Source organism: Salvia hispanica, chromosome 4 (genome assembly GCF_023119035.1).
Source record: "Salvia hispanica cultivar TCC Black 2014 chromosome 4, UniMelb_Shisp_WGS_1.0, whole genome shotgun sequence".
Classification (NCBI taxonomy): domain Eukaryota; kingdom Viridiplantae; phylum Streptophyta; class Magnoliopsida; order Lamiales; family Lamiaceae; genus Salvia; species Salvia hispanica.
In genome coordinates this window covers 25191550-25261041 of record NC_062968.1, presented here as the reverse complement: position 1 = coordinate 25261041, position 69492 = coordinate 25191550, and the positions used below count along the sequence as shown (strand labels likewise).

The following is a 69492-nucleotide window of genomic DNA, read 5'->3' as shown; positions in this document are numbered from 1 at the left end:
CCCGTTGTAGCATTATTTGTTCTATGAATCCAAAGATTCAGATTTCGAGTAAATTAGTTGGGCCAATCATGTTAGAAGGTTTGGAATTTTAATAATGTGGAACAACTGTTGGGCTCTATTTAATGGGCTTTATGTTGCTAAGCTATTGCAATAAATGGGCTCTTTATAATAATTTAAGTCTTGGCCCGAGTAATTTTTTGTGCACCAACTAAGTAAAACATTAGGTTTTATCAACAAAATATTCTTGAATTAATTTAGTTCTCACTTAGATAAAATTCCAAAAATTTCAATCTTTTAATCACCCAACTCCCAAATACCAAAGTTTATTTATTTTAACGATTCAAAACAATCAAATTTCATCTGTAGTCTATACTAATTCGAATAAGAGAAAATAGTATTTTAAATCACGCTTTGTCAAAATCTGATCTATTCCATAAAGTATGAAATCCGCTAATTAAGTTTCAATTTTTCTAGTCTATGAGTCGAATTTTAGGTGAAATCTTTGTTGACGTGGATTGAGATTTTAAATCACGAAAAAGATGCGTGTAGAGCTTATTCTTAAAGTTGGATTTATATTTCAAGTGGATTTCAATGTAAAGATGTAAATATTACACCTACCTAAAAATTGACCCATGGGATAAATTAAAAAAATTGAAACTTCATGATTTAATGAGTGGATTTTAAATTAGGTGATTTTGACCAAACGCCTATTTGTCCTTCCAATAATGGGGTAATTACATGTTTTGATAAAACATTAATGGGGTAATTACATGTTTTATACAAAATATTTTTTCTTTGTTTCAATTTAGTACAAAAAGTATTAAATCTACATATTTCATATAAAAAATTTACTTAGTGTTCCAAAATATATACATTCCATTAAATATTTTAAACACTATTAGTTAGTTTATAATTTGTCCAACTTGTCATCATAATAAAAGAATAATTAGAGATTTTATACAATTAATCACTCTAAAAAAATAACTTTCAATATCAATTCTCCCAGCAACTGATCGGGGTTTAAAAAAATCATGTCTCTCAATATACTCTATTTTTTTAATTGTATTCTTTATAGAATACAGTATAAAATAAGTCCATATTTCATCTTTACAAAATGGCTAATTTGAGCTTCAAACAATCAATAAGTCAATATTTTATTTTTACTAAAAAGATTCAATATCTTTTTAGTTGTATTCTCCATTATTACACGAGAAAGCTTTGACAATAAAATACAATTCGGTAATTTGACAGTGAAGAGTGTTGATTTTTTTTTCTATATGTTTTTCATTTTTGTGAGTAATAAAAATAACTGTATTTGAAATAATTAATGGAAAGTTTTTAATTTAAAACTTTTTTGTACAAATTTGAAAATTAATGAAACTTTTTGTATGTATAATGTAATTGAAAGTAACGGTGTTAATAGGGACTTAATGATGTATTATTTTGGAACACTAAGTAAACTTTTTGTATGAAATAGATAAACTTAATACTTTTTGTACTAAATATAAAATATTTTGTACGAAACATGTAATTACCCCTCCAATAATTGGATCAATATAAAATTGTTGAATCGCTTATTATTCCCTTAAATGCATAAATCCCTAAAATATGGAATTTAGGGTTACATTTTATGTTTCTACTATATTTTATTCTTTCTATTCTACTTGTGTCTTATCTATCCCTACCAAAATCTCAGTCTCCAATTCCGTTTGTGCCTAGGGTTTGGTCGAACAATTCTGCCATCTGCATTTGATTTTTCCCAAACTCTTGATCGCAAAAATGGCCTCCTCAACCGCTCAAATTCACGCCCTCGGCGCCGCCGCCGCTCATTTCACAGCCGCGAACTCAACCAAAAATAATCCCAACAGAAGTGTATTTCTCGGCAACACCAGCTCTATTCCCTTGGGATTGAAGCTGAAGAGTAAGCATAGATGTGGCCGGCGAGGCCCTACTTTCCGCGTGGTGGCGGAGAAGGTTGTGGGGATTGATTTGGGGACCACCAATTCCGCCGTGGCGGCCATGGAGGGAGGGAAGCCTACCATCGTGACCAACGCCGAGGGCCAGCGCACCACTCCTTCTGTGGTTGCTTACACTAAGAATGCCGATAGGTTGGTTGGCCAGATTGCCAAGAGGCAAGCCGTAGTGAACCCCGAGAATACATTCTTCTCCGTCAAGAGATTTATCGGCAGGAAGATGTCGGAGGTTGATGACGAGTCCAAGCAGGTTTCATATAATGTCATTAGGGATGAGAACGGGAACGTCAAGCTTGACTGCCCCGCAATTGGCAAACAGTTTGCGGCTGAGGAAATTTCCGCTCAGGTTTATATTTTACCTTTTGTTCCAGTTTGCTTTGAATTTTGTATGATGCATTTCTTTGATCAGTATCGTATTGTAGAATCTTGTTGGCTTGTGGAGTTGTGGTTGCTCTTAGCTCTGTCACTGTAAGTTAAATCACCTTAATTCATTAGTGCTCTTAGCTCTGGCACATTAAGTTTGGATATGTTATCTACCTAGATTTAGTTTGTGTTCATAAAATATAGTTATTCTAGGCTGAGTGTGTTCTGAGTGCCTGACTGTTGCAAAGATGATACCTTGTACATTTCATCTCTTGTAACTTTTCCTTGTTCCTGACAGGTTTTGAGGAAGCTTGTGGATGATGCATCGAAATTTTTGAATGACAAGGTTACTAAAGCAGTTGTTACAGTTCCTGCATACTTTAATGATTCTCAAAGGACTGCCACCAAGGATGCCGGTCGTATTGCTGGCTTAGAGGTTCTCCGCATTATAAATGAACCCACAGCTGCGTCATTGGCCTATGGCTTTGAAAAGAAAAGCAATGAAACTATTCTTGTTTTTGACCTTGGAGGTGGAACTTTTGATGTTTCAGGTACCAAGTGCTTCTTTTCTTTCTCTAACTAATTATGGTCGTCATAGTTCTTGATCTCGCTGTAATGTCACTCTCTGTGTTTCAGTTATGATAAGTGTGTTCTGGAACTCATGTCCTTTTTTTTGTTTCCTGAATCCTTTGCTGTGTTGTTTCTCAGTCTCAATGCCTCTCTTCTCGGTCTCATACGCCACTGTTAAAATGTGCATGCTACTTGTTTGAGATGATTTCTTTGGCAGATATAAGGAAAGTTTACATTTAAGCTGTCCTGTCTAAAGCAATTTTGTTCGAGTGTTGGTGTCGTTGAATCCATCTTAAGTTTTGTTTATGTGTTGCATATGTCAATACTGTTGTGGCATGCATTTTTCTACCATGTAAGTTTGTTAACCACATAAGTTGATACGACATTAAGATATATGAAGCTTAAAAGGCGTTTTCTCTGGGAAGACTAATAACTGTTTTCTGCTTGCACTGATTAAGTCCTCGAGGTTGGTGATGGAGTGTTTGAGGTGCTTTCTACTTCTGGGGACACTCATCTTGGCGGTGATGATTTTGATAAGGTTTATACTCCTAGCTACTGATTCATTGGATCTCTCTCTTTCTCTCTCTCTCTCTCACACACACACACAGAGTTAATAAATGCTGGTTAGTCAATGTTATTTGACATGGTGGTCTTATTTATCCAGAGAATTGTTGATTGGCTTGCTGCAAGTTTCAAGAATGATGAAGGAATAGATCTATTGAAGGACAAACAAGCTCTTCAGCGTTTGACTGAGACTGCAGAGAAAGCCAAAATGGAACTTTCATCTTTGACTCAAACTAACATTAGGCACGTTTATATCTTTTCCTAATTTTTATTCAACATTTTGAATATGCACATGCTCATCTTGTTTCTCTGTTTTTGCCAGTTTGCCTTTCATTACTGCCACTGCAGATGGCCCTAAACATATTGAAACCACCCTTACACGAGCTAAGTTTGAGGAACTATGCTCAGATTTGCTTGACAGGTGACCTTGCTGCATCTCAGAACATAAGTGCAAATATTTATTATATACGTCTATTTGCATCATTTTGGAGTAACGGTATCCTTTTCAGACTAAAAACCCCTGTCCAAAATTCATTGAGGGATGCAAAGCTTTCCTTCAGTGATTTAGATGAGGTTATCCTGGTGGGTGGTTCCACGCGTATTCCAGCTGTCCAGGAGCTTGTCAAGAAATTGACTGGAAAAGACCCAAATGTTACTGTCAATCCTGATGAAGTTGTTGCCCTTGGTGCTGCTGTTCAGGTAGTTATATCCCATCTTGGTGACTTGTAATTAACCTTGTCGTTTACCCTCCTTCCCTGCTGACTCTATCTGGTTAGGCTGGTGTTTTGGCTGGAGATGTGAGTGATATTGTCCTTCTAGATGTAACACCTCTATCTCTGGGGCTGGAAACACTTGGTGGAGTGATGACGAAGATTATCCCGCGAAACACTACATTGCCCACATCAAAATCAGAAGTTTTCTCAACAGCTGCTGATGGTCAGACCAGTGTTGAAATCAATGTCCTTCAGGGTGAAAGAGAGTTTGTGAGGGACAACAGATCTGTAGGCAGCTTCCGCCTTGATGGAATCCCACCTGCCCCCCGTGGTGTTCCCCAAATTGAGGTGAAGTTTGATATTGATGCAAATGGAATCCTCTCAGTTACCGCCATTGATAAGGGAACTGGAAAGAAGCAAGATATCACTATTACTGGCGCTAGTACATTGCCTGGTGATGAGGTGAGTTTTCCTAAGATTGCTTAACTTAACACTCCTATAACATGATTAAGCAACTGTCCTTGCTACTTGTATCAGTTTGTTTTTATCCCGTATATGGTTAAATTAACATTCTTCGGGATGAACTGAACTCCAGGTGGAGAGAATGGTCAGTGAAGCCGAAAAATTTGCCAAGGAAGACAAGGAGAAGAGAGACGCCATAGATACCAAGAACCAGGCTGATTCGGTGGTTTACCAAACGGAGAAGCAGTTGAACGAACTCGGTGACAAAGTTCCGGCCCCTGTAAAAGAGAAGGTCGAGGCAAAACTTGGAGAACTTAAGGATGCAATCTCCGGAGGTTCGACCCAAACAATGAAGGATGCCATGGCCGCTCTAAATCAGGAAGTCATGCAGATCGGCCAGTCACTGTACAATCAACCAGGTGCAGCAGGACCCGGCGCTGGCCCAACTCCAGGCGGAGGCGCTTCCCCTTCAGAATCTTCAGACAAGGGACCCGAAGGCGATGTCATTGATGCTGATTTCACAGACAGCAAATAAGGGAACAGATAGCAGTTTTGCAGCTTATCTACATACACGGTCTTCCTTCCTTTACTTGGAAGGAATATATTAGTTGAAAAATGATAAAATGTGGTCTATGAAAGTTCAATAATTTGCGTGGCAAAGTGCAATTTTTGTGTATGAAATTTGCTGTTCCTATACCCTTTCCCTTTGCATATGTGATTCCTCATATCTCATATACAAAAGCCACTACAACTTCCTATCCCATAAAATCCCTTTGCATATGTGATTCCTCATATCTCATATACAAAAGCCACTACAACTTCCTATCCCATAAAATTACATTGTTTCTTGAAATTTTATTCAAGCAATTATTTCGCCGACCATGCATTCCCTGAGTCTGACTTCCGCCATAAGATTGTCCATTCCGATGATGTCGCAACACTCACATCTATCCATCTGATTCCGCCTAGCGGCAGGTGAATATACTTGAATCATGTTGATGCCATCTGCAGAATGAGAGGAGCACGGTGGCAGAGGGCGAGGCCACGCCCGACCATATGTGGTGATAACTTCAGCACGCTCAACCGATTTGTCGACCACCTCAAGAAAGAAACTGTGTGGGGCTGCACAAGGGTCTCTCGAGGGGGGCCGCGTATTGAACCTGTATAGAGGGGGTTTTATGTCTGGACGGTTGACCCATGGTTTGAATGTTTGGAGGGGCATCTGCAGGTAGCTGCGGGGGAAGATTGTTTCGTATATCTGCGCTGAATAACCCCAAGCAATCGAGATGGTCCAGTTGGTTTGCCTGTGGTGGCATATGGTTTGCTGCAACATCCTGGATTGGTCGGCCGCGGCAGCCGTCATGAGGTGGCGCGTGGACTCGAAACGGTCCCTGGTCGGAAATATTGGATCCACGGCGTCGAAGTGGTGGAGGGAGAGCAGTGGGGAGAGTGGGTGAGATGACAACAAACCAGATATATCGCCATGTAAATCAATCTGGTGACTCCCCATCTGGGGAGAGAGATTGACTCCGATATCAGCAATACAGTTTTTAGTAGTATTATCAGCAGAATCCAAGAAGGCATATCTCTTGATACAGCTATCAATACCCGCAGCCAAAGCTTTTGCGAGAGGATAACTCAAAATGATCCCAGCTCCACCAAATGCCTGGTTGAAAGAGAACCAATAGCTTGACATTATAAACTCTGACTGCCCCCCGAGGTACATATATCTCGTGTGATCGTGCTTCGCCAGCAGCTCCACGATATTATCCACGTAAAATATTGAGTCGTCGTCTCCCATTACCAACCACCTGTAGGGGACACAAACATAAATTTATTTTGGTAATTAAGGACTATTTATAAAAATAAAATTTTAATACCTCAACTCTTCATCTCCCATCTCCCTCACCGCCTCCATGATCCCGTGCACCATCCTCTGTGGCCGGATATTGGACTTGTTCAGTAGTCCGCTGAGGTTGTCCGAGACTCTGTAAGGCGGGAGTGACGGAGACCATTCCCCAGATGGGGGTTTGTCTAGGAAGAGGGTGCCTCGGGTGGCACCTGGGCGCCACCACGACCCTATGTAGGCCTTGCGGTGGCGCCACGCCTTTTCCGAGCCTAGTATCCCGAAGACCACGTGGCTCAGATTAGTCGGTTCGGAAACTTGGGCCGATTTCAGCTGCGGGTTGAAGAAATCTGAGGCTGAGAAAATGAGGCGTTTGTTTGTGCATGAAATGGTGAATAGGTATAGAGCGAGGCATAGTATCAGCAGCGTGCTGCATTGCCCTCCAATGCTTGACTTCATATTTTGATCAAATTTTTGGATACAATTCAGATTTTGTTTTGACACTATATAGTGAATTGGAGTGTATAACATTCAAAGATTATTGATACGCCATTCCATGTGACATTCTCCCTCCATTCAGAACAAAAAAAATACTACAGTATATCTCATTTTGCAATTTTGATAAATTCATAATTTAAAAATTACCTTGACTTTTAAAACTCGAACAAAGTAAAAAATGAACTTTAATTGTGGACAAAGGGAGTATATCTTAGGACGCACTGGAAATCATAAATCAAGATCTGAATATATGGGTATGCTAATGCCAACTAGGCCTAATTCGCGTTTATATAATTTATTGTTTACGTATCCTTATTACTAGTAATATTTAATGAATAGCGTGGAAGGAATGGGAGGATCTTAGAATATTAATACACTCAACGTGTATGATAAGCAAGAAATTTGTCACTTTTATTTTGAATGAATGGAATCATATTAAGTGAATATAATAGTATATAATCCGATATTTGGGCCATTAATGACCTTCAATGGAGTACATTACAATTTACATATCTATTTACTAATAATTATTGGGATTGTTGAATCCAAAGTCAAGATAAAGAGCATGTTCAAACTTTAGACTTTTGTACTAACACGAAAGAAATGCATGGCTTATAATACTATACCACCATTTTATAATAGTGAAAAATAATGCATGCATCCACATCGTCGAAGTTGTGGAGGGGGATAGTAAAGGGAAGAGTGGGAGTCATGAAACCAGACTCAATAAGATAATAATTAAATAATACTACTAAATAATAGAGAATCAATAATTTGAATAATTACTATTAGTTGTTATCATGTTACAACTTACAAGTATCCATCGGAATCCAACCATAATCTTTATTGGATGGACATGAGAAAACATAAATATAAGAAGATGTTTTGTGTGAATTTATATCATATTCCTTTGGTAATCCATTGTAAACAGTGATACCAACGAATAGTTCCGTTGGTAAATCTACTGTTTTTTTTAGTGTATTTTCGTGTTAGTTTATTAGTCATATTTTCGTGTTACGAATAAGGATATTGCTTTAATAGCACAAACTAGATGTTAAGTAATGCAGAAGTCAAACTACTTTAGGTTAAATGGAAGATACACCAAATATACTCTTTTTTGAATTCCAATGCATCAATTATAGCAATTTTTGCTTTGAAAATGAAGCTAAGATTAATTTTGTTGAAGGGGTGACTACGATTCATTATCTTATAAGATTATCATCCGAGAATTTATTGTGGCTTTCAATTTCATGAACCAAACTTAAATACATAGTATAAGATTATCATCCGAGTATATTGATATTGATCGATAAGCTAGTCTCAAGAATTTAGATTGTTACAATTCCTATGCTTAAGATTTTTATTAGTAAATTTGCAAAACAATTGAGAGGATCTCCAACCATTACACTAAACTCAAATTTATTTTAGTGTAAATGACACACTAAATATTGATTTTACTCCAACCATTTATACTAAACTCAAACCCAAAAGAATAATTTCCATTAATTTACTTTTTATACTCTTACTTTTCAATCATACCTACATATTTTATCTAAATTACATACTAGCTAATGCCATGACACTTTAACAATAACTTAAATAAAATTAAATAATATAATACTCCAGATTTACCGGATTATGATTAGATTAAGTTTTTATTAGTTAGAGTGAACTACATAAATGATACCTGATCTTTCACTTTCGCACATAAATGGTACCTGATCTTTATTTTATATCGTTTTTGGTACCTATAAATCACATTTTTGGTACCTGATGCAATTTTGACCCCAAAATGCCCTCTAAACAAATACATATTTCCATTTGTATCATTAAGGTTATTTTGGGCATACAAAACTAAGTACCAAAAGTGATATTATAATTTATTCACTCATTCTTCTCACTCTTTATACTATTATTATTAATCAATATTTAAATTATTATTTTGATATTATAAATTAATAATTAATTTGTTTTTTAATATCAGTCAAATATATTTAATTATAGTTATATTTATAATTATATTTAATTATTATAATAATATTATTGTTATAATACTAAAAACTAGTTGTAATAAATAAATAATAATAATATAATTATTTAAATTATGAATCACACAATATTATATAATAATAATAATAATAATAATAATAATAATACACTAAAAAGAAAGAAGAAAAAGAAGAAAAAAGAAAAAAAGAGGAAACATAAACTAATAAGAAAAAGAAAGAAGAAAGGAAGATAAAATACTAAAAAGAAAGAAGAAAATGAAGAAAAGGAGAAACTAAAGATGAAAAAAAGAAATAAGAAATGAAGAAAAAAATAATCACATGTTTGGTATACTATTTAATGGAAATTTTCAAAAATATCTTTCATAACAAAATAATCACAAGTTTGGTACCTAGGGTTATTTTTGTCACCGGGTACCAAAAACGATATAAAATAAAGATCAGGTATCATTTGCGTGCGAAAGTGAAAGATCAGGTACAATTTATGTAGTTCACTCTATTAGTTATTATAATTTTATTTTATGCATTTAGCTTATGTTTTTCAATTATAGAATTCCGTTATTATGTAGTATCGTTTTAATTATTAATATTTAACGATTATTTGTTATAGTATTTGATAGCATATTTAGTTTGATATTAGCATTTTGTAATATTAGTTTAAAATAAATAATTCTTAATTTTGAAAAGTAAAACCTACCTAATTATGTACGTGACTTTCTCCAATTATGTATATGTAGAATTATGAAATAAATAGAAATGGGTACTATATTTATATTAATATGGGCCTTCCTCTCTCTTTGAGCCGTGTTCGATCTGAAAGTGGCCGTGTTCGTGTTCGTGTTCCTTCAACCCATTTATGGCCCGAATCTCTAATCTTCCGCAGGTTTTACTATTTTATTTCTTTCTCCAACTTGCATGTTTGTATTTGTTTAAATAGATACTCTGATCAATTATGTGTAGAGAGCCGCTTTTGTTTCCAAGTGCCAGACAGCATCTCCTATCTTTTTTCTAACGCAAAGACATAAATCTTTTGAAAAAGCTACCAGCTGGTATTTCTGGATAATACTATTAATTAGATTGTACTTGTATTATCATCTCTAAATAATTTGATTTGTATTTTGATTATCTATATGAGTTTGGGATAGGAGACGATGGTCTACCTAATATCTTCGTAACTGAGACAAAATGTATTACTACATCATTGTTTTGGAAAGAAAACATCTGCCCTGAGCCTAAGCCTAATCTTATTGTCATGTTTGAAGATAGACGTTCATTTTTTTGTTGCATTTTCCTCTAAAGACGATGGCACCATTGTTGAAAATAGTGTAGCCTTTACACGGGCAACTCTTGCTATTACAAAAGAACCAAAAACTAGAAGGTAAATAAAACAAAAGAAAAACAATAAGAGAACAAGATGCAAACTATTGTCTTCTTCAAGTCGAGTCGAGGTAACCCTCTCTCCGCAAGACGAGATACGCCCCGGCTAGTGCTCACGGATTGGCGCAACGTCCCCAAAGATGAAACGACTTTCCTCCTACCGAGTTGAAGCACCTCAAACTCGTAGGCTCCGGCGAACTTGAATTGGAGGCGAGAACCGAGCAATGTAGTGCTCCTAAGATGCGAACTAGAATGTTTGAGAGCTTAGAGAGAAGAGAGAATGATTGTTCGTGTGTTCTCATCTCTCAAATCCACACCTATTTATAGGATAGGAGTGGCCACATGAGAGGTCTCGGCATTAAGGCACCTCATAACCATATTGGAGGTTACATCATATGAAAGGCCAAGAGACTTGGAAAATGAAAAGCTTAAAGCTTTCCAAATTTCCTCACGTTTTTCTTACAACCATCTCACCCAAATATTACTTATATTTTCCCTCTATTCTAACAAAAGATTATCATTTCACTTGGTGTACCGGTAATGGTCTACTTCATCTTAGTGATGGCAAGTTGGGTCAGGCCGCTCTTTGGAACCCGACAACAAATGAGTATAAGATCCTCCCTAAAACCTCTTTGGAACCTCACCTTTAATGTTTTATTGAAAGATTTGAAATGGTGTAAGACCTGGTGATCAAGGTATGAGTCTTAACAGAAGTTATCAGATTCACTTGTACTCACTCAAAACTAATTCCTGGAAGCGAATACCATTACCTTCCACTGATGAGTTTGAGTTTGAGTTTATCGGTCTACTTGCATAAATGGGGTTTGTTATTGTTTAGCATATCCAAAAGTGGCTCCTTGGTCCAATGTTATCCTTGCGTTCGACTTTACTACTGAAACTTTTTCCACTCTACCCACACCTGAATCTGGCTTGGAAGCTTTATTAGACTATAAAGGGGGATGAAGACGCTCATTCAGTTCCTAGTATTCGTGACTATGAATTTTGGATCGTGGATAAGAGAATCTATTTTCCATACTTACGGTATTCTGGAGCTGTTTCAACTTTTGCAGGATGGTAATTTAGTGTATTTCTCAAGCAACATGCAAAAGGAGATTGTTGTGTTTAATCGTACCACTAGAAAGTTGAAGTCTCTTGGCATCTGTTGCCCTAGTTATATGTTTCCGTTTGTTGAGAGCTTTGTTCAACTCAATGGAGTATCTACTTGGTAAGTAAAATTTCTTTTGATTCTCAATTTCTTATGAGTAATGTGGAGTATATTATACTATGATTCAATTTCAGCTTGATGAGAAGCATACATGGATTGACAACGTGAGCTTACTCGAAAGGGAGTTGTGACGGACTTTATGGCTAAAGATTAGTGCCGGACTCGGAATTTGTAATTCGGTTTTCAGCAATGGGGAAATGTTTATGCACTGCGATTCTTGAAATCAACAATAAGTATGATTTAATGAATTGATGCATTGATGCATATAACATTTGATATGATATAAGAGCATCCGCAATGGTGCTTAGGCCAGCCATAGGCCAGCCATTCTCTCTCCTGCCACGTCAGCAACAATAAAAAATCCACCTGCCACATCAGATTTAGGCCAGCCATAGGCCAGCTGCAATAAAAATAATTCAAAATATACTACATTTACGGAATTAAAATTACGATTAAATTACGGAATTAAATTTACGACACATATACGGGAAAATTCATTAATTGCATTTAAAAAAGTTACATAGATAAAAAAAAATCCGGGCTTCCACACACGAGCCACCGCCCCACTCTACTCCTCACTAATTTATTAAAAAAATACATAAAAAATGTTAGTATGCCTTGAATTTGTGTTAGTTTGCCCCCGGCCCAACGGTATGACATGTTTCTGTTTTAGGTTTTAATTTTGTATTGGGCTAGTTGTTGTTGTCCATCGCTGGATGTTGCTCTTGTACGAAATTTAAAGATAGAGAAAATCGCGTTTATATAGTTTTTCAAAAATTAAAAAAAAAAGAATTAATTTTTTTTTTTTAAAAAAGAATTAAAATTTTTTTTAAAAAAAGAATTAAAAAAAAAACAAAATTCGGCGGCGATCGGGCCGCCACAATGGCGGCCAATGCGCATCGGCCAGCGCGGAGCGATCGGCCAGCCCACGCCGATCGGCTCGCCGATTTCGCTCTCGCCGATTTGCAATGGTTCGGCTAGCCGATCGGCCAGCGCGACGAATCGGCTAGCCGGGTCGCTAGCCGACCATTGCGGATGCTCTAAAACTCCCCTTGAACTTGAGCTAATCAACATTACAGATAAACAAGTAATCTTTTAATACCAACCCTTGTACTCTTGCGTTCTCGCATTTGGTATTATAGTGGACGACTGCAAACGTGATCTGGTTACGTTGGAGATGGTATATATAAACAAGCTTAACGCTTCTTAAAATAGGTCCTTAATTTGTTACTAATACATTGAAAATAAATAAAAACTAGTAATTACAATACGGGCTCTAGTGGCCCTTAAATTTGTCCTCATTGTGTTGTATATTTTTCTTATCCAAAATTTCTAACTCTATTGTGTTTTCATGCCGGGCACAGTACTCTTAACAGATGAGATTAATACTATTTGATTTTGATATCTAAACAATTTCATATACTATATCTCACAGAGAGCCACTACAACATCCTACATATATATCCCATAAAATTTGATCAAATTAAGCAATTATTTCATCCAACATGCATTCCCTGAGCCTGACTTCCGCCATATGATTGTCCATTCCAATGATGTCACAACACTCACATCTATCCATCTGAGAACAAAAAAAAAGTAACATAATTATTTATTAGCAATAATGTTGGTGCAAATAGATACTAGTACCTGATAGCGCTTAGCGGGGGGTGAATAGACTTGAATGATGTTGATAGCATCTGCAGAATGAGAGGCACACGGAGGCAGAGGAAGAGGCCAAGCCCGAGCATATGTAGTGATAACTTCACCGCGCTCGACTGATTTATCCACCACCTCGAGAAAGAAACTGTGTGGGGCTTCACAATATCGAGGGGGCCCTCGTATTGAACTTGTAAAAAGGGAGGCTTATGTCTCGACGCTTTGACCATGGTTTGAATGTTTCGAGGGGCATCTGCAGGTGGCTGCGCGGGAAGATTGTTTCGTATATCTGTGCTGAATATCCCCATGCAATTGAGATGGTCCAGTTGGTTTGCCTGTGGTGGCATATTGTTTGCTGCAACATTCTCGACTGGTCGGCTGCTGCAGCCCTCATCAGATGCCGAGTCGATTCAAAACGGTCCCTGGACGGAAATATTGGCTCCACCTTGTCCATGTGGTGGAGGGAAAGTAAGGGGGAAAGAGGGTGAGATGATAGAAAACCAGATATATCGCCAAGTAAATCAATCTGATGGCTCCCCATCTGAGGAGACAGATTGGTCCCGATGTCCGCAATACAGTTTTTAGTTGTATTATCAGAAGAAAACAAGTATGCATATCTCTTCAGACAACCATCCATATCCTCAGCCAATGCTTTGGCAACAGGATAACTCATGATGATCCCGGCTCCACCAAATGCCTCCTCGAAGGAGAACCAATAACCCGACATTAGAAACTCTGACTGCCCCCCAAGGTAGAAATATCTGGTGTGATCCAGCCGCGCCAACACCTCCACTATATTATCCACGAAGAAAATGGTGTCGTCGTCTCCCATCACCACCCACCTCACTTGCTGATGGTCCCCAGCTGCAAATTCCCTCATGACCTCGAGGATACCGTGCACCATCCTGCTCGCCCGGAGATCGTGCTTGTTAATTAGTAGACCTCTGAGGTCATCCGAGACTCTGTAAGGTGGGAGAGTGGGGGACCACGCCTCCGATGGGAGTTTGTCCAGGAACAGAGCACCTCGGGTGGCACCCGGCCGCCACCATGATTCTGTGTAGGCCTTGCGGTGGCGCCACGCCTTTTCGGACCCCAGTATCCCGAAGAGCAGGTGGCTCAGATTAGTAGGAGCTGGAATTATGTTTAATGACTCGGATTTCAGCACACCGGAAGCTGGGGAAATTAGCTGTTTATTTATGCATGAAATGGAGATTTGATACAAAGTTAGGCATAGTATCAGCAGCACTACAATTCTTGATTTCATATTTCATCAAATTGTGCAGGCTTGCAATTTTCAGATTTTGCTGTGATACTATATATTGGATTGGATTGGATTGGATTGGATTGGAGTAGAGTGGAGTGTGTGTAACATTCCATGATTATTAAGCCATGTGACATATACTTAGGGCGCACTCAGTCAATAAACTTTGTAAAGGTAAAGTATGACTCACAATATTGTAACAATATTTTATGGAGTAATAGTTAAACTTTGTAGCACACAAAAATTACTACTACATATGACACTGGATCCCATACAGAAAACTGCTCAAGTCTCCGGGCCTTATTAAATATTCAATCAACGTTGGAGTGATTTGCATCAATTTCATTAAAAAATAAAATAATTAGTAAAATAATTACAGTTGATTAGAATTGACCAATTAAAACATAGAGGTGTCTTCATCTTGGAACAAGTTAGCATGATTTAGAGATGTATGAGTCAAAACTACTTTAGCTTAATTGGAAGATAGTCTAATTAAATTAGATACTCTACTACTTTTCCACTTCCAATGCACTAATTATGGGTGTGCAACTGCATGGTACTAAAAAGTTGCAACCTATTCTTTCCCTTCTTTATTCCTATTTACTACTTTTTCGTCTCAAGATTGTTGAAACATTTTTACTAACACAGAAATAAAAAAATTGATGTATAAAAGTTAAAGTGAAGAGAATAAAGTAAGAGAAAAAAAAATTTACTAAAGAAAATAACTTAACTAGCTTGGAAAAAACCAAAACGATATACAATTCAACTACACTGAGAAAAATAATTATGATCCACACATTGTCAATATCTACCAATTCCTCCATATATTTGATGGGGTGTAAATAAAATAATATGGTACTCCTTTCGTCCCATTAAAGATGACTCACTTTTATTTTTTGGTTTGTCCCAATCAAGATGAATCATTACTAAAAATGGAAACACTTTTATCTCTACTTTATTCCTTTATTTTATTTACTCTCTCCATTTAACACACAAAATAAAATTGTATAAAAACCAGTGCTGAGGAAGGAGTCATCTTTCTTGGGACAGAGGGAGTAATAATTCTACTCTACTAATTCAAACCAATTTCAAAACAAAAGCACATGGTAATAATTCTACTCTACTATTGAGTGTAAGCAATAGAAAATTGATCCTCTAGCTATTTATAGAGAAAAACCACTATGCATCGATATAAATTATTGTTGAACCCAGACTCTCACCGTCTTGTCCCACAAAAATACACTGAGTTAATCTTTATTTCGACCCAGCCTATTATTATCTAAAATTTCTCGGGCTTTCAAAACTAGATGGCCCGACCCATTTTCACGAAATAAGCACTTACAAGGCCCTATTTGTTTTCAATATAAATGATGAATTAAATAATATCTATTTTTTGTTGTATTGTACCGAACTTTGGTACACTATACCATTATACCATACAGTTCATAAACTTTATACCGAAAAATATGTAAATGATTTATACTACCTCCGTCCCTGAAAATTTGTCTCATTTTTCTATTTTCGTCCGTCCCCCAAAATTTGTCCCATTTCACCTTTTACCATTTTTGTTAGTAGACCTCATATTCCACTAACTCATTCCTACTCACATTTTATTATAATACTAATATATAAAAGTATAACCCACAATCAACTAACTTTTTCAACTCACTTTCCATTACATTTCTTAAAACTCGTGCTGGGTCAAAGTGAGACAAATTTTGGGGGACGGATGTAGTAAATTATTAATGGATATATTTATCGTTTTTATCCAAAATATTAAATTTTAATCGCTATATACGTTACATATTGTTAATTCGATATATATTGATTTCGATACATATTTTAGACTATCGGTATACAGGTAATATTCGTTTTACCAGTAATATTTTCAATAATTTTCGTTATATTTGGTAATGTACACCGGTAAATTCGTTATGTTCGTTAAATTTTTTGGTAATATATACCGGTAATATTTGTATATATCGGTAATATTCGTTAAACTGATATATACCGTTAATATTTTCGGTATACCGTGGTATAAAAAAATTCATACCGTTACCGTATAAAAAACTTTTGGTACCGTATCGTACCGTATACCGTATACGAGTATGACTAGTTAACGCCACTTCAAAATCGATATGTTTTAAGAATCGGGGCCTTATTTCCCGTAAAATATTGAACCCGAGATTTTGGTTATACACAACATTTATCTCGGGTTGCAAATATCTTCCATATTTGAAATTGTAGCTCATATGAACATTGTTCTCTAACATATTCAAATTAGTCAATGTAGAACGTGTATAATCTCCAAATCCTTTGATCTCGTTGGAATGTTGAAATCTGAATTAAAATTTTTTAGAACAATTACTAATATTTACCATGAGGTAACGCGTGTCGGAGCAAAATCTCATGATAGAGGTAATAATGTGCCATCATGTGCTCCATATACTCGTGTCTTTACCATTCGCGCTCAATAAAATCTTTTGCCGCTACAAACTTCCCGGCTTATGTAAACTCAGCCAGTACTCTAAAATAATATCTTTGTACGTCATCACCTCCAGCTCTCTGTGTTGTAGAAGGATTTCATAGTCAACACACATTTTGCGATCTTCATAAGCAACGCCATTTATCTTGCCTTTCGGGAACCAAATGCCATGTGTATGAAACTTTTCGATATTAACATGTTCTTGAAGTCTTATTGTTCTGTTCAAAGCTGAAGGCCCACTATAGCAAGAGTTGAATTTATTCTAGTGTACTGTGGCTCTAGAATAGATTTTGGCCGAATAGACTTTGTTTGAGCGAGAGATTCACAATTACACAAGCCATTCATTTCCCTAAATTAAACACTCCCTCCGTCCTGCTTTAGGAGTTCCGGTTGATCAATTTTAGGCGTCTCGCTTTAGGAATCCCGGTTGAGATAAATTAATAAAAAATGCCTACAAAGTGTTAAAAGTGGATCCCAACATTCACTAAAACTAATAAAAAAGTGTTCAAACTGGGTCCCAACATCCACTAAAACTAATAAAAAAATGTTAAAAGTGGGTCCCAACATCCACTATAACATTTATTTATTGGACACTCAATTAAAAGTGGGTCTCAATATCTACTACAATATTTATTTATTACACACTCAAACACTTTTTTCTTAAAATATGTGTCCGACTCAACTGGGACTCCTAAAGCGGGACGGAGGGAGTAAGTAACAAGAAAATGCGAGACACAAAAATAAGTAAACAAAAAAATAGAAGAAAAAACTTTTAAAAAAAAGAGCATGTCAAATGAGCCTATTAATGGTTACCACATATAGACAATAAAAGCAAAATATAAGAAAACTCATTGCACACATACGTAACCCTAAATGGCATCCACTGCCGCCACTCCTCCACCTCCACACGGCCACACCCATTCCCCATCTCTAACATTTATGAAAATCATGACAATATTGAAAAAAATTGAAAATCAGGAATACACATAGATTCACACATAAAAAAAACAAATCTAAAACTTAAAGATGAATAAAAAAACATTAAATATGAAAAATCTTACGAGAAGAAAAAGTGAAGCTCTACCGTGAAGCTCAAGCTTTGAAAATGGGATTTTAGGATGGCTGGCCTACTATGTCTAAAACCATAGCTCAAGCTTCAGGTTGGTTGTGTTTCATTTATGAAACTACTTGGTCATATATTTTACTTTACTTTGTCAATAGATGGAGGCGTATTGAGTCTTTGTCTAACTGCATGAAGTGAAACCATGGTTTGAGTCCAAACCTGTTTGTAGATATACCTTTTATTCCTATGAAAACAATTGTAATGTGGATAAATCATTTAACAATTGACCCTCTAATTAGTTGAGGTGGGAATGTGATAACAAATGGAATGGTCACTCCTATGTTCACATTTTTGTTATCTGGAATCACCCAATGGGATCTCCATTCCTATTGGGGTGGGAATGTGTATGATTATTCCCATTGAGCTAATATAGCTAATTATTACCACGGAGTATATTTTTTGACATGCAATTATGTTAACTACTACTCCTCTATATTATTTTTTTTATGGATAAAGTATTTTAGAAAAAAATTGACTTGTTCATTATTATTATTGGTAGTTAATTTGGAAAAGTTACAACAATATTCAAGCTCAAGTATGCATTCAAAGTTTGTGCAAAATCAGAATAACCAAAAGTTCTTATGCTAAGGCACCAAAAACTCTTATTTAAATAAATTGCATAAGTATAACGACGTGGTTTTGATGAAGTGGTGTCATGTTAGATTTAGTTTTGACCGACATTGAATTTGTTGAAAAATTACAATAATGTTAGGTTGTGTACGACCTTCAAATAATTTCGTGTATGTAGGTGCCGACAATCGTTTACTTTTATTTAATGGTAATGTTGCCTATCATTGTCTTATTACTACCTATGTCCCTGAAAATTTGATACATATTACTATTTCGGTTCATCCCTGAAAATTTGATACACTTCACTTTCATTTTTGGTAGTGGACCCCATATTCCACTAACTCATTCCTACTCACATTTTATTATACAACTAATACTTTAAAAGTATGACCCACATCCCACCAACTTTTTCAACTCACTTTCCATTACATTTCTTAAAATCCGTGTCGGGTCAAAGTGTAGCAAATTTTGGGGGACGGAAGTAGTAGTATACATGTGGTGATGACTCTCTTGCTACTTGTTATTTGCAGCTCAGATGCTTTACTTCATATACCGGGCTTTGCTCGGCTGGGGACATGTACGCACGCACATACATATAGGTGCATTTATGTATGTATCTAAATGAAGGAGACAACCAACACTTCATTTTGTTCTTTTACTCTGAGTTTCTGAGCTCGTAGATAATGTAGATTGATTAATTATGTACGGACTAATGGAAGACTTAGTAACTAAATTAAAAAGTACTATTAAAGCAATTTCATGTTTGAAATTATGCTGATTAACCCCACATATTCTGTCTTGTAGAGTTGTGGTTGTTTGTGTTAGCCTTATTGATGAGGTTAGGTGCTTTTATATGCCAAATTGGAAAAGTTTTCACTGTTATTATTAGAAATAATTGCAATTTTAATTAAATCTTGTAGAAAATTATACCAAATCTTTATAGTTGGAAATGCGATATTACTCACTAAAAACAAATAAATTTGCGTTTGACAACTAAGAAAATTATAATTGCATATTATATATCATGTAATATATAAAAGATAGGGGAAGTGCTTCATGCATTAAAAACTAAATAATGTTAATAAGAAAGTGGGAGCTAGGTTGAGTGAAGTGGGGAATTGAGACCCTCTTGAGAAGACAATGAATGCCTCTAATTGGAAGGAGAAGGGAAAGGTAGCGGTCTCCGGAAGGAAGGCCGGCGCCTGAGATGGTGAAGAGTCCTCTTTGTATAGTAAGTATGAAACACAGGCATCGCTCTCTCCTTCAACTTGAGTATTATAAAGAACAACAATCTATAGGCTACCAAAATGACTGCAACGGCACCCAAATCCCACCATTTTGAGTGACGTAGAGATATCCCTAGCAATGAGCTTAGAACATATTCCCCCTTTAGCTTCGGTTGCCCCTCAACTGGACCCTCGAACTCCATCCCGATCATGTCGTTTTTATAGGCCCCCTGTTGGCAATGTGAATACAGATGGTAAATGAACAAATAAAATATAGTAGTAACAAATATCGCATGTCAGTGTACAAAGAATAATTGAATTCACTATATGATATGTTAGTCCTCCTATTATCAATTCCATAGACTTCTATTATGGCAGTATTAAAGAGGGTCGCCTACTAGGCTAAAAAAGTTTTTAAATTATCCAATACTAGTACATATGGACCGAAACTCAAAGTTATATTTGGGTTTCAAATTTGATCAAGTTCGATAGAGGGTTGATCCAATCCAATTAGGAAAACAATCAACCTCTTCGGATAACACATCGAACGAGCTGAAAACACTAGATAAGTCTATGTGCTACTTGTCCTATTCATAATTGATTGTATATTGAGATGGAACTTCATAAATTTCAATCAAATACTAATAGAATTTGTTAGAATTCATTCAAGGTTATGCACGATGATTCTTACTTGTAGGCCCCAAGCCATGTAGTTGATGTAAGAGATGGGATATTTCCAAAATATCAAAGGAAGATCAGGAAGCAGTCGGAAAAAACCAGCTGTAGCCATCATGATGCCCTAAAACAAAACATTTGTGTTAAAACTAGGTTGGTAATGTGTATGAGGGAGCATATACATATATGCATACTCACAATGAAACCTGCACCGACAACGACTCCCATCAGGAAATTGGGGACGAGGGCGGCGACCACCATCATGCAGCTCTCAACGACGGAGATGGAGAGAAGAAGGTCGATGAAAGCGTACATGAAGTGGGAGAAGCCAGGGTGATACTTCACCATCAAGTATGTAATACACACTGAACTGAATGACATCACAATCAAGAAAGGAAACGAAGAGATGAAGTTAGATAGTATGTACACTCCTACACCATAATGTCCGTTGAGCCTTTCTTTGTTGAATACCTAACAAAAAACAAGAATACAAGCATTATAATCCTATATGAATGGGCAAGTGAACTGTTGTCAAATGAAGACAAACAAATATCTGAAATCACTCTTCATGGATTAGGTGTGAGTTCATTCACAAAAATGTACTTGGTACGAGAAGGAGAGACGAACCAAACCTTACTAAGGTTCAACTGAAATCACTGTATAAGATTATGAGCTAAGTACAATTCCATTCATTAAGTGTACTTGGTTTGTGAATGAGAAACCAACCAAATTTACTCAGATTTATATAATGATTTCAGTTTTCTTTCCCATGGACTTAATTATACAGTGATATATTTGTTTGTTTTCATTTGCGGACATGAATGCATGGCTTGAAGGAGACAACTAACCTTAATTTCTTCAATGAAAGATGGGAAGCCTCCAATGGCCATGAATGTCATAAAACCAGATACAAAGCCACCACATGCTCCTCTAGCCATAATAGCATGATAACCAGATCCAACATCGTGGAAGACTGAACCCACACAAAGAGACACCACAATATAGATGAGAATTCGAAGCCAGTAATACCCAAAATCTCGAGACATGTTTGTGAACGACCGCTTTATCAAAACCATAAGTTGCTTCCTCCATCTTGCATGGCTCCCTCTACTTTCCTCATACACTAATCCTTCCTGCACCATGCATGTATATATAGCTCAGCCAAACACGACTTTAAGTCAGATTTGTGATTGAAATACTCACAGTAACAGAGAAGTGTTTGATCTTTGCTCGGACTCTTTCAGCGAGTTTGGAATTTTGGTATTTGTGTAGAAGCTTGGCTCTGATCTCTGCTGTGGTTCCTATTATCTTTACGTCGTCAAAGTCTGCGTTGATACAACGAAGGTAATGATCGGAAGGGCTCCTCGTGTGCGGACATGGAAATCCCGCTTCAGCAAAGAACTGGAGAGAGAGAATAAAATAGATAAGTGAAGAGAGAAATGAAAGTTTGAATTTATTCTCAATTATCGTTCGTACCTCAAGTGCGGGAGCGGCCTCTCCAAAGTAGACGGTTTGACCGGAGGAGAGGAGCAAGAGATCATCAAAGAGAGAGAAAACCTCAGTGCTGGGCTGGTGAATGGTGGTGATGATGGTTCTGCGGCGACGGGCAATGCTTCTGAGGGACTGCGCAACGAAGAAGGCGGAGGCGCTGTCTAGGCCGGTGGTGGGCTCGTCGAGGAAGAGAAGGTGCGGCTGCGTTATGATCTCGAGGGCGATGCTGAGGCGCTTCTTCTCGCCGCCGCTGATCCCTCTCAAATGCCAGTTTCCGATGAGGTGATCAGCGCAGTCCTCCAATCCTAATTCGGCGATGGTGTTTTCGATTAGCTCCGCAGTCTCTTGCTTGCTGGGAAGCCTCAGGGCAGCTGAATATGCGATGCTTTCTTTCACTGTAAGACTCCCTAAAACCACATCTTCTTGGCTTACGTAAGCCTGCATGCATAAATCGCCATCTTATTAATATTTTTCGTAATTCATACTAATATTATGAATCATAACATATCAATTATAAAATTGGCATGCAATTTCATTTTATTTTCCCAACATGGATGGTCGATTGTTTTTAGCAACCCCTAAGTATGAAAGGAATTAAAATTAGAGGTTTTACCTTTTTCCTCCATTAAAAAAACACTTCTATTTATTATTTTATTACTCTCTTGATAAAAATAACAAAAAATAAAGATAGAACGTTTCAGGAAAATGAAAAAGGTAGAAACGTAACTATACAATCAATTCGATATCAATAAATGAATTAGAAATATTAGTGGCATGCAGCTAGCTAGTGAAAGAGACGAAACGACATTTAAGAAGTTGAGCTGATTTCTGATAATTCAACTACCCATACTTTGAATTATTCATTGGTTCTACTTCTGCCTATGCTCCAATTTTTAATCGCTTCATTTATAGATTTCCCGTATGAGGAATAATATTAATTCTGTCCAAATTTAGTTAATATAGTACTCAACGACAAATTCAATGCTCCCTCTTATTGTATCTCTCATGTATGCATGTGCAGTATTTTTCAAAAGAAAATCAACACATTAATTATCTACTGCAACACAACCAGACATTATAACTATTTGTCTATTTTCTATCAACTTCATTAATTAATATTTATCTAATTATTGAAATTACTGGTGGTGTGCATTAATAATTAAATGCAGAAATTTATAATTAATTCAGGAAGGCATAACTGCAAACAATTATTTTTCATAAAAGTAACAAGCTACAGATTCAAAATTAATAAATTAATTCATGAATTATAGTATGACATACAACAATGCCATAGTGAAGCGACTTTTTTATCTTTCCATTGAGAAGAACGTTCCCAGAAGTTACCACGTTTCCTGAAAGCCTGCCTGCAAATCAAATGCATAATAAATTAGGCTAGATACATATTTATTCAAAATTTAGTGCACACAACTACCACAAACAACATAAGTGAAACGTAGAGATTTTTTTTAGTAATAGCTGCAGCAGAAGACAAGTGTGTTGTGTCTCTACTTAGTAAATATGGTCAAGCAAAACTGTCACAAAGTCCAAACATATTAATGAATGCGCTACCTATCTATTCTTTTATTCACTTATTCTTTTTCATTACTTTTAAACTTAATGTAATTCAGACATACCCTAAATCAAATCGATGACATTTACTATGGTAGAAAGATGGTTAATAGAAAGCAAATTAAATGCTTCTTTAAATCCGTATGAGGTGTCTTCTTACCACATGCATTGCTGTTCAAGAATTTATTATCACCGATTACTTGAGTTTATCTTTTTGCCGGAAATTGGGTATTTTATGTCGTCTTGCACTTTATGATAATCTCATGCATAGTAAGCATTAATTAGCTGATTAAAAAAAATTGGAGTATTCAACTGTTAGAAATTCAAATGATAATCTCTAAAGACTTTCTAATTGAATTCACCTTTATTTCGACACGAAGAAAAATTTATGTCATATTGTTACAATCACATAACTAAAAGTTATGGAGCATTTTTTATATTATATTGGGCTAGTATAAACACAATAATTGGAATATACTAACATAAGAGCATCTCCAAGGGGGAAAAGTATATTGAGAAAGTATATTTCTCATTTACCTCCTCAAAAAGGTTATTATACCTTCTTAAAAAGTAATGGACTCCAAGGAAAGAAGGTAAATTCAAAAACAAATAAAATAACTAACTTTATACCTTTTCTATCAAGAAGAGGTAAAGATACCTTCTCAAAATAAAAGAAGGTATAAAACCTCCTCAAATACCCATTCCCTTGGAGCATGAAATTTTATGAAGAAGAGGTAAAAATGGTAGTTATTTCTCTTTACCTCTCCATTTATCCTCTCTCTTGGAGTTGCTCTAAAGCTTAATACATGGTTAAATAAAACAAAGGTCGAGGTTCGAGTTACCAAGACTGCATTAATGCATGTGAACTAATAACTTCAAAAAAAAAAGTAATCTATGGTGGTGAGGGAGAGAGAGACCTGCAAGAGAATCAAGAAAGGTGGACTTGCCGGAGCCGGAAGGGCCCATAACGGCCATGATTCTGCCGGGAAGGGCGAAACCGGTTAAGCCATTGAGCAACCTTCTGGTGGGGCCATTGCCGGAGTTGGGGAGGAGGGCCGTCAAGTCCTCCCACGCTAGGAATGCCGCCGCTCCTTCGCCAACCTCCACATCTCTTGCTGATGATGATGATATTTCTATCTCCATGACCATGTATATATGTTCACATTTACAAGCACAACCCTCCAATTTATATTGTGATTTCTGATTTGGATGGATGAATGTGGGAAACAGTTGAATGTTGCAATCAATGGCGTTGCAGAATATATATACCATAATATATCACCAAAATATTATCTTAAAAAGTGTCCCACACTAATTTGCCCATGCTACTTTTAGCCAACGTTGTTAAAAAAGTAAATAAATAGTTACATGGGATTGTTATCATTTATTCATGAGTAAAAGGCCTTGGCTCTATCAACAATTAGGCTTATTCGTTACTTGTCTTGGACAAGCCCATTTCATGAGGATGGATAACTTTCTCTATCAATGCTAATATGCAATGTTTCAGTTTTCCAAACTAGGAGTATGCATTTATGTATTTCGTTATGAGGAAAATGCGTACACGCATCTTATCTTAACTATATCTATTTTCGTGTAATCGCAAAATTTATAGTTTAGGCGTTTCAATCTATTATACTACTAGTAATCTTAATTCTATTCCAAATATTTACGTTAACCTTGAAACTTAGGGAATATGAGGCAAAGCCCATCAAGATATTAATAAAGAAAATAGCTTATAAATTAAAATAAATCGATTCTTCGGTCTTTATACCCTGATAATTCTGATATGAACTCAGTCAATTTAAATCAGATATACTAAACCTATGAATTTGATAATTCGCCATGCATGTACTAAATCAATTTATACCAGATATACTAAACCTACGAATTTGATAATTCGGTATGAACTCGGTCAATTTAAGTTAATTAGGATTAAACCAAACATGTCTGTTGCAAGCTAAGGCTTTGATGAATTCACATCATGCATACCAAACTTGTATGGTTTTGTATGCATATTTTGACTAATGCAATGACTTTTATTCCAATTTTTTTTTTTTTTTTTTTTGTTATGCATGGTATGAACTAGACTAATTGTTTTAAACACTTAAGGACAAAAAAATTGAGAAGCAATTATTAGCGTTTGAAAATTATTAAAAAATAATCATAATTTAAGACGCAAAAGAAAGCGTTTCTAAGTTGAGAATAAATTGTCTTAATTTTTACTTTTTTAAGACGCTTCTATTTATGTCTCTTAAGTTTAGTTGGGACACCAACAATAAGGACACTTTATGAAGCATTAATGGTATAATTAGACACAAATTAGCATCTTTAATAGCATTAAAAATGTCATTAGATTTTTGTTGTTATAGTGAAAGTTTCAAGTGTGGGCATAATATTTCGATGTCAATCGATTTTAAGTTTTAAAAAGATAAGTATATTTTGATAGGGGTGCATTAAGGTCCCAACACCCTCTTAGTCTTAAACATAAAACAAATTGTAGCCATTAGACAGATGGATTGGATGGATGTGATTTACATTACCCGAGCTACATTTCACGCATAATTGTAAACACGGTGCTTATTGAATCTGTTTTAAAACTGCAGGTCCTATAATTCCGTAGGATAATTATGAGAGACGATTCACATACCACTATCTCTTCGTCATTCCACTCTCTTTCATCTTTTACATCTCCCTCACTTTCTCCCATATCCAAAACTCTAACCGCCGTATTTTTTAATCCAAAGAACAAATTTGACCGTTGATTGACCGTGCAAACATGATTTCCCCTTCTTGTTCTCATCATCCGAAGGTCTTATTTTGTTTTTAGGTGCAACCAGGAGTCGTCGGTTTTTCTAAAGCCCGAAATCAGGTAAATATTCAGACCAAAAAGCGATGAGGGAGCAAGAATTTCAGTTTGTGTGTACATAAAAGTGCATTTGTTTTGGAAATTTGATGTCGTTTTTTTCATTACAGAACTAGAATTTTCCTTCCAAGAATGTACATCGCGATTCAGTAATTCGTTCATTATGCGGGTTAGAGTTGAACAGTTTCTTGTTTATTGAATTTTTTGTATGTATTTTGTATTCTTCTATGATTACTACGTATTCTAACAATTGTTTCTGGTGTATTGATTGATGTCAAATTTGGATTTTTGTTCCATTCTTTTTTCGCAAGAACAATTGTCAAATTAGCAGCATGTAATGTGCGATTGCCAAAATATTCAGTTGTTGATCCCTAATTTAATTGTGTGTGCTTGTAGTATTCGTTTCTACATAAAGGTAATCAATTGCTATACATGTTTTGCGGGATGTTCTGTACATTTAGTTCATTACTGAATAAGAGCACGGAGGTGGGTCCGGACCCACTTTTACTCCTTGTCCTTAGCTAAAAGCACAACACCCACATCCGTGCTCTTAGCTAAGTACAAGCTCAAGGGTCTCACCATTCTATTATTCAATTTAAATACTCCAATTATTAAAAACACTTCTACATTATAAAAATACATTAAAAAATAAAAATTACATAATTAAAATACTAAAAAATAAAAATACATAATTTAAATCCTAGAAAATAAAAAATACATAATTAAAATCCTACAAATTAAAAATTTTACACACGTGGAAGACTAGTCCTCTAACCCCAATTGCCTCTTGAGACCCCGGATCATTTGCTCATGTGTTGCAAGTTGATCCGGAGTCATCCGAGACGTATCGTTCATATAGAGTTGACTCAAGATGGCCCACAACGTGTTGTTCGAGGGTGGAGGAGGCACAAAGGGAGCGGGGGCGGTTGGCCGCCGCCTTCTTCCTTCCTTGCGGGTGGGAACTGCTCGGGCCAGCGTCGGGGCTACCCAAGTTAGCTCCGGCAAGTTGGGTAGCCACATCATCGGAGGCGCCGTCGGATAGGGCTACCGACCTGGACCGTTTGCTGGAGGAGCTGGAGGAGGATGCTACTATGCCGCCCCTATACTTCGGATGTAGTCGCCCCTCCTGCCAACAACCGAGGTACTTGAACGGTTTGAACTCCTCCCGTTGGTATGCCGCCAAGGCGGCAGTGATGATGTCGAGCTCGTTCGTGCCGCTCCCCGCCGACCACTCTTCCTGGAGGTAAATCCCCTGGAACTTTCCGATTGCATCGTTGCATCTGTAGATGCAATTGCGAACCATACTATCATTGCGATAGATGGTTCCCGCCGGCCGGGTTTCATTGTAGAGGCGAGTGATGCGCCACCAATACGTATCCCCGGTTTGGTTCGTGCCGACGTCCGGATCTTCGGAGACTGCCAAGTATGCTTTGAACATCGCCATCATCTCACCCGGAGTGTATGGGGTGCGGGTGCCACGAACAGGAGGAGTATGAGTAGGAACAGAAGTAGGAGTAGGAGTAGAGCTGCTGCTCCCTCCCGATCCGGGTTCGGGTGCCCACCCGAACCCGGGGGCGTTTAGGTCGTGCACCGGGTAAGGACGGTAGCCACCCGGAGCTTGCGAACCTTGGGTATGAGGAGGGGCTGTAAATTGGGTTTCCGGACTATATCCGGCCTTGGAGTCGAACCAATCGTGGTTCCAACCGCGATTGCCGGAGGGGTGATCGCCGGAGCCGGACATTGTATAATGTGGTGGGAATTTAGATGAGAGAGTATGAGGAAAAAAGATGAGAGAGTGTAGATGAATGATGATAGAATATATGAGAATGTGATTTTTTTTGTGTTGAAGTGGGGGTATTTATAGATGAAAATGTGAATTTTGGGAAAAAAATTGAAAAATAAATTAAAAGTGGGTAGAAAACGGATATAATATTTTGGGAAGTGGGAATTTTTTTTTTTATTTAAAAACATTTTTTTAAATAAATTTTGAATTTTAAAAATAAATAAATAAATAAATGAATTTGTCAACGGCTATGCCGTTGGCCAATCAGAGCGTGCCACGTAGGGCTGCTCAGCGGCACGGACGTGCTCTTAGCTAAGAGCAGCGCCGTGCCACTGGCACAGACGGACGAGCACCGTCCTTCTCACCGTTGCGGATGCTCTAAGAGTGTTACATTATGCTTAACTAGTTTGTTACATTATTCTCTATTATATTATCACATTGTGCTCTCTAGTGTTCATGACTGTGCTACATTATTGATGTGCATGTTTTACATTATGACATGTTCTACTTTTACAGCAGTGTACGTTACGTGCACTTGCATTGGAAAAGTATTTACATTATACTCACTATGTGATTTACATTTCTTTACATGTTATTTACATTATTTATTACTGTAAATTTTAATTTGTTAATAATGTAATTCCGTTGTGACTAGTAATGTACCATTTTGAGTAATGAATGAATCTGTTTCTGAATAGGTACAAAGAGGGTTGGTGTTGAATTCAATAACGACTTCGACGATGACATGCCAATTGATGTGTGAAATCGATGATGCGTCCGTCTGTATTAGATTAGAATGTTTTTGTTTTAAAGTATGAGGGTGACAGAAAACAATGAATGGTTTGTAACTTACGTTTTAAGAATCTCTAATATTTGGGAATATTGTTATGTTAATGTATTGTACATTATTCTCAGCAATCTATACATTTTTCATTGTTACGAATATACATAATTAGATACTATTTGTACACTATTTACTGTACCAAATCTAAAACACACATAAAAAATAAAATTTAATTCATGTGGTGGTAGTATACCCTAGCCCGTGGATTCATAAACCCTAGGGAATGAATCAAACTTCCTGCTCTTGGTAATAATTTCGTTTGTGAATGGGTACTAACCTAGCCTCATGGATTGCCAAACCCAAAGAGCATGAATTCAATTTCCTTTCAATATTATTCTCTTCTATCTGTACATTATTCCCTAATACGAATGTACATTATTAGATACTATCGGTACATTATTTACTGTACCAAATCTAAAACACATTAAAAAACAAATTTTAATTTATGTGGGGGTACTATACCCTAGCCCCATGGGTTGCTAAACCCAAGGGGAATGATTAAAACTCCCTGCCCTTGGTGATGGTTTCGTTTGTGAGTGTGTACTACAATCTAGCCTCATGGATTGCTAAACCCAAACAACATGAATTCAAGTTCCTTTCAACATTATTCTCTTCAATTTGTACATTATTCAGTGTTATGAATGCACATTATTAGATACTAATGGTACATTACTTACTGTACCAAATCTAAAACACACATTAAAAAATAAAATTTAATTAATGTGATGGTACTATACCCTAGCCCCATGGGTTGATAAACCTAAGGGGAATATGTAACGCCCCACTTTTTCAAACCCTAATTTTCGGGTTATAAAATTTTTGCATTAAATGCCTTAAATGCTATGATATGTGAATTATTTGATGAGTGATTAATTGCATAGTGTCTTTGTGACCTAATTGCGTATGAGAATGGAGATTGAGTTGAATAGTCAACTTGTTGAAATGTTGACGTGGCTATTGAATAGTCAAAGATGTGGAAAAATGATGTGGCCGTTGAAAGGTCAATACGTTGAGAAAATGGAGTGGAAGTGAAGAGATGATTGATTTGAATATGTGAATTTTTGATGCGGAGTAATATAATTGTGGGGAGTTATTTTCCTAAGGGATGAGTGAGAATTTAATAGGAGCATTAATTAAAGCATGTGGAATTTTCGGCCATCATGATTATTGGAGAAGAAATCCTATTTTTCTTGGATTTAATTATTTGTTTGGGATAATTATCCAAATTAAATCCAAAGTCCAAATACTCTATAATTCCTACATGGAATTTTCGAAATTATCACCTTTGATATTCATGAGATTTTCGAAAATCTCATCTAGAAAGGAGGGAGGATTTATTTGTTATTTTATTTGATCCCTTATTTATTCTATTCCATGAATAAATATAAATATGCTAAAATATCCTAGCATATCTTGATATATCTAAGAAGATCCTACCATATCCTAATTAAATTAGGATTTGAATTTATTCTTTGTGGAGAGAAGAAAAGTCACGCCTATTACCTATTAAATTGGGGAGTTTAATTATTTATTCTTGCTCCGTGATATATTATTCTACTCCGTGAAATATTCAAATTAAATCATAGGCTATTTATTTAAGCCTAGATTTTCGAAATCCTCTTACTTCTCAACAAATTTAACGCCACTCCCCCATATTCTCTACCAAATCTTCCAAATCTTTTATTTATTTAATTATTGGATATTATTATTGGTGACTCTATAAATAGGAGAGAAACCCTAACCCTAGAGATCACAAAACCGGCGCCCACTCTCCCATATTTTCGAAAATTACTCCCCCTCTCTCTCTAAGTTTTCTTCAAGTTTTCTTCAAGATTTCTTCATCAATTGAGAAGAATTCAAGTGAAATTCAAGAGATTATTGAAGAATCAAGACTAATTCCTTGTTTCTACCGTTCGTTCTTTTGGAAAAGGTACTTTAATTATTGATCTCCTCTTCTTCTACCGATTAATCGGTATTCTTGAGTCCACATGCATTTAGATGAGTGAAGGGGAAATAAATTGATGAAATTTGGGATGCATGGATGTGTGTGTGTTTTTGACCGTGTGTGTGTGTGTGTGCACGCCTCGGTCGGCGTGCACAAGTGTGATGATCGTGTGCGTATGTTGTGTGTGTGGAACACTCATGCGTGACACGATTTAATGGTGAATTTGGAGTTGTTATTTGAATAAAAATGATATGCTAATCATACATTGATTTTGATTGATGATTTTGAAAATAATCGATGGGAAAAAGGGAAACGTGAGATCATGCATGATTTGAAATCCATGATTGAAACTGATTTGTGATACGCCTAATTTAAAGGTGATACTTCGCGCTCTCAGCGTGATAAACGAGGAGAAGAGAATTCTATCGAGCTAAACCTACGAGGTGGGCTTTCTTTTAAAATAAGGACATTGTCCTAAAATGATATTGATGAGAATGAAAGATGTGTTATCATGTCTTGATTTGTTTTGTCGTGCCTATCCCTCGTGGCTATGCCACTATTGTTATAATCGAATTCGGATCCTTGTAGAGCCGCAAACTCTACTTGGGTTAGTGTACACCAATGTTAGACCGAGAGTCAGCGTACGGGTTGGCCGGTCTAGTGACCTGGATTGCGGCCGCATTCCTTGTCATGTAGAATGAGGATATGGTAAACGTCTATGAGAAAAATGGTTGCGCGACCGTGATATTTGAGAAAGAAGATATTTTGGTGCCTCGGGTCTTTCTAAAGTTAAAACCCCGATGGACACTTGAAAATGGCATGATGATAATAACTATATTTGTGATAAAACTGTTTTCGGCAATGAGCCCATTGAGTATGATTATCGTACTCAGCCCTGCATGTGTTTTCCTTATGTGCAGGTTGAGTGGTGACGAGCGGGCGGCGGTGTTGAGTAGAGAATAATAAGATGATCTGTTGGTACTTAAGGTGTCGTTGTGTCCTCATACATAGCCTCACTTCTTTCTTGGTCGCTTCCGCTATTGATTATGAAAACTGTGATCTTTTGTTGGGATAAATACTTCTATTCTTTCTTTTCGTGGGTATATTTTGGGGTATGAACAGTTAGAGATATTATCTTGAAAACTTTGTTAAGCTTTTATTTTAAATAAGTCTTTTGTTGGATTCCTTTGCTAAGGCATGATTCTTACTCTACTTAATTGTTCATTTAATGCTTTGGTCAAATCCCTTTCTATTGAAACCCTAGTTTATGATCTTTGATGCATTTAAGTCTACCTAGTTAGCGAACGCTGCATTTATTATACCCTAAATGGGCGGGTCGTTACAGAATAATTCAAACTCCCTGCCCTTGATGGTTTCTTTTGTGAGTATGTACTACAACTTAGCCTCATAGATTGCTAAACCAAAATGGTATGGATTCAACTCTCGCCAAACATTAAATACTTACACAGTTACATCATTTAGTATGATGCATGTACATTAAAGGCCACTTGGCGCACATTATTTCCTAAAACACTTATATTATTTAAATTCGGATTGTGCATTACTAGACATTAGGCGTACATTAAAAACTGTCAATCATGTACTTCATAACATTATATTCCTTCATTAGTTTCACACTTCTCGCTGCAACTTTGTAAATTAATATGAAATATCATGGTATGGAAGGAAGGTAAATTATACTAATAAAGTACTTATTAAAAAATTGAGAATGAACATCTCAAATTTATGAAACGTGAATTAAGGAGTTTGTAGATTAATTTGATATAATAAGCATATTTGGGGAATGAAAATAATAGGCGTGTATGCAGGGAATAAAAAAACATAGCGTGAATTAGACCTGCCCACGGTTCATGAACTGGCGGTTTCGGTTCGGAACCGCCGGTTTTGGTTTTGGGAAATATGGAACCGGAACCGAACCGTGAGGCTGTTTCACGGTTTCAGTTTCGGTTTCGGTTTGAAAACCGGCGGTTTCGGTTTCGGTTAGGAACCGCCGGTTTTCGGACGGTTCGTAGCGGTTTAGGTTCGGTTTCGCGGTTTCACGGTTTTTTTCGTTAATTTTTTTTGCCATATAGTTTGAAATTATAAAATAAATTGGAACAAGGAAATGGATAGTTTAAATTGAGAGATTGAAGAGAGAAATTCTTGTTAACACTAAAATAAGGTGAGTGTAAGTAAGGATAGAGAGGAGTATTTAATATAGATAAAAATAGAGAGAAATGAGATCCAATTTGAATTTAAAATCAACATTTAAGAATAAATAAATAAATAAATAAAAATAAAAGAAATGGTGTTTTGTGCAATCAATTTTGAATAGTGCAGCCATCGCCCACCGTCAACCAATCAATTTTGAAGACTCAACTAATCAATTTTGAAGACTACGACATTAACCAATGTTAATTTATTATACTTTATTTAAAGTAATCAATTCTTCTAAGTTTATTAAAAAATGTTGGATAAATATTAATTAATAATTATCCATACTCCATAGATTCCATACGTAAAAAAATATGTTAATTAATAAAATCGGAAATAGTATTATAAAGTTATTACCATAAACCATACAACATAGACTCCATCTTGTAATTTAGTTATTTTTATTTTATTATCTTTTATCTTATGTTTTTCAAATTACCATCCAATTTTACCAAATAGTATTATAAAGTTATTTTTGCTACAAAATTTTGTCCCACATTATTGTTTCTACGGATGTTACCAAATCTAAAAATGAAAGTTATTTATATAAGAGTATAAAACTCATAAACCGGATCATTCAGCAATGTTTTATTTAATGGAGTGTAGTTTTAATATAGGGATTAACTATGTTTAAATTTATCATTGCGTTGGCGGTTCGGAACCGTGAAACCGCCGGTTCGGAACCGTCCGGAACCGGCGGTTCGGTCGCGGTTTCGGTTCGAAAAATTTGGAACCTGAACCGAACCACGGTTCTAAAATTCACTGTTTCGGTTTGGCATATTTTTCGCGGTTTCGGTTCGGAACCGTAACCGCCGGTTCGGTAAACCTTGGATGAATTATGGACAATTAATAACTGGCGTGAATTTGCTATTCCATTCTTGTCCTTTTCAGTTTTTTTAATAATTAAACTAATGACAAGTGGCATCAAAATCAACCATCAGATGACAAAAATCAATGCATCGAATTAATTTTGGGTTTTAGCATTATTTAGCATAAGGATGTAAATACATTTATACATCCCTGTTTTGATATCTATAATAGGTTTATATTTCAAGGTAGATAACTACAAAATGAATCAAATATAGATTCTTAGAATAAAAGGCAAAGTTTTATAATTAAATTTACTAATATCGATATGATATATTTGCAATTCATCAGAATTTATGATATTATATGACATAATGATCAGAGTTCGTGAAAAATATACTACTCCCTCCGTCCCATTGAAGATGACTCACTTTCTTTTTAGTTTGTCCCAATTAAAATGACTCATTGCTTAAAATGGAAACTCCTTTATCTCTACTTTATTCCATCTCTCTTACTTTACTCTCTCCACTTAACACACAAAATAAAGTTGCATAAAATCTCGTGCCGTCCAAGAAAGTAGTCATCTTCCTTGGGACAGAGGGAATATCTCTTAAAATATTACATAAGAAATTGTAAAGAGGATCAATCAGCACATATATATGATGAGATATTATAAATAAGTTCATTACGGTGTGAGTGAAAAGCGCGCGTATAATTAGTAAATTTGCGAAATTGTGGGTGAAAAGTTTGATTAAAAGTGCAATGTATGGGTGAAAGCGTATGTTTAAGCAGAAAATAATGTATAAAAGTGGCAAATTGTGGGTGAATTTAAAGTGTGATTTGAAACACATTAACTAAGTGGCAGTGTGGGTGAAAGCATGTGTAGAAGTGGCTAATTGCGAAGGAAAAGCATGTGTTTAAAGAGAATAAAATTGTGAGTGAAAAGCGTGAAACGTATTCTTGCCTGTGTCCCAAGTAAAACTACAGTAAAAAGTCCAAAGTCTTAAATTTAATGAGCTTTTTTCTACACACTGTCTCAATTATTAGATTTATCTTTATGTACTTAGGTCTTGGAGATTTATTGATATAAAGTCAAAATAACGAATGTATGTTCATAATAACATCGCATAGCTTATAATGGTGTTCGGTTGGCAAGACTAAATCTCATTATTAAATATGTATCATGTTTGGTTCATAAGATTGACTCCCTCAACTTAATACTAGATGGATAACCTCATGATAATTAGTCATAGCCTCCTCCCTTCAACTAAATAATCCTACAACTTAATTTTAGATGGATAGTCTCATAATAATTAATCATGACAACCGAACGCCAGAGCACGATTTATACTAATCATCACACACATAATAGTTATTGTTCACGTACAAAATGTCACAATATAATTTATAACAATTATTTTGACTTTATATCAATAAATCTAATATACATTGTAAATCTCGCAATACTTCAAAGCGCGTGTAACAATTGTTATATACTCCAGAGTCCAGATTATTCTTTTTTCCATGAACATTAGTTGACATGTTACTATAAATTGATTGGGACAAAATTGGCAAGTTGAAAATTCTATATATGTAAAATTGATACAATTGGTCAATGTCAGAAATAAATTTGATACTAAAATCTATAAAAAAATTAGGAATATAATTAATGAAATCACTGCTTACTTTATGTAACATAAAAGTCTAAAAATAATTCGAAACAGAGTATGTATCAAAAACTATGGTGTTCAGTTGTCATGACTAATAATCATGAGACTATCCATCTAAGATTAAGTTGTGAGATTATTTTAGTTGGAGGGAGGAACCTATGACTAATTATCATGAGACTATCCATCTAAAATTAAGTTGTAGGGTTCAATCTTATGAACCAAACATGATACATATTTAATCATGGGATTTAATCTTGGCAACCGAACACCCAACTAAGCGTATTAAATATGAGGCAATGCTCTTGATCAAAACGTAAAACACAACTAAACAATATGGGTGGTTACTTGGCAAAGTTCAGCTTGTGGAAAAGCCTTGTACTCATAGGCCTCTTTCTGAATTTGATAGTCAACATTGAAAACCCCCGCCTCTTGCTAACGAGATGGGGGCCGTCACTACTGTCATCCATTGCCGGCGACGACCACAACCGCACAAATCTCAGCCATATAGCCTTTGGCATGATGGGGTCGGTGAAAACATGGCCCCATAGGCGGGGCTACCTGGAGGCGTGGTGGCGGCCTAATAAAACCCGCGGCTACGTCTTCCTAGACAAGGCCCCACCCCCGGAGCTCCTCCCGTGGCCGTCCAAGGCCCCTCCATACAGGGTGGTGGACGACCTCTCAGGGCTCTTCCGGGTCACGAAGCCCCGGTTAGAGCTGATGCCACGGATGGTGCACGGGATCCTGGAGTTAATGCGGGAGGAGTGGGAAGGGGTGAGGTGGGTGGTGATGGGAGACGACGACACGGTGGTGTTCTTGGACAACATAGTGGATGTACTGGCGGAGTTGGATCATAACAAGTACTACTATCTGGGGTGGCATTCCGAGAGTGTGGTGTCAAATTTGTGGTTCTCGTTCAACCAGGCGTTCGGGGGCGGAGGGATCGTGATGAGCTACCCGTTGGCGAGGGCGCTGGTGGCGGACATGGATGGATGTCTTCTCAGGTATGCGGACAGCACTTCCGCGGATTTGATCACCATGACTTGCATTGCAGATGTTGGAGTCAACCTCACACCTCATAAAGGAATTCACCAGGTTAGGCTTCACTTTGAACATTCTATTTCATGCTTTCATGTTGTGGATAAAATTTACAATCCGTCGGTAATAAATGTTTAACATCTTGTATTTTCGTAGTGAACGGCCAAAAATTAGGTCTATTCATATAATGGAACCAATTATAAATAACTATTACCTCCGTCCACCAAAATTTGTCTCACTTTGACCCGGCACGGGTTTTAAGAAATGTAATAGAAAGTGAGTTGAAAAGGTTAGTGGATTGTGGGTCCTACTTTTATATACTAGTTTTATAATAAAATGTGAGTAGGAATGAGTTAGTGGAATATGGGTCCACTACCGAAAATGGTAAAAGTGAAATGAGACAAATTTTGGGGGATAGACGGAAATGGAAAAATAGGACAAATTTTGGTGGACGGAGGTAGTAATTTAGATTAGTAAGTGTTTAAAATAAATGATTTTAGCATAGCTGTTTTACAAATTGGTGGTTTTTTATAAGATTATGAAAATTTAAGTCCGATTTAAAGAGAATATTTTCAGTTTTGGAGAGCTTATAATTATATACTACTATAAGATAATTAATGTAATTTATTTTGAGGTGTTTAAGAGCTTTACAAGAATTTATAATCTATTTGAAGGTGATTATTATAAGCTTGGCCAAATAATCTCTTAAAAACACAAGCGAAACAAACTGATTTACTTTGTTGGCAAAGAAAAGTTAAAATTTGATTAATTGTTGTTTTGACTTTTGAGTGATATACGGATCAACCAAATCGGGAAGTTAATAAACAATTTGGAATATCACTAAAAGCTCGTGTGCAGTTTCTTTAAAAGTTGGCAACTTTAATGTGAACATTTACTATGTATTTTTTTTTTTTTTCTTTTCTCCTTCATAGGCTTCATTGTTACACAAAAATAGCATTATTCAATTAATGGGAAATCTATCATTACTCTCTCTCTTTTGAAATACATGCATCTTGATTCTTGAACTAAAGATCGCGAGGGTAACGATGTTAATTAATTTAATATAAGTACGTGTAATTGCGTTATACTAGTAGTAAATTAATATAGGGGTTGTTTGGATGTCATGTTTACTTTTGACTGGAGCATGTTTATTTTAATATTTTCTTCACTAGTTGTCTTTTCTGAAAAGTTCTTTGAGTGTATCTTGTCCAGTCTCTATAGTATCAAGATTACACCATATCACATGATTATTTGTAGTAATTTATTCCTAAACAAATCACATTTTGGTTAATTTATCTTACTATTACCTTGTCTAACGAAGCGAACTTAATATTAATTAAATTTTGCAGGTTGATTTACATGGAGACTTCTCAGGTTATCTCTCAGCCCATCCCAAAGTCCATGTGATGACTTTCCATCACTTTGACGCAATGGATCCAATATTTCCATCCATGGATCACAACCAATCCACGCACCACCTCATGAAGGCCGCGGACGTGGACCAATCCCGGTTGCTTCAGCAGACCATATGCTACCACAAGAAAACCAACTGGTCTGTGTCGATATCATGGGGCTATTCTGCACAAATATACGAGAGAATAATGCCGCGGAGCTACCTGCAAATGCCCATAGAAACGTTCACGCCATGGGCAAAAGGGCGCGGGCCCCCCTTCTACATGTTCAACACACGCCCAAGGTCCGAGGATCCTTGCGAAAAGCCTCATTTCTTCTTCCTACAATCCGTTTCCAACGCCTCTCCTCAAATCCTTACAACCTATACACGTGCCACCCCTCGGGGCGTGCCGGCTTGCATCTCCGCTGGAAACCACTCTGCTGATTCTATAACTACTATTCAAGTTATTTCGCCGCCAAAAAAGCGTATCCAGGTGAAAACTACGTGAATCGGATCATTGATACACAATTTAACCTAAAAACTAACTTTTAATTTCTTCTTCGTTTTGCAGATTGATAGATGTGAATGTTGTGATATTGTTCGGGTGGACGGTGTGAAAGTAGAAGTCGGACTTAGGGAGTGCAACATAGATGAGATCATAGCTTAATTTTGCACTAAAAGTGATGTCTACTTTAGATGAGGTGCCATGATGCTAAAATTTTAAATATTTTTTTAGTATTGCATGTGTTGTATTATTGTAAACGTTTACGAGCATTTACATTCCAAAAGATAACTAGCTTCATATTAAACCAATATCGATGGAGAGTCAAGTGAACACCGAAAATCGGATCAAATCTTTGCAAAAAGTTCAAAAAAGAATGTAATGAGAAAAGGGTAGAAACGTGTGAATTATGAGTTGTTACCGTATATTTATAGTAGAAAATAAAAGTCTCTTTAAAACCTTTCACTTCCTCCATTTATAATAAAAATATATAAAAATTGTCTTCCTACAATCAAAACCTATAAATATGAGAAAATGTTAAAAAACTGAATATTTAATTTTATTGATTGGTGAGTGAAAACTTTATAGGGGACACACATTATTTCTTATACTAAGATAGAACTTTATATTTGTATTTTCTTTTTTTCTATTTTCGGAGACAATCTTTTTGGAAGTATTAGATTTGTTTTAATCATAAGTTAGGTGCAATTTTGATGCATATTAAAGATAGTATATTTGTTTCTATGATCGATATGTTTGTTTTTGAAATTATGAATTGTATAGCTCCAATGTTTCCTTTCACTACTTTTTAGTATTAGTGTAGTGAAATATATTCTTTGATGTTTTCCCTCAACATGACTTAGATACTTTTTAATGGACATTGATTTATAGTCATACCAAAATAAAAAAACTGCAACAAATTGCCATGGTAAAAAATTCAAGATTAGAATAACAGAAAAGAATGATGGACATTTACTTTTTGATATGAAATTGAGCGCACATATAATTATTTAAAGTATGATGATGAGCATCAAATTCACTAACTCGAAAAAAACATGTATTACCACCATGTATATATTAGTTTTGATTTTAAGATAGTACAAAATAATATTAAAACTATTTCAATGGCATTTACAATTATTACCCCCAAAAGTCGCCTTATAAGTATAGATAAAGTTAAAATAACGAATATATTTTCATAATAACATAGCATAGTACATGGTTACTTTCCAAATTGATTATTGATTATAATGTACTACTATATTATGGAGTATAGCATACAATTAATAGTACTCCATCCGTCCCGCTTTAGCAGTCCCATTGACTTTTCTGCTTTTTTTTTGTAAAAATGATAAAAAATAGTTAAAAATGTGAAATGGTAAATTAAGAGAGAGAATAATATAGAGAAGAGTCTTATCTACATTATTGTGTCTCTTACTTTACCATTACTCCACTTTAACTATTTTTTATTATTTTTACAAAAAGATGGCAGAAAAGTGAATGGGACTGCTAAAACGGGATGGAGGGAATATTATTTACCAAATTAATTATCACACACATAATAGTTGTCCAGTACAAATGTCACGGTATTATTTATTCACGAAAATTATAAATCTCGCAATACTTCAAACCCTACTTTTGCTTTATGGTGACATTTAATTTGAATATGAACTGTAACAATTGTTATATTAGATTATTCTTTTTTCCATGAGCATTAGATCACATATTACTATAAATTGATTGGGATAAAATTGGTAATAAATTTGATAAAATCTCAAAAATTAGGAATATAATCACTGCGGACATTGCATTACATAATAGTAAAACCACTCTAAAAATAAGTGGAAACAGGGTATGAAAATTAAATAGATGTATTAAATATCAGCCAAAGCTCTATAATCTAAATTCAAATCAAGAAAATATGAGTGGTTTGTTAGCAAGGTTCAGCTTGTGGAAAAGCCTTGTACTCATAGGCCTGTTTCTGAATTTGATAGTCAACATTGAAAACCCCCGACTCTTGTTACCGTCCCAATCCCAAGTGTCGTCATCCATTGCCAGCGACGACCACAACCGCACGAATCTGAGCCACATTGCCTTTGGCATGATGGGGTCGGTGAAAACATGGCCCAATAGGCGGGGCTACCTGGAGGCATGGTGGCGGCCTAATAAAACCCGCGGCTACGTCTTCCTAGACAAGGCCCCACCCCCGGAGCTCCTCCCGTGGCCGTCCAAGGCCCCTCCATACAGGGTGGTGGACGACCTCTCAGGGCTCTTCCGGGTCACGAAGCCCCGGTTAGAGCTGATGCCACGGATGGTGCACGGGATCCTGGAGTTAATGCGGGAGGAGCGGGAAGGGGTGAGGTGGGTGGTGATGGGAGACGACGACACGGTGGTGTTCTTGGACAACATAGTGGATGTACTGGCGGAGTTGGATCATAACAAGTACTACTATCTGGGGTGGCACTCGGATAGCGTGGCGGCGAACTTGTGGTTCTCGTTCAACCAGGCGTTCGGGGGCGGAGGGATCGTGATGAGCTACCCGTTGGCAAGGGCGCTGGTGGCGGACATGGATGGATGTCTTCTCAGGTATGCAGACAGCACTTCGGCAGATTTGATCACCATGACTTGCATTGCAGATGTTGGAGTCAACCTCACACCTCATAAAGGAATTCACCAGGTTAGGCTTCACTTTAAACATTCTATTTCATGCTTTTAAGACAATACTTGTGTTGTGGATAAAATTTAAAAACTAGGTCAATCTAGTATGTTCATATACTGGAACCAATTATAAAAAACTAATTTAGATTAGTAAGTGTTTAAAATAAAAAGATTTTAGTATAGCTGTTTTACAAATTGGTGGTTGTTTATATGATTATGAAAATTTAAGTCCGATTTAAATAGATTATTTTCAATTTTGGAGAGCTTATAGTGATGTAACATATTTTGAGGTGTTTAAGAGCTTTACAAGAATTTATAATCTATTTGAAGGTGATTATATTATTATAAGCTTGGCCAAATAATCTTTAAAAAACACAAGCGAAACGTACAAACCGATTTACTTTTGAGTGATAATAAACAATTTGGAATATCACTAAAAGTTGTGCAGTTTCTTTAAAAGTTGGCAACTGGAGTATAATGTGAACATTTACTATCTATTTATTTTTTTTCTTTTCTCCTTCATAGGTTTCATTATTACACGAAACTAGCATGTATTATTCTATTCATGGGAAATCTATTATTACTCTCTCTTTTAACTTTTGAAATACATGCATCTTGAACTAAAGATCGCGAGGGTAACAATGTTTAATTTGATATTTATGTGAAAAATAAATTAAAATTAAAATTTTAAGTTTCTAAAGTAGTGTAATTGCATTATAGCAAGTTAATATAGGGGTTGTTTGAATGTCATGTTTACTCTTTACCGGAGCATTTTGTTCAATAGATGTCTTTTCTCAAATGTTCATTCCTGTGAATGTATATTGACCGGTCTATATAGTGCCAAGATTACACCATATCACATGATTATTTGTAGTAATTTATTCCTAAACAAATCACATTTTGGTTAATTTATCTTACTATTACCTTGTCTAACGAAGCGAACGTGATATTAAATAAATTTTACAGGTTGATTTACAAGGAGACTTCTCAGGTTATCTCTCAGCCCATCCCAAAGTCCATCTCATGACTTTCCATCACTTGGACGCAATGGATCCAATATTCCCATCCATGGATCACAACCAATCCACGCGCCACCTCTTCAAGGCCGCGGACGTGGACCAGTCCCGGTTGCTTCAGCAGACCATATGCTACCACAAGAAAACCAACTGGTCTGTGTCGATATCATGGGGCTATTCTGCACAAATATACGAGAGAATAATGCCGCGGAGCTACCTGGAAATACCCATAGAAACGTTCACGCCGTGGGCAAAAGGGCGCGGGCCCCCCTTCTACATGTTCAACACACGCCCAAGGTCCGAGGATCCTTGCGAAAAGCCTCATTTCTTCTTCCTACAATCCGTTTCCAACGCCTCTAGTCACATCCTTACGACCTATACACGTGCCAGCCCTCGGGGGTTGCCAGCTTGCATCTCCGCTGGCAACCACTCTGCTGATTCATTAACTACTATTCAAGTTATTTCGCCGCCAAAAAAGCGTATCCAGGTGAATACACACACACAAATAGGTTTTCACGTGATTCAGATAATTGATAAACCCTTCAACCTTAAAACTAACTTTTAATTTCTTCTTCGTTTTGCAGATTGATAGATGTGAATGTTGTGATATTGTTCGGATGGACGGTGTGAAAGTAGAAGTCGGACTTAGGGAGTGCAAAATAGATGAGACCATGGCTTAATTTTGCTCTAAAAGTGAGAGAATTATTGTCTTTAGATGAGGTGCCATGCATGATGCTCAAAATTTAAAATCTTTTTTTAGTATTGCATGTGTTATATTATTGTAAACGTTTATCAGTATTTACTTTCCAAGAGATAACTATGAAATATAAATAATATCATTATAAATTAATTTAAACGAAATTATTAGTAATATCATTATATAAAAATTGTAAACAAAATAACTACAGTGTGAATAACACAACTAAAACATAACAAACCTGAAATAATCGATAACAAAGTATAAAAATTTGGAGTGCTCTGATTCATAATTCATAAATGGGGACATTTGAAACATCGATCATTTGATTAAGCTCTAAGAAGAAAAAATGAATCCACTTACACCACCTAGAACAAAATATTCAATTATAATAGTTGCAATATTAATTTAATGCTCAAATAAATATAACATAATAATAAAAAATAATATTAGAATCAGTGGAAACTAAAAAAACTCAAGAACTACTTTCTATTATAAAATTATATGTTGTAAGTAAATAGATTTTAAATCAATATTAGACCAATTCAAATTAAGAGCATCCGTGGCTGTCGTTCTTGCCGACGGACGCCGTCCGTGCCAGCGGCAAGGCGACCGCTGTCCGCCGCTGCGCGATGTCCATCTGTGCCAACGGCAGGGCAGTGCTCTTAAATAAGAGCACGTCCATGCCGCTGAGCAGGCTTACATGGCGGCACGTGATTGGCCAACGGCATAGCCGTTGGAAATTTTCTTTTCTTTTTTAAAAAAAAAATCAAAACTAATTAAAAAATTTGTTTTTAAAGAAAAAAAATATTTTCCCACTTCCCAATAGATTATATCCGTTTTCTACACACTTTTAATTTATTTTTCAATTCTTTCCCCCAAAATTCACATTTTCATCTATAAATACCCCAACTTTAATTATGTAATTTTTAAGTTTTAGGATTTTAATTATGTATTTTTATTGTTTTCGATTTTAATTATGTAATGTTTATTTTTTAAGATTTAATTATGTAATTTTTATATTTTAATATATTTTTATATTGTAGAAATGTTTTTAGTAATTGAAGTATTTAAATTGAATAATAGAATGGTGGGACCTTAACATATGACTATTTTGTTATATACAACACACTTAATAACAACAAAATTTAAAAAATTGGCATGCAATAAATAATAAAAAAAGAATACTAAATGATTTAGATAATACTAAAGTAACAAAATTAAATAAGAAAAATTGAGAATATAAACAAATATTATTGTATACAACAAAAATCATTATGTAGAAAACTAACTTCATATTAAATCAATATCGATGGAGAGTCAAGTGAATACCTAAAATCGTATATTTATAGTAGAAAATAAGAGTCTCTTTCAAAACCTTTCAATTCCTCCATTTATTTATAATAAAAATAAAAAGAATTGACATCCTACAATCAAAACCTGTAAATATGAAGGAAAAAAAACGTTAAAAAAACTGTAATTATATAATTTTATTGATTGGTGGGTGAAGACTTTGTAGGGGACACACATTATTTCTTATACTAAGATAGAACTTAATATTTGTATTTTCTTTTCTTCTATTTCTAGAGACAATCTCTTTGGAAGTATTAGATTTGGTTTAATCATAAGCCAGGTGCACTTTTAATGCATATTACAGATAGTATATTTGCTTCCATGATCGATATGTTTATATTTGAAATTATGAATTGTATAGTTCCAGTGTTTAATTCACTACTTTTAGAATTAGTGTAGTGAAATATATTCTTTGGCGTTTTCCCTCAACGTGACTTAGATGCCTTTAAATGGAGATTGATTTATAGTTATACCAAAATCAAAAACTGCAACAAATTGTCATGGTAAAAATTCAAGATAGGAAATAAGTAACGGACTAACGGAAAAGAATGATGGACATTTATTTTTTTTGATATCAAATTGAGCGCACATATAATTATTAAAGTATGATGATGAGCATTAAATTCACGAACTCGAAAAAAACATGTACTATTAATTACCATCACCGTATATAGTACTCCCACGTACAAAATATGTCAATATTATTTATTCATGAAATTTATAAATCTCGCAATACTTCAAACCCTACTTTTGCTTTATATATGAACTGTAAGAATTGTTAGATTATTATTTTATCCATAAACATTAGTTCGTTTTTCCATAAACATTAGATCACATATTACTATAAATTGATTGGGATGAAATTGGTAATAAATTTGATAAAATCTCAAAAATTAGGAATATAATGCGTTACATAACAGTAAAACCACTCTTAAAATAATTCGAAACAGGGTATGAAAATTAAATAGGTGTACTATATTAAATAGCAGCCAATGCTCTATAATCCAAATTGAAAAAGAAAATATGGGTGGTTTGTTAGCAAGGTTGACCTTGTGGAAAAGCCTTGTAGTCATAGGCCTGTTTTTGAATTTGGTAGTCAACATTGAAAACCCCCAACTCTTGTTTAAGAGACGGGGGCAGTCCCAACCGTCATCCATTGTCAATGACAACCACAGCAGCAACCGCACGAATCTGAGCCACATAGCCTTTGGCATGATTGGGTCGGTGAAAACATGGCCCCAACGGCGGGGGTATCTGGAGGCGTGGTGGCGGCCAAATAAAACCCGCGGCTACGTGTTCCTAGACGAGGCCCCGCCCCCAGAGCTCCTTCCGTGGCCATCCACAGCCCCTCCCTACAGGGTTGCGGACGACCTCTCTGGGTTGTTCCGGGCGATAACGGACCCCAGGGTGGCCCAGATGGTGCACGGGATCCTGGAGCTGGTGCGGGAGGAGGGGGACGGGGTGAGGTGGGTGGTGATGGGAGACGACGACACGGTGGTGTTCTTGGACAACATAGTGGATGTACTGGCGGATTTGGATCATAACAAGTACTACTATCTGGGGTGGCATTCGGAGACTATGATGTCGAACTATTGGTTGTCGTTCGAGCAGGCGTTCGGGGGAGGAGGGACGGTGATGAGCTACCCATTGGCGAGGGCGGTGGCGGCGGACATGGATGGGTGCCTTGCTAGGTATGCGGACGGGTATTGGTCGGATTTGATAACCATGAGGTGCATTGCAGATGTTGGAGTGAACCTCACACCTCATAAAGGGCTTCACCAGGTTGATTTACTAGGAGACTTCTCCGGTTATCTCTCGGCCCATCCCAAAGTCCATCTCGTGACTCTCCATCACTTTTGCACAATGGATCCACTATTCCCTTCCATGGATCGCATCCAATCCACGCGCCACCTCTTCAAGGCGGGGGACGTGGACCAGTCCCGCTTGCTTCAACAGACCATCTGCTACCACAAGAAAACCAATTGGTCTGTGTCGATATCATGGGGCTATTCCGCACAAATATACGAGGGAATAATGCCGCGGAGCTACCTGCAAATTCCCATAGAAACGTTCACGCCGTTGGCAAAAGGGCGCGGGCCCCCCTTCTACATGTTCAACACACGCCCAAGGTCCGAGGATCCTTGCGAAAAGCCTCATTTCTTCTTCCTACAATCCGTTTCCAACGCCTCTCCTCAAATCCTTACAACCTATACACGTGCCACCCCTCGGGGCTTGCCACCTTGCAACCACTCTGTCTCTGCTGATTCTATTACTACTATTCAAGTTACTTCGCCGCCAATAAAGCGTATCCAGGTGAATTCAGATTTATTCATTTAAACCACACTTTAACCTCTATAAACTAGGAGGAGTAACTTTTAACTTCTTCGTTTTGCAGATTGATAGATGTGAATGTTGTGATATTGTTCGGATGGACCGTGTGAAACTGGAAGTCGGATTTAGGGAATGCAACATTGATGAGATCATAGCTTAATTTTGCACTAATTAAAGTGAGACAATTTAGATGAGACGCCATGATGCCAAAAATGTATTCTCTTTTTTTAGTACTACTTGTAAACGTTTACCAGCATTTACTTTTGAGAATTAGCCACATACTAATAAATAGCATTTCATTCCATAAGTAGAGAAATGAACATATTTAGAGATTATGTTTATTTAATCATTAAGCACATGATTTGTATGATTTGAGCTACTTTTTCTTGATTCATATATACATTCAAAGTGTAGGATTGGAAAAGTGAGGGGAAAATAACTCAATCATGTATTTTATCGCTTATAGGTATAGAAAATAAATCTACTTTTAAGGATAACTCTTAGTCTCTTACTATATTAAATATTCCCTCCGTCCAAAAAAAAAATAAAGCACAATTACCATTTTTGGCCGTCCACAAAAAATAGAGCACAATCATTTATAAAAAGTTTTCAACAAATACCAGTCATACGTATCATTCCACTAACACTACTTTTCACTTACTTTTTCTCTTTATCTCTTACTACCTCCGTCCCTCAAATTTTTGACACAGTTTACCATTTCGGTCCGTCCCTGAAAGTTTGACACATTTCACATTTTACCATTTTGGTAGTGGACCTCATATTCCACTAACTCATTCCTACTCACATTTTATTATAAAACCAATACTTTAAAAGTAGGACCCACATCCCACTAACTTTTCAACACACTTTTCAACACACTTTTCATTACATTTCTTAAAACCCAGGCCGGGTCAAACTGTGTCAAAATTTGGAGAACGGAGGTAGTACTTTTTTCCCTTCTCTATTACTTTACCAATTCTACATTAAAAACACGTGTCATACACAAATTACTCTATCTTTTGTGGACGGGGGAGTAGTAATTATACATTTGTCCCTTAGAAAATCGAAAGTTGGACAAAAAAATAATAATTGAATGAAGTGATGTTAATAATTTAGTAGATTTATGTTTTAACAACAAAACATAGATACTTTCCAGAAAAGGAAAAAAGAAAAAGAGAGGGAAAGCAAGCTCACACCTCTCTGTGTTGAATAGCGTCACAAATTGCTAGGTCAAGGCGGAACGCAAAGGTATTACACTCTTTGATTATCTGAATTCATCAGATTGATTTCTGCAACTTGCTTGTTTTTGGAATTGCACTTTAATATCTATCGATCTGCCTCATACTTTTACCTTTTGTCTAATGTATTGGGTGCTTGCAGCTTTCTTTGTTATTTTCCTTGACTGTTGCTTTCCTTTCTTCTATTGAAATCAAATTCTAGATCTGATGGATGTAGATGCAAATCGTGCTGCTTTTTTTCATTTTTCCGATGATGAGTTGTCTTGTGATGCTAGTCATAGTAGTTCATGTGTTGTTGAATTCATCAAGTTCTTCTTATGTTTTGAATTTATTCGATTGATTCGGAAGTTTTAGTTTCACTTTTATACTACATTATGAGAATTCTGGTCCTATTGCTTGGATGATTCCCATTTACAACAAAATGTAAGATACTCTTTTTCTGCATAATTTTGGCCTCGTCTTGTTTACATATAATGATCTCTGTGTACGCTGCCAAGTATCTTTTTACTCTTGTGTAACTATGAATCTCATAATCATTTGTATATATGTTTTTGCTTCACTTGAACTCTTGAAGTGGAAATGAATGCTGAGTGAAGTCAGGCTTTTATGTTTTCTTCGTAGTTTACCCTCTTAATGGCCAGACTCTTTGAACCAAATGCTATCATACTCCAAATTTTAACAGTGCTGCGATATTCTATGTACTGGTGTCTCCAGAATCAGTTTACGCTATTGAACAAATAATCTCTCCATATATTTTGTGAGCACTACTCTGTTGCTTGCTTTTTCATTCTGGCTCTTCCCATAGCTATTTAATATTGTAGTCTGGTGGCTTATTTTCTTATTTTCACAGAAAGAAATGACTATGGATCAGCCACATTACCCCACCACTGCTCAGAAGGTGGCTGGGCAGCTTTTCAGATCAACCCCCACTCAGCGTTTTGGAGCATTTGGTGGTCAGCCTCGGCCATCTTTATATGAGTCACAGTATAAATATGGGAACTACAGTAACGCTGGATTGACATATCCTTCTCAAATGACTTGCGACCTTTCTGTAGTCAAGTATTCTGTCTCCCCGGTTTTTGCACAAGCCCCTGCAGAGAAAGGATTTGCGGGCTTCGCTATTGATTTTCTCATGGGTGGAGTCTCTGCTGCGGTGTCTAAAACAGCTGCTGCGCGGTGTCTAAAACAGCTGCTGCTCCTATTGAGCGTGTGAAACTTTTGATACAAAACCAGGATGAGATGCTTAAGACTGGTAGATTGTCTAAACCATATGGAGGCATCGGTGAATGTTTCTCGAGAACAATCAAAGAAGAAGGATTTGGTTCTTTGTGGAGAGGGAACACTGCTAATGTGATCCGTTACTTCCCAACCCAGGCAAGTTATATGAATTTTATTTTCTGGTGACACGCTTTTTCACTATGTTTCCTTTCCCCCTAAAGTGTAAATGCTCAATAAAATCTTTTGAATTGTTTGCAGGCCTTGAATTTTGCATTCAAGGATTACTTCAAGAGGCTTTTCAACTTTAAGAAAGATAGAGATGGTTACTGGAAATGGTTTGCTGGGAACCTGGCTTCAGGTGGTTCAGCTGGTGCTTCTCTCTCCTCTTTGTTTACCCTCTGGACTATGCTCGTACTAGATTAGCAAATGACGCCAAGGCAGCAAAGAAGGGTGGAGAGAGGCAGTTCAATGGCTTGATTGATGTCTACAGGGAGACTTTGGCGTCTGATGGCATTGCTGGACTGTATCGTGGATTCAACATATCATGTGTCGGAATCATTGTTTACCGTGGTCTCTACTTTGGAATGTACGCATTCTTTGAAGCCAGTTCTTCTCACTGGCACACTTCAGGAATCTTTAACTCTAAATTTATAAATCTTCATCTTCATTTGAATATATTCGATTGTACTGACATAACTGTCTATGAAATAATTTGCTGGTTTCAGGATAGTTTCTTTGCTAGCTTTGCCCTGGGTTGGCTGATCACAAACGGTGCTGGTCTTGCATCGTACCCTATTGATACCGTTCGCAGACGTATGATGATGACATCTGGTGAAACAGTAAAATACAAAAGCTCGTTGGATGCTTTCTCTCAGATCTTGAAGAATGAGGGTGCCAAATCTCTGTTCAAGGGTGCAGGAGCAAACATTCTGAGAGCCATTGCTGGTGCTGGTGTGCTTGCTGGCTACGATAAGTTGCAGTTACTTGTCCTCGGAAAGAAATATGGCTCTGGTGGGGCTTAAACATGCTTATAATGGTGACGATGATGATGATGGTGGAGATGAGGGCTTGGGTTATTCACCAATTACAAACGGTTTTATACAGTTCTGAATAATTTGCCGGTGGGGGTTGTATGTATATCCCCAAAGCCATCTTACTTTTTCTTATTCAAGATTTGATGTTAGTAAACTTGCATATGATGGCTGACGCAAGTGTCAATGCAGCTGAGTGCCTGAATTAGTTGATTTTGAGGTATGTAGTTTTCTTACTGTACAAATTGCATTTTCGTTCAATGTGCTATTATATTTCATTCTGATGCAGTGATTCTAGTATTGAAATTAAGTATTTTAAAGAGTAAAGCATAACATAAATAATTCAAGTATCGTTCAAAATAAATAACTTTCCATTAATATATAAAGTACATGAAGAAACATAAAATACATTGAAGATCAAAGAGAGAGATTGGCATGCATGGATCATTTGACTCTTTTTTGGTCCGCAACTCCTTCTTGGCAAGATGCTGAGCATTATGGGTAATAGAAGAGAGTAAAGAACTTATTTTTTAACAGTACTTATGATGAAGTGAACAAACAAAGAACTAGGGTTTATTTAATGCAATCTTGATGGTTTTGTTGGATAAATAATCAGATGGTGGGTGTAGGGTGGGGTGATTAGTAGTGATACGGTGGAGGTGGTGATGTGTAAAGATATGCTGGTGGTGGTGGTGGTGGTGACTTGTAAACATATAGAGGAGGTGGTGGTGACTTGTATTTGTAGGGTGGGGGTGGGGGTGACTCGTACTTATAGGGTGGCGGTGGTGGAGACTTGTACTTGTAAGGTGGAGGTGGTGGTGACTCGTATTTGTAAGGTGGAGGTGGAGGTGATTCATATTTATAAGGTGGTGGTGGTGGAGATTTGTAGATATATGGAGGGGGTGGTGGTGATTCATATTTATAAGGAGGGGGCGGTGGAGATTTGTATATGTATGGTGGAGGTGGGGGAGACTCGTATTTGTACGGTGGTGGTGGTGGGGATTTGTAGACATAGGGAGGAGGTGGTGGTGATTCATATTTGTAAGGAGGTGGTGGCGGTGACTCATATTTGTAAGGTGGAGGCGGAGGGGATTCATACTTGTAAGGCGGTGGTGGAGGAGACTTGTAAATATATGGAGGAGGTGGCGGCGACTCATACTTGTAGGGTGGAGGTGGAGGTGATTCATATTTATAAGGAGGTGGTGGTGGGGATTTGTAAAGATATGGAGGAGGCGGTGGTGACTCATACTTGTAAGGTGGTGGTGGTGGTGACTTGTAGACATAAGGAGGAGGTGGTGGTGATTCATACTTGTAAGGTGGAGGCGGAGGTGACTCATACTTGTAAGGGGGTGGTGGTGGAGACTTGTAGACATAAGGAGGTGGTGGTGGTGACTCATACTTGTAAGGGGGCGGTGGTGGAGACTTGTAGACATAAGGAGGTGGTGGTGGCGACTCATACTTGTAAGGTGGGGGCGGAGGTGACTCATACTTGTAAGGGGGTGGTGGTGGAGACTTGTAGACATAAGGAGGTGGTGGTGGTGACTCGTACTTGTAAGGTGGGGGTGGAGGTGATTCATATTTGTAAGGGGGTGGTGGTGGAGACTTGTAGACATAAGGTGGGGGGTGGTGGTGACTCGTACTTGTAAGGTGGGGGCGGAGGTGATTCATATTTGTAAGGGGGTGGTGGTGGCGACTCGTACTTGTAAGGAGGTGGTGGTGGTGACTCATACTTGTAAGGTGGTGGTGGTGGTGACTCATACTTGTACGGTGGTGGTGGAGGAGACTTGTAAACATATGGAGGAGGAGGTGGTGACTCATATTTGTATGGTGGGGGTGGGGGTGATTCGTATTTGTAAGGCGGAGGTGGAGGCGACTCATACTTGTAAGGTGGTGGTGGTGGTGACTCATACTTGTACGGTGGGGGTGGAGGTGATTCATACTTGTAAGGTGGTGGTGGTGGGGACTTGTAAACATAAGGAGGTGGTGGTGGTGATTCATATTTGTAGGGTGGTGGTGGAGGGGATTCATACTTGTAAGGTGGTGGTGGTGGAGACTTATACTTGTAGGGTGGAGGCGGAGGTGATTCATATTTATAAGGCGGTGGTGGAGGAGACTTGTAAATATATGGAGGAGGTGGAGGTGACTCGTACTTGTATGGTGGGGGTGGAGGTGATTTGTAAACATATGGAGGAGGTGGTGGTGACTCATATTTGTATGGTGGAGGTGGTGGTGATTTGTAAACATACGGAGGAGGAGGCGGTGATTTGTATTTGTACGGCGGTGGTGGAGGTGACTCATACTTGTAAGGTGGTGGTGGAGGTGACTCATACTTGTAAGGGGGTGGTGGTGGTGACTTGTATTTGTACGGCGGTGGTGGAGGTGACTCATACTTGTAAGGGGGGGGTGGTGGTGACTTGTATTTGTATGGTGGTGGTGGTGGTGACTCATACTTGTAAGGTGGTGGTGGAGGTGACTCGTACTTGTAAGGAGGTGGTGGTGGTGATTTGTATTTGTAAGGTGGAGGTGGAGGTGACTCATATTTGTAAGGCGGCGGCGGTGGGGATTTGTATTTGTATGGCGGTGGAGGAGGAGATTCATATTTGTAAGGCGGAGGTGGAGGCGACTTGTACTTGTAAGGTGGTGGTGGTGGTGACTCGTATTTGTAAGGTGGTGGTGGTGGTGATTTATATTTGTATGGCGGTGGCGGAGGGGATTCATACTTGTAAGGTGGCGGCGGTGGTGAGCTGTAAACATAAGGAATATATGGTGGGGAGTAATACAGGTCGGGCTTCCAATATCCCCACGGTGGGAGGTCAGGATTCGCCGCGACAGCGAAGGCGGAGACGAGAGCCATGAAAACCCACATTCGGGGTTCCATGAAGCTCGCCATGGCTGAGCGAAGAACGGACTATGTAGTTGTGCAGTTGGATCACCACTTCAAATTTCTTTTTGATGTTCTGGTTTTCCTTACTGCAACTATAACATGATATATAGCCAATTTATTAGAATGAGTCTGCAAAATGTACATCAAATTGCATTTGTTTTATTACGTTTGGTGGTTGCTTAGATAGGATTGTAGGTAAAGAACTAGTCATTTAATTAGAAACTGTTAATATGCCTATATCTTCAACGATGGAAATAGTTTTGTAATGGCAAGATAATTTGTTTTCGTTCTTGATATCGACTAGGTTAATTGGAATGACTTATTCTTCTCTGACTATTGTTATGAATCTGATGTCAAAACTCGTCGAAAAAGACATGCAAACAACAAAAAATTTGAATAGATCATAGAGACAAAGATGATAGTGGCTTCCATGATAAATTAAGATTATTTTATTAATGTATGTGGGAAATGGTCTAGCATTATGTTCGCAAAAACTCAAATTATTAAAAATACATAATTTATTCGTCAACTGATTCCAACTTATTTACCAAGGAAAAATAATCAACTGATTCCAACTTATTTACCGAGTAATAATAAACAAAGACTAATAGATGGAAAATACACGAATAATAAACAACTAATACCCTGAATTGACATTTTTGTTGCATTGTATTGATACTAATGGATTTCATGATATTGTGTCTGATTTCATGATCCAATGTCTATCATTTAGCTATAATTAGCTAAATTAGTAATTTAGCTATGATATTGTGTCTTACTATAACACATCTCTAATGTGAAAATTTTATGCTTCCTCTATCCCATAGAAATAAGTCATTTCGGGTTGGCATTGATTTTAAAATTATGTTTTGTTTGATTTGTATACTATTGGAATGATAGGACTAAAAATAAAAATAAAAATAAAAACAAAAATAAAAATAAAAATAAAAATAAAAATAAAAAACATAGTATGAGAATAAAAATATTCGTTCATGTACCTAGTCCATCATGAAAAGTAGGCAATCCCTAAAAGATTATCGCATACACTAATTTGCAAACATTCTAACATCTCCCAGAATGTTGAAAGAAGAGAAACATATATACATGTTCATGTTATTCATCTGCAATTCTGCAATGATTCCCATCGTGAACTTCAATGTCTGCATCCACGGCATCACAATGTACCGGGCATTGCCATGAGCCAACTTTCCATGCTATACAGACTACTTCTGTCGGTCCCATTCAACTTCCTTCAATTCAAACACCATCTTGCAGAACCACCTTCATCGAATTGAAACGATGCATAAATTACCAAATTAGCTGTTTTTTAAACCATTTAGAAAAGAAGGATCTTCAAGCATGTGCAGCTTTAAATAAACTGTTGCAAAGAACATAATTTTTCCAAAATCTGGATTCTTTAACTTTTCATGCTGCCATGAACATAAAAAAATGGCATGACTAGTTGAAAGAAGATGCAAAAAGAAAGGATAAAACAATAGAATAGTGGCAGAAATGACTAATTATTGCAAAAAAGAACGTCCGAGGAAATGATATTCAAGAGAATGCATGGTGAAAGGCTTCATGTAATCAACCACCACCTTAAGGTACCAGTCAACCAGCCTTTTATAAGCTTGAGAGATCTGCAAATTAGAGTATCCACAACGGAGCGATATGTTTTTGATAAAGCGTGTGAAGAATTTGCATTGCTCAATTCATTTAGTTCACCAAGTACATCAAATTCAGTTTAATATAAATATCATAGCTGGAAAACTTACCACACCAACAAAGAAGCAACAATTTTATGGAGACTTCCACACTACCAAAACTATACTAACCCTTCTCAGTTAGTGGACATTGACGTACCTGGAACTATGGTCTTATCACCAGTATTCCCTATGTGTATGTTTTCACAGCCAGTTTCTTCTTCGCTATCTTTCACCCCAAAAAGGATTTCATAATCATCAAATCCTGCAAATTAAATTATGAGACCAAAATACTTATTGTTATACAAATTTCTCCATAGAACAACATAGCTGCATTACCTGCCCCATGGGCTTCAACATCATTAATTTGCAGGCCAGATGCCATAACATTACCATAAGGAGGCTCAACATCCATCCATCCCTTCTTTTCAGAATCCTCTGAGCAAAATTCATTTCCCATTACCCAGTCTTCAACTAAATTAATGTGCTCATAAGAAAGGGGATCAAAAGCTTTCTCTTGTCTTTCGCCTGAACTCCTATGAATCAATTAGGAAGCTTAATTTGGTGGTATAATAACTTAAACTAAAATGGTGTAGATCATCAGATAGAAGGGAACATTTTCTGCTTACATATGCTTCAAGGACATGTTGTTCTGAACGTAAACAAGATCACTAAGCCTTTGATGCTCCAGCCAATTTTTCCCCTCATGCATTCGTTCAAGAGAAACTTTATCTCCCTTATGCTGGATCAAGCAGCAAGTTTGGCTGAGAATGCGGATAGCCAAGCGAGCCAAATTAGGGCATTCCCCACCATACGTTAGCCACCACTCAGCTAAAAACAGTAAATTGAGGAAAGAACAAGATGACTCCAGGGCACAAAAAATATTAAGCAATAATCAGGATAAGTAGGTTAGACAGTGACATAATGTACAGGCTAAAACATATTCCTGCAATTAGGTCATTAACTAATTTTACTATACTAGCAAATGTATGTAAAATGCAGCTAATTCTCCATGAATGCATAGCTACATTGCACTGCCAATCTGCTATCACTTATTATTTCTATCGACAAGCTAATCATGGTAAGCAGTGAAAAGCTGAATAATAATATGCAATTAGTTAATTTAGCTGCAGCAGAAAAGCATTACACAAAAGTAATATGTGCACATCAGAAAGAAGACTCACTGGGAAGAATAGTGTCCCTTGCTCTGATGGCCATCTTCCGCCCAAAGTCTCCAGTAGCACTATGGTAAGAGGCTGTTTCCCTCATAATTTTATCTTGGATATTTGGTTCAGGAACCAGTTTCTCTATGCAATCATATACTAGTGATCGAATATGAAGATACCCATCTCTTTCAAGACTGTAAAAATGTCTAGGATTCAAATAAAAACCAGCCGCGTGAAGGGGGTGCCGCTGAAGTTGTTCCCACCTGTGATCAATGATACTCCAATAAACTAAGTATTCTTCCCGGGTAACAAGCTCCTTCTTAATTGCATCTTTGACTCGATACAACCCTGCATATATAGATCCTATAGAGGGCATCTTTTGACTACTTACTATCCTTAATAGATGCAAAATTGGGTCTATAAGACGTGTTATTGAGTCACACGTGGACCAGAATGATTGATCACAGATAGAGTCTAGCAATGCGTAACCTTCTTCTTTCTTTGAGTAAGAGCTTTCCATCCACTCCTCAGAAGTAACCATGGACTGCAAATTAGGTCTGACATTAACCATCCTTTTCAGTGTCATAAAATCACTGGATGAACGAGTAGTTCCCAGATCAACTAAATCCACTCCAGATGTGTATCGTCTTATCATATTTGTAGTAGTAGCATTTGAATAGATATACCTCGACATGGATTTAGCCTGGTCAAGTATCATCTTCACCATGGGTAATTCTCCTATGTCCTGAAGCATCAAATCAATGCAATAACCAGCACAAGGAGTCCAAAAAATACTTGGGTATGTTTTGGCAAGCCTTCTCCCAGCAATAGCATTCCGCTCTTCACCAGTTGTCACCACTTGCACAACATTTCTTTGACCAATTTCTTCAACAGTTTCTTTTAACAATTCATAAAGGGCATCTGCAGAATCTATGGCACATGATATATCGGCTGACCTCAAAAAGATGGTACCTTCTAGAGAAGATGCAAAAAGGTTGACAAAGGTTTTACACTTTTCTGAACTCGAATCGTAGACTAAAATTGAGCAACCATTCTTTCCCAAAGCCGCTGTGCATTGATCAACATCATATCTCACTTCATGAACTGCATTCTTCAAAATAGAGTTCCTTAGGTCGTGGTAGGACGGGCCAACAACTCCCGTGCCTTGAGAAGCTATTGCATCAAGCATTGGTTGAAAATAGGTAGAATTAACAGCATCTGCGGGTAATCCAACATCAAAGAAGAAACGGCCTACAGCCATATCAACTATACTAACTTTCTTTTTCAAATTCAGAGCAGGAAAAGCAGCAGTGTTGGAGTTAACAACATCAAGGGCTTTTGTCACCACCGTTTCTCTCTTCTTCTTAATACTAGTATTTGTTTTCCCGCTCATACCATCCTCTCTATCCCAGCTCATACCATCCTCCCTATCCCAGCAGGCAGCCGTATTATGATTAGTATTATTAGCTAATTCAACTGCGCCGATCCGAGGATTATCATGAACGTCCCCATCACTATTGTTGGCTAGCGCAGGACTATCACAATTGGGCTTATGCTTATCCTTAGCAAGTCTTGGTCTTTTCTTGGTTCTACTTAGAATCTCGATCATTTGGAGGCGTACATCAGGATGAACACTTGAGCAAGTAGCGCCATTGCCTTTCTGGCAGGCGAGATGTTCTTTAAACCTATGAATTCCTCCTCCCTTAAATATCTTCCCACAGTATATACACTTAATTTCGACCTTCCCGCCATTCCTAAGCATTTCGCAATGCTTCCAGGCAGGATCTTGCTTCTGCCGACTCACGGATACCATCTCCATCTCCATCTCCTGAAACTACAACTAAACACCCAAAAAAATCAAAACATTCCAAAATAGGCTTTCATCTGATTCCAACACCTAAAAAAGCACCCCCCAAAATTATCAATTACACTTAACTCACCCAATTACACTTACTATTGAATTCAAACAAGCTAATCGAGTTCCGAAACATGTCATAAATAAAATCATGAAAAAAATAAGGAAATTCTGAAAATCGAGGTAAGAAAGCTCACTTGAATTGGATATGGAAAAATAGCCCTCTTTTTCTGTACCCGATTCCGAAGAGGACCGAGTTAGGGCAGAATGGTGAAGACGGCAGCTCATTCAATGTGTGTTATTTTTTCTTTTCTTTTTAATTTTCTAATGCGATTAGAATTTAGATCTTCTATTATTAATTTAAGATTATCAATTTATGTTTGAATATTTTAAATATTTTTGTAATTACGTCTTAAAAAAATCACATTAGCAAGCGCAGTTCAAACTAGTAAAATATTTTCATAGTGTAATATTTTGTCAAATTATAATCAATATAAAATTTGAAAATAGAACACTAGTATTAATTCATGTACTCTACTTGAGTGAATAGGGGTGTCGAAACGGGTACCCGCGGGTATTCAAACCCGATTTTGCGGGTACCCGTACCCGAAAACTTTAATATTATACTACCCAATCTCGACCCGTATAGTTAAACGGGTAATCCCATACCCGCATCGGGTATCCCAAACCCGCAGTTGCGGGTACCCAAACCCGTAGACATAATTTGAATTGTGTATTATATTATTCAATGGTATTATGCTTTTAGTTTTCGCTTATCATCAATGCTAGTCATCTAATACAATAATTTTATGTACATGTTTGAAATTCTAAAATGAATTTTGGGATTGTTGCTAGTTGGTACACTATGATTTTAGATTTGTATTATTTTTACTTAATTGTATTTGCATAATTTCCAACTATTAACTATGCACAAATATGGTGATTTCTCATCTCTTAAATATAATATGACTACGTATAAAATATAATGCAAATCCAAATTTCAAATAAGCAAATATGATAGAAACATCAAGCATGTCTAATATTAAATCACCAATCAAAAGTTTAATATAAAATAAAAAATAATTCACTTTCATCAAAAGTTTAAATATAAATAACTTCAACGAAAAGTCTAAATATTTTTAATCTCTAATATAAAGACACTAAACTAATAAAAGTTTCACTTTCACCAATCTTGCAATCCTTCATTTGGCAGCAGATAATAATTGGAAATAAAGTGTATCATTGGGGAGTATATATAGATTTAAAACTAACTAACTAAAACAAAATATTTGAAAATTCTAATCCTAAAAGTAACGGATATTATTGGGTTTAACGGGTATACCCGCGCGGGTAGCGGGTATACCCATACCCGCAAAAATTTAAAACAAACTACTCAATCCCGCCCCATTTCTTATTATCATCGGGTAGCGGATACCCGTTACCCGGCGGGTAGCGGGTCGGGTTGAGGGTTTCCCGATACCCGCTACCCGTTTCGACACCCCTAGAATATATCACACATTGGGCCTAATGTGGGTTTAGGGACTGTTAGAATTGGTGCAAAGCCCATTGATATTGTAAGCCATCTAGTATATCCAAACTACCCAATAAATAACAGTATTTTTCGAGAAAAATCCAATCCTATTAATAAATTAGAAGCTCTATTTGGTGATACAGACATTAATAAATTTTTAGGTACCTAACTGTCATCGTGCGAGCTGTGACATAAACTAAGACTTGCCAACGAAATCTCCTACACTTGTTAAATATTGACGTGTCAATGTCTCATTTAAGATTTAGATAATTGGCCCATGTTTTAGATTTTGCCCAAAATTTATAATCTACTAATCTACTTGGAGTTTTGTTGTTATTCTTTTTTTTTTTATGAATTACTGTACTATTTTTCTTGTAATCATTTTAAATTAATCTTTAATTTTTATTTAAAATATATTTCAAAGAAGTCACACGACTTATTAGATGTAGCAAGTAAGTAGTACATAGTTTCATATTAATTGTAGGCGTAGCTGTACTTTTGAATGAAGTTGGTGTCACTGCCGTTTGAAGTCTAAATCATCATTAAATCTCTAACAACAAACTACTCCACATGTTTGTTACAGATGCGGTTAGAATGTTTACATATTATTCCAACTTCTAAATCTAGAATCAACGTGTTCAAAAATTTGATTTGCAAAAATGTTTTGAATTCTATATCGAGTTATTGACAGAATAAAATCTAATGCCATGAAATTTGGCTTTTAAATTTCATAATGAGTAGTGGAGTGTATTAATTATTTACTACTAGTGCTTATCTACATCCTATTCAATGTGACATCTAATTGAACAAGCTATTACTACTACTATTATAATTAGATGATGTGGGTCTCATATATATATAAAAATAAGGGAGAATAAATATATGGATTATATTGGGAAAAAAAGAAAATAAACAGGTCTCGTGGGTAGCCATCAACTTTAGTTAATATAGGTGCAGCTGTGACGGTATTAAATTTGAAATAATTGTCAACTTATTAGTTTTAAAAATTTTCTTTTGGCTGGAAACCTATAACCATGAATGCAACTGTAAACCATTAATTTGGAGTGTCCCCAATTCATTAATTTCCACCTCTCCCTTTCACCTTACCCACACAAACTATCTAATACCTTGTGTCTCACCTTACTCCATCATTTTACTATTATTATAACAATATATACTTTTAATTAGTTTATAAAAATATTAAGTGCAGAATTTGAAGTGGATTTAGGAATTAATAAATACTGCTAATAGATAGATTAAAGTAATCCTTTATTGGATTTAAGAGATGTAAACCGGCATTTAAAGCGCATTAAAATGCATATAAGCTTTTTGCTGTAACATAGAAATGAAGACAACAAGTGTAGTATTATTATTTGTAAAAAGCGGTTAGTGTTTTGGAAGGTAAATTAGTTACTACTCCCGGTGTGATGGAAATAGAGGCGGAGGCTGGCGATATAGAGACGGCGATGCCTCGCAACGACGTCGGCGGCGAAGCATACTTGGTGTGGGAGGATCTAACGGTGGTGCTGCCCAATTTCGGACAGGGTCCGACCCGGAAGCTGCTTCATGGGCTACGCGGGTATGCCGTACCGGGTCGGATCATGGCTATTATGGGCCCTTCCGGCTCCGGCAAGTCCACCCTTCTTGATGCATTGGCAGGTCAACCTCTTCTTCTCTTCATCATACATAAATTATTTATGGAGTACATTATATAATCAACATATGAAGTTATTTAGAATATATGATACTCCGGTATTGTTTTGCTGCCTAAAACGTGACGTTATTTTGGTACACATGTTAGTAAGTTATCAAACTATGAAAGCTTCGAAATCTTGAATGATTACAGAATCAATAGTTTGGTAATTTGCCCGCTGATGTTATAGATGATATGTAAAACTTGAATCTGGCCAAGATTCAAATTGCCCAAAAAGAGAAAAAAAATTGGGACTTTATTTTCATTGTCGATTGCTGGATATATATGATTGTCTAAGGGATGACCAAGATCAATTATTTACAAGTTTTATTATTTGGTTAAATTAAGTGAATTGATCAAACCATATTTTCCAAGAAATGTTTTCACTAAAATGTTTGAATATTTGTCTTAAAAGTAACACCATAATTAGTGTGAGAGATTAAAGGATAAATAACAGTTTATGATCTCAACTATCATCTCAAATTTAGTTTGTTTTTAATAATATCTAACTATATTAACTAAAAATATTTGTGTTTGGTGAGACAGGTAGATTGTCAAGAAACATCGTCATGACCGGAAATATTCATCTGAACGGGAAGAAGCAGAGGCTGGATTATGGTGTGGTGGTATGTAATTGAAGAATCACAATCACAATTTGTAGTTAGTTAGTTTGTTTGAAAGGCTGAATTTGAGTTGAATGATGCAAACAGGCTTATGTTACACAAGAGGATGTGCTGTTGGGGACTCTGACAGTGCGGGAGACGCTGAGGTACTCGGCCCACCTGAGGCTTCCGAGCACCATGACTAAGCAGGCGATCAAAGAAGTCGTGGAGGCGACCATCATGGAGATGGGCCTCCAAGACTGCGCTGATCGACAGATTGGAAACTGGCAGATGAGAGGCATAAGTGGTGGTGAGAAGAAGAGAGTCAGCATTGCTCTTGAGATCCTCACGCGCCCTCGCCTCATGTTTCTTGATGAGCCTACCAGTGGCCTCGACAGCGCAGCCGCCTTCTTTGTCATCCAGTCCATCAAGAATCTTTCCCGGGACGGGAGGACTATCATCTGCTCCATCCACCAGCCTAGCAGCGAAGTTTTCGCCCTCTTTGATGATCTTTATTTGCTCTCGGGAGGGGAAACGGTTTACTTTGGTGAAGCTCGGACAGGGATAAAGGTTGAACCATTTTTTTTCTTTTAATTTTGTGACATGTGTTTAATGGTCTAATTTTTGTCATTTTGATCTTCAGTTTTTTGCAGAGTCAGGGTTTCCCTGTCCGAGCAGGCGGAATCCCTCGGATCACTTCCTGCGCTGCATCAACTCGGACTTTGACATTGTAACGACAACGCTGAAAGGCTCACAGAGACTTGGTGTAAGAATACATCAATATGCATACTGAGTTTCTGTTCCACAAGTCCGTAAACTAAACTAATGAAGAGGTTTTGATCAACCTTCATTAATAATAATTACAGGAACAAGACAATAAAGCAGATCCACTGTTGAATATGGTGACATCAGATATAAGATCAACTCTTATTGAGAAATATAAGCAATCGGAGTATGCAGAAATGGCAAGATCGAGGATGCAACAAGTCTCCGTTGTTGTAAGTTTAATGTTGATGCTATTCATGTTGCTTCGACGTATTGACTTAAAAAAGGTGGTGAATTTCAGCGAGGTCTGGACATTCAAGCGATAAAAGGAAGCCAAGCTAGTTGGTGGAAGCAGCTCACCACACTGACCAAGAGATCCTTCTTGAACATGTCTCGGGACATTGGATATTACTGGTCTCGGATCGTCATATACACCATTGTTGCTTTATGTGTCGGGACCCTGTTCTACGACGTTGGCACCAGCTACACAGCGATACTAGCTCGTGGCGCTTGTGGTGGCTTCGTCACTGGTTACATGACTTTCATGTCCATAGGAGGATTTCCATCCTTTGTAGAGGAAATGAAGGTAATGTGTACGTGAAACCAGAATTTTCGTATTAGAAAAGTGATAGTCATGGTGATTCCGTGTTTACATATAGGTGTTCTATCGGGAGAGGCTGAACGGGTACTATGGCGTGGCCGTGTTCATATTGTCCAACTTCTTTTCGTCATTGCCATTCTTGGTTGCAATCTCATCTATTACCGGGACAATAACCTTTTTCATGGTGAAGTATCGGTCTGATTTCTCGCGTTACGCCTTCTTCTGCCTGAACTTATTCGGGTGCATTGCTATGGTGGAGAGCGTGATGATGATCGTTGCATCGCTGGTCCCAAACTTCTTGATGGGGATCATAGCTGGAGCTGGAGTTCTTGTAAGTGAATTGATAAACACAGTTCCCTTTCTGCAGTTTCTTCCCTTCCTTACCTTATCAGATTGTTTGCAGGGTATTATGATGATGACGGCTGGCTTCTTCCGTCTCCTCCCCGATCTCCCCAAGGTCTTCTGGCGTTACCCCGTCTCCTTCATTGGATACGGGGCGTGGTCGTTGCAGGTACTTCTCCCCCTCTTCCTCTGTCCCTCACTTTCTATCTCAGTGATGAAAATAAGATATCACTGGATATGAATCAAGGTTAGCCTCTCTCGTGTTGATTTGTAGGGAGGATACAAGAACGACATGTTGGGGCTCGTGTTCGACCCTTTGTTCCCTGGGGATCCAAAGCTCACCGGAGAATATGTCTTGACGAAGATGTTTGGTTTATCACTGGATCATTCAAAGTGGTGGGATCTATGTGCGGTGTATGCTCTCATCGTCGTATATAGATTCCTCTTCTTCCTGATTCTCAAGCTGAAAGAGAGAGCAGGGCCGTATGTGCATTCACTCTATGCTAGGAGAATTGCATACCGTCTCAAGAAACGACCATCCACGTTGCGTAGATCGACGTCTCGTCCCTCGAAGAGGCATACTGTAGCATTGTCATCCCAAGAAGGCCTTAATTCCCCCCTTGCATAGTAGCTGCATATTATATAGGACCATATTTTTATACAGCTTTGTGATTTTTACACGGTTCAAGTTGTAAGTTGTGTTGATCAAGGTAATAAACATGCCACAGTGTTAAATTGATTAAATGATTTATGTGTTTGTTGATTATGAAAGAGAATAATGAAAAAGTTGGTTTTTCAGCAATTTGCATCTTTTTGGCTGGCCCTGTTGTTATGTTTACGATACAATAACAAACAAAGACATGAAATGGAGAGAGAGAGCATATGTTTGTGAGAATAATGGCCTCACTAAAATTTGATTTTCCATTGTACAACTCAATGTCAGAATAAACCAGTTACAAATTAAACATTGCTTTTCCAATCCCATTCATCAATAGAAAATCCTGTGGTTCAATCTCTATTATGTCTACTCCGAGAACTGATTCAAAATGTCTGAAACTAAGACATACTACAAAAAGTACAGATTTCAAACAAAATTGTTGTGAAAAAATGTACTAGTAACAAAAATTGTGCTCAAAATTGTGAGTTGCTGAGAAATGTAACCATACACCTCGTGCTCTGAAACAACTTATCTATCTTCTGCCATACTGCGGTTTGAATGTGAAGAAGCTTCTCTGCCTTTTCCTGTAAAATAGGCTGGCAGCGTACGCTTTCACCGTGGATCTGTGCATAACCAAATAGTGACCTCAGATGAAAATCAAATAATAATAGGACATATAAAAAATACAAATACAGAGCATACAAGATCCTCAGGAATAAACAACAGTAAACCAATTTGTATATTTAGGGTAAGTTCAATACTTCCATGTTACTCAGTACTGATAATAGTCATAACTACAAATATAAGAAAGGATAAAAGCTTGCCTTTAAGAATAACCGGATCATAGCCTGTATAAACTCAAAATTGTTTCTGCGTGAAATTTCTTGTGTAAAATAATCTAGCAGAAGTCCAATGAAATGAATTTCTGGTCTGTTGCTGGACTCTTGGTCACTGTCATCCTCGTCTACAATCTGAAGCATCCTAAGTTCCATGTCCAAAGTCGAAGATGATAAACCTTTGATATATTCTGTAAATGCTGCGACTGCAGATATTCAAGTGTGTATACATGAGGTTCAGATAACATTTGAAATGAAATAATAGAGGTAGTCAATGGTGAGGAGAGACAAGCTTACAATCATTTTCCTCTGCAGAGTGTTGTAGGAATTGTAAGAACTCAGAACCTGGACTGTCAGCTTTGATCTTTCTGCTCTCTGTTTCATCAGCTTGAGAGTCCTTATCACCTTCAGCAGATTCTTTAGTTTTGAACACAATCTCTCCAGACAGGGATGGAATCAATGGCAAGAAAAAAGGGGCCTTTTCTGGCTTTTTTGGTGGCTCAATTGGTTTGTTCCTAGCTTTTATGATGTCTAGATTGATCAAGCTTTGCCACTGACTCTTAGGCAACATTGAGAGGGTGACAAGATCGGGTATTTGTTCATGTCCAGGTGTGGAGAGAGGAACATCTTGCACTTCCTGAGGGCTTGACTTGTCAGCTTCCTCAGAGTTGGAATCCAAGGAATTCCCAGTTGAGATGGATGGTAGATTGACGTTCACAATATCTTTCCCACTCCCATGGGCACCAGATTTACTAGGGGCAGAAAACATTGCCTGATTCACCCACAAGTAAACACCATTCTGATCAACATGAGTCGTAGCTAAGACATCCATATTTGGGGAAAGAGACAGTGCTGTCACAGACACATCAACATGTATAGCATCTATTTGTCTAGCTAGGATTACATCCCAAATCCTTAGAGTCCCATCCATGCTGGAGGTAATTAGCCATTTCCCATCCTCACTAAAGCATACATCAGTTATACGATCCGTGTGACCTTCAAACTTACGAACCATCCTCAGTGCAACAACATCAAATAAGCGGATAACTAAGTCATCTGCCACTGTAGCCAGAAGACCATTGTAACGGTGATAGACAATCTTGACAACTGGGCAACCTATTTCCCATCTGGACTTCAATTCACGTCCTTTAAAGTTCCAAACTTTTACATCACCATTCAAACCAGCACTTATCATGACGGTATTGGTTGAATCACAAGACACGCCAACCACTTCACCGTTGTGGGCACAGGACCTGCCTTCTGATATATCAACATAACTGCCTCGACTAATACCTGACTGCAGGTTAAATCGCTCAATCCAACCGGCTGCAGTCCCTACAACTGCAAAATTGCCACATGCACTGATAGCACAGGCCTTAACTGGTGTTGGGTTCTGTGGGCATGGTGACAGGATGTGCTCACCAATCACGAAATTTTGAAGCCTCCAGACAAAGGCTTGAGCAGTATCCATATGACATGTGACCACATTGCACCAATCACGTTCCCTGATTTCAGCAACATCAAATGCAATAACAGGCTTGAGTTTTATTTCAGTTTCCTTCAGCTTGAGCTTTTTTGCTCTTTTTGATACATGGCGTTGAGAAAGTTCTCTGCTCTGTTGATCCTGGATGACAGAGAACAGCCGAAAGGCACGATCCTGTCCAGCTGAGAGGATGTGTCGTCCATTAGAATAGAATCTGATACACTTTGGGGGTGCACTATGCCCACTTCTAAATCGTAGAAGACGGGCATCCCCATCACTAGTGTCAAAAATCCACATTTTAATAGAGTTGTCAGCTGATGAACTCATCAACACAGGCTCGTTTGCAAGAAAGTGAAGAGAAACTATTGAGCAATCATGGGCCTCTCCAATAACAGAATGGAGCCTCCTCTTTTCAAGATTCCATATGCTTATGACACCAGATGAACCACCAGATGCTAGAAGTGGCTGTCCATCAGTGCTGAAAGATAGAGCAGTCACTGAACCTCTAGTAGATTGAGAGAAAGTAACCACTTCTTCATCATATCGTATGTTGTGGACGTTAATCTTTCCATCAGAACAGCCAACGGCAACAACATCTAGGGCAGGAGATGAAACACAACAGGATATAGCTGAACTCCAGCTTTTGAATTCATAAAGTTTTTTCTTTGTGCTAATATTCCATAGTTGTAGAGAACCTTCCTGGCTTCCAACAATTACCTGTATGCAATGCTTTTAGTGAGAAAAAGTTCCCGAGGAAACTAAAACAAGTAACAGTAGGGGTTTCTTCTCAAATGTCACCGGTGCATATCATTGATGAACGAAATAAGTTACCTTGTTCAGATAAGTATCTGGATGCATAATGCAGCTTGGTGTGAACTTGTTTCCGAGTGAAATATGACCAAACGGAGAATCATTCTCAGTTATGCCTTTAAATGCCCAGATGAACATATTGCCTTTTACATCAAGGCTTAAGACATGTTCACCAAAAAGTAGCAAGTGATTAATCTTAGCATTATGGCTTTCCCATGTTGCAACCTGTAAAATGTTCAGTACAATCGCCTCAGTTTATGTTCAGAAAGCCTAAATTATCATGATTCATGACTAGTCTATAAATATATTCCAAAGGCATATTACACAAAGTCTAACATTCTAGAAAGACAAGTCCAGATGATTCTCGTAAGAGATTGAATTCGCATAACAATATGCTCATCTATGTCTTCGAACATGGTCTACTAACCATAGATGTACAGAACTAGGCAACTAGCACTATATGAAATCTCCATTTCGAGCTAAAGTATTTTAAATTTAGTCATATAACCAGTACATTTATAGGTAGAACCATAGACACAGGTAAAGAATACAAAAGCATAAACCTCATGTATATCCTCCATAAACCAAGAGGGCGGTGCAACATTGAGGCTGGCATGGATTATAATAAAATGTTAGGTAGTTATTTGATTAGTGGAGAAAGTAACCCATCAAGGGAAAATAGTGAATTAAGATGGTGGGTCATGTGTATTTTTTTAATGAGTAGTATTGTGAGGGTAAACTCTAAAGAGTGTTCAAAAAATGAAAGTTGCACACTCTTTGTGTAGGCCTTATAAGGAAGGGGAGGATCAGTTATAGAAGAATTAATCACAGTGAAAAGTTCCATAAAGAATAGTACATTTTGTGTAACTAATTAGCATTAATCAACATGAAAGTAAAACGCAAGAGTTACTACAGGTCTACAGTATCCAAACCCAGAGCATGAAACAACATTAAGTGCCATGGTTGGGTACATGACTTCTTTCTTTACCAGTATAAGGCTGAGGGAACAACAACTAACTACTAAGTACTAACTAGCATCAGATCCTCTAAACTGCCTTCATGTTCTTCACTATTTTAAAACTCTAATCATAAGTAAACTAAAGAATTATGCACGACATACTATACTTCCAAAATTAGTTTATCCGCTGTACCTGATGAGCACGTTTAAAAACAGCAATATTACATCCATACGCAGCAAATGTGTAGTCCCGATACGAAGCCAAAGCTCGTATTTTCTTTGGTAGTTGTGGCCCTGCATTTTCCACATAAATAATAACTTAGCTGTAAACGATCAAAAGCTTTGAACTGATAGTAAAAGCAATCGGATTATACAAAATCTTATAGTACTGTCAGATCTTATGCAATCACATCTAACAAGGGTAAAATATATGGAGTAGCAAAAATGTTGTAAAATACTAGGAGGATAACATAAATTATGATTTCATGAATAGTTTGAGCTACTCGGGTATGCATATTATATTCTAGTGTTAAATACAAAAACAAAGAGATTAATAGTAGTAGAAACATGTCCTCAAAAAGCTTACCAACGAGTACTAAATTGAGCTTCGCACACTGCGTAAGAGGGAACAAAAACGTGAGATTCTTCAAAGACAAATAGAATGCAAAGAGAAAAACAAGAATAACGCATATACGTTGTATATTTGAAAAGCCTTGCCGACGCTAACGGTGACAAAGGTTTCGGTGCCGAGACGCTGTACGGAGAAGGGCACTGGAGTGGTTATGTATCCAATTGCTCGAAAAGGCTCGAAAATCCCCATTATCAATCGCACAGATTAGTAGAAAGATATAAACAGCAGAGTGTTGCAACAGCTGCTGATAAATACGAGTGAGCCAAAATAGCTTCGGAGGAGAGCGGCGGTGGAGAGAGGTTTAGGCTTAGGGGGTATTGAAATGGACAAGGGTTTTTAAAAGCGCCATGAGTTTAAGTCGTGCTTTCTCTTTTGCCTTTTTTCTCATTTCTTAATTTCTTTCATGAATCTCAATTTGTTTTTTTTTTTTTATTAAACTAAATATTCTAATTAAGTTGAATATTATTAAAATTAGGGAAATTATATAATAATAGATGGCGGCATTTTTTTCGTGTTTTAGGTGGAGAGAAAAAATAGGTATATTTATACTAATGTGAGCGAGAGCTTTTTCTAAAAATGAATTATGACAATTTTTATGGGACAAACTAAAAAGAAAAATGTGAAATCTATTTATAAGCATTCAAACTATTTGCGAAGGATATTTTGTAGAATTTGCTCAAGGAATATGGACATTTGAAAATACTAGTAATATTCTAATGCATA

The 69492-nt window shown here is 37.0% G+C and overlaps 10 protein-coding genes and 2 pseudogenes across 12 annotated transcripts; 6 read left to right on the top strand and 6 right to left on the bottom strand.

Moving 5' to 3' along the window:
* The first annotated feature begins 1657 nt into the window (after nt 1-1657).
* On the top strand, nt 1658-5358 carry LOC125221652 (stromal 70 kDa heat shock-related protein, chloroplastic-like). Its single transcript, XM_048123834.1, has 8 exons — nt 1658-2319; nt 2635-2887; nt 3365-3444; nt 3571-3713; nt 3793-3891; nt 3980-4169; nt 4247-4645; nt 4779-5358. Exons 1-8 carry the CDS (start codon nt 1780-1782, stop codon nt 5178-5180), a joined length of 2106 nt encoding a protein of 701 aa, XP_047979791.1. The 5' UTR covers nt 1658-1779; the 3' UTR covers nt 5181-5358.
* Nucleotides 5351-6974, bottom strand: LOC125221653. Its single transcript, XM_048123836.1, has 2 exons — nt 6526-6974; nt 5351-6456 (listed from the first exon to the last, which is right to left on the bottom strand). Exons 1-2 carry the CDS (start codon nt 6948-6950, stop codon nt 5505-5507), a joined length of 1377 nt encoding a protein of 458 aa, XP_047979793.1. The 5' UTR covers nt 6951-6974; the 3' UTR covers nt 5351-5504.
* A 5848-nt stretch (nt 6975-12822) lies between these two features.
* LOC125220766 lies at nt 12823-14517 on the bottom strand. The gene is made up of 2 exons (XM_048122908.1): nt 13245-14517; nt 12823-13176 (listed from the first exon to the last, which is right to left on the bottom strand). The coding sequence occupies exon 1, from the start codon at nt 14515-14517 to the stop codon at nt 13414-13416; it is 1104 nt and encodes a 367-aa protein (XP_047978865.1). The 3' UTR covers nt 12823-13176; nt 13245-13413.
* A 5216-nt stretch (nt 14518-19733) lies between these two features.
* LOC125219192 (ABC transporter G family member 15-like) lies at nt 19734-24933 on the bottom strand. The gene is made up of 8 exons (XM_048121100.1): nt 24571-24933; nt 23366-23448; nt 22070-22522; nt 21797-21994; nt 21442-21726; nt 20792-21064; nt 20610-20717; nt 19734-20148 (listed from the first exon to the last, which is right to left on the bottom strand). Exons 1-8 carry the CDS (start codon nt 24923-24925, stop codon nt 19843-19845), a joined length of 2061 nt encoding a protein of 686 aa, XP_047977057.1. The 5' UTR covers nt 24926-24933; the 3' UTR covers nt 19734-19842.
* Nucleotides 24934-36112: 11179 nt separating this feature from the next.
* Nucleotides 36113-39006, top strand: LOC125220765. Its single transcript, XM_048122907.1, has 3 exons — nt 36113-36871; nt 38164-38700; nt 38779-39006. The coding sequence occupies exons 1-3, from the start codon at nt 36113-36115 to the stop codon at nt 38872-38874; spliced, it is 1392 nt and encodes a 463-aa protein (XP_047978864.1). The 3' UTR covers nt 38875-39006.
* A 1624-nt stretch (nt 39007-40630) lies between these two features.
* Nucleotides 40631-43063, top strand: LOC125220764. Its single transcript, XM_048122906.1, has 3 exons — nt 40631-41386; nt 42334-42870; nt 42968-43063. The coding sequence occupies exons 1-3, from the start codon at nt 40631-40633 to the stop codon at nt 43061-43063; spliced, it is 1389 nt and encodes a 462-aa protein (XP_047978863.1).
* A 2393-nt stretch (nt 43064-45456) lies between these two features.
* LOC125220762 lies at nt 45457-46924 on the top strand. The gene is made up of 2 exons (XM_048122905.1): nt 45457-46746; nt 46829-46924. Exons 1-2 carry the CDS (start codon nt 45457-45459, stop codon nt 46922-46924), a joined length of 1386 nt encoding a protein of 461 aa, XP_047978862.1.
* Nucleotides 46925-48447: 1523 nt separating this feature from the next.
* LOC125221699 lies at nt 48448-50482 on the top strand (annotated as a pseudogene).
* Nucleotides 50483-50604: 122 nt separating this feature from the next.
* On the bottom strand, nt 50605-53252 carry LOC125221697 (annotated as a pseudogene).
* An 834-nt stretch (nt 53253-54086) lies between these two features.
* LOC125221696 lies at nt 54087-58178 on the bottom strand. Of its 3 annotated transcripts, none has more exons than XM_048123906.1 (6): nt 58057-58178; nt 56023-57844; nt 55468-55669; nt 55178-55374; nt 54999-55103; nt 54087-54416 (listed from the first exon to the last, which is right to left on the bottom strand). In XM_048123906.1, the coding sequence occupies exons 2-6, from the start codon at nt 57827-57829 to the stop codon at nt 54388-54390; spliced, it is 2340 nt and encodes a 779-aa protein (XP_047979863.1). In that variant the 5' UTR covers nt 57830-57844; nt 58057-58178; the 3' UTR covers nt 54087-54387. The 3 variants fall into 3 exon arrangements, with proteins under 3 accessions (XP_047979863.1, XP_047979864.1, XP_047979865.1); XM_048123907.1 differs by having other exon boundaries at nt 56023-57838; XM_048123908.1 differs by lacking the exons at nt 54087-54416; nt 54999-55103 and having other exon boundaries at nt 55237-55366.
* A 2451-nt stretch (nt 58179-60629) lies between these two features.
* On the top strand, nt 60630-64195 carry LOC125221698 (ABC transporter G family member 15-like). Its single transcript, XM_048123909.1, has 9 exons — nt 60630-61049; nt 61630-61709; nt 61794-62255; nt 62329-62451; nt 62552-62683; nt 62752-63036; nt 63110-63382; nt 63455-63562; nt 63668-64195. Exons 1-9 carry the CDS (start codon nt 60818-60820, stop codon nt 64019-64021), a joined length of 2049 nt encoding a protein of 682 aa, XP_047979866.1. The 5' UTR covers nt 60630-60817; the 3' UTR covers nt 64022-64195.
* Nucleotides 64196-64346: 151 nt separating this feature from the next.
* Nucleotides 64347-69079, bottom strand: LOC125222718 (U3 small nucleolar RNA-associated protein 21 homolog). The gene is made up of 7 exons (XM_048125483.1): nt 68833-69079; nt 68725-68752; nt 68332-68432; nt 67202-67405; nt 65185-67087; nt 64876-65093; nt 64347-64674 (listed from the first exon to the last, which is right to left on the bottom strand). The coding sequence occupies exons 1-7, from the start codon at nt 68956-68958 to the stop codon at nt 64525-64527; spliced, it is 2730 nt and encodes a 909-aa protein (XP_047981440.1). The 5' UTR covers nt 68959-69079; the 3' UTR covers nt 64347-64524.
* Nucleotides 69080-69492: the final 413 nt, after the last annotated feature.

Excerpts from the sequence above, each read along its gene's own strand:
- LOC125220766 (XM_048122908.1), bottom strand. The coding sequence starts at position 14,517 with ATGAAATCAAGAATTGTAGTGCTGCTGATACTATGCCTAACTTTGTAT.
- LOC125221652 (XM_048123834.1), top strand. The coding sequence starts at position 1,780 with ATGGCCTCCTCAACCGCTCAAATTCACGCCCTCGGCGCCGCCGCCGCT. Across the intron at positions 3,714-3,792 it reads TTGACTCAAACTAACATTAG|TTTGCCTTTCATTACTGCCA; the intron begins GCACGTTTATAT and ends TGTTTTTGCCAG. Across the intron at positions 4,646-4,778 it reads GTACATTGCCTGGTGATGAG|GTGGAGAGAATGGTCAGTGA; the intron begins GTGAGTTTTCCT and ends ACTGAACTCCAG.
- LOC125220764 (XM_048122906.1), top strand. The coding sequence starts at position 40,631 with ATGAGTGGTTTGTTAGCAAGGTTCAGCTTGTGGAAAAGCCTTGTACTC. Across the intron at positions 41,387-42,333 it reads CTCATAAAGGAATTCACCAG|GTTGATTTACAAGGAGACTT; the intron begins GTTAGGCTTCAC and ends TAAATTTTACAG. Across the intron at positions 42,871-42,967 it reads CGCCAAAAAAGCGTATCCAG|ATTGATAGATGTGAATGTTG; the intron begins GTGAATACACAC and ends TTCGTTTTGCAG.
- LOC125220765 (XM_048122907.1), top strand. The coding sequence starts at position 36,113 with ATGGGTGGTTACTTGGCAAAGTTCAGCTTGTGGAAAAGCCTTGTACTC. Across the intron at positions 36,872-38,163 it reads CTCATAAAGGAATTCACCAG|GTTGATTTACATGGAGACTT; the intron begins GTTAGGCTTCAC and ends TAAATTTTGCAG. Across the intron at positions 38,701-38,778 it reads CGCCAAAAAAGCGTATCCAG|ATTGATAGATGTGAATGTTG; the intron begins GTGAAAACTACG and ends TTCGTTTTGCAG.
- LOC125221653 (XM_048123836.1), bottom strand. The coding sequence starts at position 6,950 with ATGAAGTCAAGCATTGGAGGGCAATGCAGCACGCTGCTGATACTATGC. Across the intron at positions 6,457-6,525 it reads ATGGGAGATGAAGAGTTGAG|GTGGTTGGTAATGGGAGACG; the intron begins GTATTAAAATTT and ends TGTCCCCTACAG.
- LOC125222718 (XM_048125483.1), bottom strand. The coding sequence starts at position 68,958 with ATGGGGATTTTCGAGCCTTTTCGAGCAATTGGATACATAACCACTCCA. Across the intron at positions 67,406-68,331 it reads TTTTTAAACGTGCTCATCAG|GTTGCAACATGGGAAAGCCA; the intron begins GTACAGCGGATA and ends AACATTTTACAG. Across the intron at positions 64,675-64,875 it reads TGATCCGGTTATTCTTAAAG|ATCCACGGTGAAAGCGTACG; the intron begins GCAAGCTTTTAT and ends GGTTATGCACAG.
- LOC125220762 (XM_048122905.1), top strand. The coding sequence starts at position 45,457 with ATGGGTGGTTTGTTAGCAAGGTTGACCTTGTGGAAAAGCCTTGTAGTC. Across the intron at positions 46,747-46,828 it reads CGCCAATAAAGCGTATCCAG|ATTGATAGATGTGAATGTTG; the intron begins GTGAATTCAGAT and ends TTCGTTTTGCAG.
- LOC125221698 (XM_048123909.1), top strand. The coding sequence starts at position 60,818 with ATGGAAATAGAGGCGGAGGCTGGCGATATAGAGACGGCGATGCCTCGC. Across the intron at positions 62,684-62,751 it reads TGCAACAAGTCTCCGTTGTT|CGAGGTCTGGACATTCAAGC; the intron begins GTAAGTTTAATG and ends GGTGAATTTCAG. Across the intron at positions 63,037-63,109 it reads CCTTTGTAGAGGAAATGAAG|GTGTTCTATCGGGAGAGGCT; the intron begins GTAATGTGTACG and ends GTTTACATATAG.
- LOC125219192 (XM_048121100.1), bottom strand. The coding sequence starts at position 24,925 with ATGGTATATATATTCTGCAACGCCATTGATTGCAACATTCAACTGTTT. Across the intron at positions 23,449-24,570 it reads CTTTCTTGATTCTCTTGCAG|GCAGGCTTTCAGGAAACGTG; the intron begins GTCTCTCTCTCC and ends TTTGATTTGCAG. Across the intron at positions 21,995-22,069 it reads AGGCCGCTCCCGCACTTGAG|TTCTTTGCTGAAGCGGGATT; the intron begins GTACGAACGATA and ends CTCTCTCTCCAG.
- LOC125221696 (XM_048123906.1), bottom strand. The coding sequence starts at position 57,829 with ATGGAGATGGAGATGGTATCCGTGAGTCGGCAGAAGCAAGATCCTGCC. Across the intron at positions 55,375-55,467 it reads AACATGTCCTTGAAGCATAT|GAGTTCAGGCGAAAGACAAG; the intron begins GTAAGCAGAAAA and ends ATTGATTCATAG. Across the intron at positions 54,417-54,998 it reads TGATAAGACCATAGTTCCAG|GTGGTTCTGCAAGATGGTGT; the intron begins GTACGTCAATGT and ends AATTCGATGAAG.